The sequence below is a fragment of the Mustela nigripes genome, chromosome 4, assembly GCF_022355385.1.
Source record: "Mustela nigripes isolate SB6536 chromosome 4, MUSNIG.SB6536, whole genome shotgun sequence".
Taxonomy (NCBI): Eukaryota; Metazoa; Chordata; class Mammalia; order Carnivora; family Mustelidae; genus Mustela; species Mustela nigripes.
In genome coordinates this window covers 12,153,419-12,225,507 of record NC_081560.1, presented here as the reverse complement: position 1 = coordinate 12,225,507, position 72,089 = coordinate 12,153,419, and the positions used below count along the sequence as shown (strand labels likewise).

General features: G+C 38.8%; 4 protein-coding genes across 5 annotated transcripts; 2 read left to right on the top strand and 2 right to left on the bottom strand.

Moving 5' to 3' along the window:
• The first annotated feature begins 1,871 nt into the window (after positions 1-1,871).
• On the top strand, positions 1,872-2,816 carry LOC132014894 (olfactory receptor 9A4-like). Its single transcript, XM_059395590.1, has one exon. It carries the CDS (start codon positions 1,872-1,874, stop codon positions 2,814-2,816), a length of 945 nt encoding a protein of 314 aa, XP_059251573.1.
• Positions 2,817-28,397: 25,581 nt separating this feature from the next.
• On the top strand, positions 28,398-29,342 carry LOC132015510 (olfactory receptor 9A4). The gene has a single exon (XM_059395985.1). It carries the CDS (start codon positions 28,398-28,400, stop codon positions 29,340-29,342), a length of 945 nt encoding a protein of 314 aa, XP_059251968.1.
• Positions 29,343-43,002: 13,660 nt separating this feature from the next.
• CLEC5A (C-type lectin domain containing 5A) lies at positions 43,003-53,146 on the bottom strand. Of its 2 annotated transcripts, XM_059396249.1 has the most exons (7): positions 52,973-53,146; positions 52,395-52,493; positions 51,546-51,605; positions 49,047-49,106; positions 48,598-48,734; positions 45,882-45,985; positions 43,003-44,704 (listed from the first exon to the last, which is right to left on the bottom strand). In XM_059396249.1, the coding sequence occupies exons 2-7, from the start codon at positions 52,471-52,473 to the stop codon at positions 44,590-44,592; spliced, it is 555 nt and encodes a 184-aa protein (XP_059252232.1). In that variant the 5' UTR covers positions 52,474-52,493; positions 52,973-53,146; the 3' UTR covers positions 43,003-44,589. The 2 variants fall into 2 exon arrangements, with proteins under 2 accessions (XP_059252232.1, XP_059252233.1); XM_059396250.1 differs by lacking the exon at positions 51,546-51,605.
• A 14,662-nt stretch (positions 53,147-67,808) lies between these two features.
• Positions 67,809-68,813, bottom strand: TAS2R38 (taste 2 receptor member 38). Its single transcript, XM_059395589.1, has one exon. It carries the CDS (start codon positions 68,811-68,813, stop codon positions 67,809-67,811), a length of 1,005 nt encoding a protein of 334 aa, XP_059251572.1.
• Between the last annotated feature and the right edge of the window lie 3,276 nt (positions 68,814-72,089).

Genomic DNA, 72,089 nt, shown 5'->3' with positions numbered 1-72,089 from the left:
AAGAAGTTGCTTCAAGGTACTTCATTCTAATGTGGGATTTTGATGATAAAGTAAGAAGCAAGTGCATCCTATATTTGAGTAATTGATGCAAGTCAACAGAAAGAAAAATACAGCCTAAAGAGGTTTGAGAGTGAAACTGTGCATATGTTGTTTGGAGAGGATGGGGGGGAAGGGTCTGTGGATATCTTTAGGCGAAATTCTGCATGTGGAGAGGGAAGGAGCCCAGTTCTCCTGAGGAACTGAGTATCATCTATATCGGTGACTTCTATCATTCTTGCAGACCCTAGGGCTCTGGAGAAAATGGAAGGTCCTAGATAAGTGGATGTGTTCTTTGGAATTTTCCAAGTTGCTCAATGGGACTGACCCCATGGCAGTTTGGTTAGAGGGATGGGCTGCCCATTTGGAGGTGTTGGGTCCCTGCTGGGAGTAGAGATTTGAGACCTGGAGAATAAGGAGGATTTTGCCTCTATATCACAGGTGTTTTCTTGTCTTCTGGTTCTAGGTTGGATACTGGAGTACAGATAGGAGTTCCTTCAGGACCCTTCCCTCCCTGGTGTCAATTACTGACCAGGGGAATCAAGATATAAGAGTTAGAAGTCACTAATGGAGAGCTGGGGAGGCTTTTTCTGCTTGGAGGATATACATTCACTGAAATGAGAAATGGAGGAAGGTTTTTATCATGAGAATAAGGAGGAAGAAGTGGATAATCCCCGCCAGGGAGCCAGCTCTCCAGAAGTCAGGGAAAGACTCAATGTTTTGTCTCAAAATAGTTCTTTCTTATGACAATGTCCTAGAGAGTTCCCACTTGCTAACAATACCACAAAGTTGACAATATAATTGAGGGAGACACTTAACCTGAATATATGCAAATGGAGCCTATGTTTAGAGGATATGGAGGAGTTAACCTGTCTGGCTGTGATTCGCCAAGATTAGGATCAGCTACATTTATAATGTTGAAATGTAGCAGGATTTTTTCAGGATACGGATATAAGAGGCAGAGAAGACACTTTAGGGTATTCAAGATGGAAGAGTTGGTGGTATAAATGAACACGTTGTGGCCAGGGAAGTAGACCCGGTGATAGGTGAGAGCATAGTTGGAGGCAGGATGCCTGGTGAATTGAGAGACAAGGGTAGAGACAGAGGTGCATGAGTTTTCATGCCTAGGGTGTGGCGTTGGTAGGTATTGCTGATTTACTTTGGCATATATATTTACACTCATACATTATACATGTCCCTCATAAAACATTTAGCACTGATCTTTTTTATAAATTTAGATTCAATTAGCCAAGGTATACATTGGTTTTTAGATATAATGTACAATGATTCATCAGCTCAGTATGATACCTGTTGCTCATCAAATCAGATGACCTCCCTAATGCCCACCCAGTTACTCCACCCCCTCACCCACGTCTCTTTCCTCAATCCTCAGTTTGTTTCCCAGAGCCAATAGTCTCATATGGTTTTTCTGCCTCTCTGATTTCTTCCCATTCAGTTATCCCCTGACCCCTGTGGCCCTCTGCATTATTCCTTATGTTCCACATATGAATGAAACCATATGATAATTGTTTCTTTGATTGACTTATTTCACTTAGCATAATACCCTCCATTTCCATCCATGTTGATGTAAATGGTAGCTACTTGTCTTTCTGATGGCTGAGTAACATTCCATTATATATATGAACCACATCTTCTTTATCCATTCATCCGCTGAAGCACCGATCTTGTATTGAAAATAATACCATTGTGTTGTGGATTCTAGGAATATGATATACTTGCTCAAGTTGGAATTGTCCTTAATCTTTTTGCAATCAAAAGCCTGTTTTCTCCCCTTTGCTCTTTAGATTTCACAAGGAACAAGAGCTCAGAACTAAATGCTGATGAATCACTCTAGTGCCACTGAATTTTATCTCCTTGGCTTCCCTGGCTCCAGAGAACTACACCATCTTCTCTTTGCTACCTTCTTTTTCTTCTACTTAGTGACATTAATGGGAAACACAGTCATTATTGTGATGGTGTGTGTTGATAAACGTCTGCAGTCCCCCATGTATTTCTTCCTTGGTCATCTCTCTGCCTTGGAGATCTTGGTTACTAGTATCATCGTGCCTGTGATGCTTTGGGGATTGCTTCTCCCTGGAATGCAGACAATCTCTCTGGCTGCATGCGTCACCCAGCTCTTCCTGTACCTTTCTCTGGGGACCTCAGAGTTTACATTGCTGGGAGCGATGGCTGTGGACCATTATGTGGCTGTCTGTAACCCTTTGAGATACAACATCATTATGAACAACCGAACCTGCATCTGGGTGGTCGTTGTGTCATGGGTGTTTGGGTTCCTTTTTGAAATCTGGCCAGTGTATGCCACATTTCAGCTGACTTTCTGCAAATCACATGTGGTGAACAATTTCTTCTGTGACCGAGGGCAATTGCTGAAACTATCCTGCAATAATACCCTTTTCATAGAGTTTATCCTATTCTTAATGGCTATTTTTGTTCTTTTTGGTTCTTTGATCCCTACAATCATCTCCTACACCTACATCATCTCCACCATCCTCAAGATCCCTTCAGCCTCTGGTCGGAGGAAAGCCTTCTCTACCTGTGCATCCCACTTTACTTGTGTTGTGATCGGCTATGGCACCTGCTTATTCCTCTATGTGAAACCCAAGCAAACACAGGCAGCTGATTACAATAGGGTAGCATCACTGATGGTTTTAGTGGTGACCCCTTTTCTGAACCCATTCATCTTCACCCTCCGGAATGACAAATTCATGGAGGCCTTTCGAGATGTCATGAAATGCTGTTGTCAACTCCTCAAGGGGTAGCTGTGTCCTGAGGACAATCATGGACTCATCATCATGGACCTGAGTAATCTGAAAACACTAATTCATACTGAAATGATCCATTTCATCACCAAGTGGTTTGTAATATACAAGGGAATTCTACAAAATTCTACAAGGGAATTTTAAAACACTGACAGTGTTCCAATTTATAATCAGATGATTTCCTACATGGGAGATCTCATTATTTTTAACTGGATATATATGTCTATACACTCTTCTGTAGTTATAATTTTACATCTTACAATATAATCTTACATCTTACAGTATAAATTTAACAGATGTAGATATACAAAATATGTGTGATTTTTTTTTCCAGAAAACTCAGCTTTTTGAGTGGGAAATCAGGAAAATTGTAATTTATTCTGTGGTTGACCTACGTTTTGTTTCTAGGTGCTGAGTCATCTTCCCATATGCTGTCCTGTGCATTCATGATTTTTTCAATGGTTAAAGCACCATCTATTTCTTTCGTGAGTGACCCCACGTCCTGCTTCAGATTCCAACCTTTACTTGAGATTCCTGCCCCCAGGTCCTACAGGGATACTACCTCCCTGTAGATCTTCCTGACTGGCAGTTGTGAGAACAAACTCCACAACTTTGCCTCCTTCTCAGCCTCAGGGCCAGATGTGTGTTAATCCAGACATGTCTCTAATTGGTAGACTTTCTCAGGGTGAGGAGCAAGGGTCTTGGAAAGAGGCATTTTCTTATCTGGCATGACTCCCATTATCATGCCAGCCCCAGATGTAGGAAGGCAATGGCTGAGTTCTGGGACCTGCACTGACAAGGGCAAGCTGACCTTGCTGTGTCCCTGGGTTGAGGCAGGAGTGCAGGGAGGGTAGAAAAGTGGCAGCCCCTGGCACTTCTCCCCGCAGTCCTCATCTTCAATCCTGACACAGGGCATTTGATTTCAGTTCTCCTCAGCTACATTTCTGTTTTCCCTTCCCTTCCCTGCCCCACAGCGACCAAGTTTACCAAGCTGTATTACAGCTTTACATGGAGCTTCCTAATCCACATCTCAGTTCGTATATTGTCTCCTCTCAGCCCCTTTCCTGTCACACCATGATTGTCAAAATGTTTTCCACTCTCATGTGGCTAAGCAGGGGTCAAAAGACTGTGCACATGAGATTACCTTCCCAATGCATGTATGTCACGACCTCACCGAAGAGGTTGGGGAAAAAGAGATGTGATCTACATAACTGAGAAATAATGTTTTGACTGAAATGTGTAAGACTATGTTAATCAAGGGAACCATGCACAATCATAGTTGTATTGTTAATAATGTTTCCAACTGGGGGGTATGAGTTAACATTTCTGAAATTCTGTACATGTGTAGTACAGAGGAATGAATAAAGTATAACAAGTAGTAGGAACTGGGTCTGTCACTGTGAATTGGTGAGTTACAGAGAAGCAAGAGAAGGCAAGAATCAGGCATATGCTACTGGATTCATGTTGGAGCATCTGTATGTATGCATATTTAGATAAATATATATATATAGATAGATATAAATGTGGATCAATTAATGTGTGATATAAATAAATGATATAAGAAGTGACTCTTCTTTTTCAAAAATATTTTGGCTTGTCTATTACCATTTTCTTTCCATATAAATTTTAGAGTCAGTTTGTCCAAAACTCAAGAAAGCTTGCTGGGATATTGATTGAGACTGTATTGAATGTATACTTAAGTTATTAAAGCTCTACAATGTAAGACTCCCTACATTTATGTATGATTATAAATTTTCTGCCTCACCATGGGGTGGGTAGGGATTCTTTGAAGATAGGAGGTCAATACCTGCTCTTTCTTCTGTCTTTGATACTCTTTCTTTAGGTCTCGTTTCAAATGTAGGCATATTTGTCTTTCCTCTGTGGCACTAGGCTTGCTCCTGAGTCTTCCATCTATATGAACCAGTGGGTTTTCCTTCACATTTTATACCTTTATATTATCATGATACCATTGTATAGAACTGTCTGTTAGGCTTTACAACCCCTCAGATGCCATATACTTTTATCAGGCCATTCTAGTATTTTAGAGTCCTCATCCATTTTTCTTGCATTCCCCAGCCCTTCCAATATGATTGCCAATACTGTGTTTGGACACTGTGCCTGATGTCATGTGTCACTCTCAGGTACATCAGCAGTAGTTAGCAACTGTGTGCTGTATATTATTGGCTGTGAATCAGAGGAGTTGACCCAACCCTGGAGATTTCCCTATTCACATGCCATATCTGAACAGTTACTCTTATACCAAAATATTCATATAATTCACTGTTAATAACTCTTAAGAATTAAAAAAAGGGACAGAAACTTTATTGATAATCATAGCAGCATTATTCACAGTTGTAAAGAAAGAGAAATGACTCTGAGTCTATGAACAAATGAATGCATAAAAAAACATGGTGTAGACATACAAAGAAAGTTTATTCAGACAGAAAAAGCAATGAAAAGAATTTCATAGACACATGCTCTAACATACATGATCCTTGAAAACATTGCCAAGTGAAATAAGCCAGACAAAAGAGAACAAATAAAGTGTGGTTCCATTTGTGCAAGATACCCAGAATAGTGAAGTTGATAGAGACAGAAAGTAGAATAGTGAGTAGCAGGAGCTTGGGGAGGGGTAAAATAGGAGGAAGTAATTAATGGGTACTGAGTTTCAGCTTAGGATGGTTAAGTGTTCTGGAGACCAATAGTGGTAATAGTTGCACAACAATGTGAATGTACCTAATGCTACTGAATTGTATATTTAAAATGGTTAAAAGTGGTAAATATGTGTTGTGTATTTTTTACCACAACTAAAAAGAAAAACTATCAAATAGTTTTAAATGATTTGTATAGTGAATCATCAGACTGTTGCTCTTCCCCTTCTGATCCATGGTGCTCTTCATACTCTTCAGGGGTAACTCTGTTCAACTGTTTCTTCTGCTAATATACATTTAAAAATAAGGCTGGAGAGTCCAGGATGGCAGAGGAATAGGAGACCTTACTTTCCTCTGGTCCCAGGAATTCAGATAAGTAGCTATCAGACCATTCTGAATAGCTGGGAACTCAACTGGAGATCTAAGAAAAGAATGTTTGCAACTCTACAGATGGAGAAGTGACCACTTTCTGCAAGTTACAAGGTGTGGAGAAGTGAATCTGAGGCAACCTGTGGGAAGGTAAACCACAGGGGTGAGGGAGCCTCTGTAAGCTGGCTACTGGAAAGCTATATAGTAGCAGAGTGCAAAATCGGAATGTAGACGACTGCTCCAGTGAAGGAAGTCCCTGCCTGAAAGGTGCTGAGGGGGTAAAATGGGGGCAGAATCCTAGCTGGGACAGTGTGGTCTCAGGATCCTTGGGGTCACAGGAAGACCAGGGTACCTGAGTATGAAAGTTCCCAGGCATGGGAGTGGAGAAGCTAGCTGCAATCAGGAAGCCCAGGAGCAGATGCTTAGCTTGTGATTGGCATAAACCATGAATTGTGGCACAGTAGGGTGACTGTTTTCTGAGCTGGGGCCCAACAAATGGCAGAAATGGGGAGACCTCTCTTCCTCCCCTAGGAGGAGCAGCACTGGAGCACACCAGAGGGTTCTGCAGGGTTTGGAGATTTGAAACAGAGTCACATGCCTGAGATAGAAATGCTGTCACAGGCTGGGTTAGCACGGAGTAAGGAGGAGACAGGAGTGAATGACTGCTTTTCCCCGAGGGTGCCCTGAGGAGTGGGGCCCTGGGATCTCTGCTCTGGGGCTGCAGTTGGGGAGGCTGCCATTGCCATACTCTTCCTCTAAAGTTTCTACACATAAAGCCTTCAGTGAACAAAAGCTACAAAGAGCAATCTGGAGCCACTGAGTTAGCCTGGCCCTACGGCAAGGGCAGTGCAATTCTTTTTCTTTTCTTTTCTTTTTTCTTTCTTTCTTTTTTTTTTTTTTAAGATTTTTTAATTTGTATTGACAGACAGTGAGAGAGGGAACACAAGCAGGGAGAGAGCGAGAGGGAGAAGCAGGCTCCCTGCTGAGCAGGGAGCCCGATGCGGGACTCAATCCCCGGACTCTGGGATCATGACTGGAGCCAAAGGCAGATGCTTAATGACTGAGCCACCTAGGTGCCCAAGGGTGGTGCAATTCTGCTTGAGGCAAATACACTTGAGAATCAAAGTGACAGAACCTCTCCCCCAGAAGATCAGCAAGAATATCCACCCAAGATGAAGTTTATTGTTCACTGGGAACTATAAAACTCAAACGCTAGGGGCAAACAGTAAATAAAATTCACACCCCCCCCCATGATTCTTTAGTCTTTCAATTTTAATTTTTTTTCTCTTTCCATTTTCAACCAATTTCTTATTTTATCAACTCTTTTAAAAAATCTTTTCTAATTTTTATTTTTACAGTTATACTCTATCCTTTCATTGTATTTAATTTTATTTTTGTATATATATAAGTTTTTCTTTCTTTATAGTTGTGGGATGGAGTTTCTTCTAACTGACCAAAATACACCCAGAATCTATTGTATAGCTTTATTCTCTTCACCTGTCTGACCATATTCTCTCTATTTTTTTTTGTTAACATTATTTAAAGTTTTTATCTTTACAGTTACACTGTATCCTTTTTTAAAAGACTATTTTATTTATTTCTTTGACACAGAAAGAGAGATCACAAGTAGGCAGAGAGGCAGGCAAAGATAGAGGGGGAAACAGGCCCTCTGCTAAATGGAGAGCCCAATGCAGGGCTCAATCCCAAGACCCTGAGATCATGACCTGAGCTGAAGGCAGAGACTTAACCCACTGAGCCACCGAGGCACCCCATATTGTATTCCTTCAATGTATTTAATTTTGTTTTGGTATATATATATATTTTTCTTAACAAATTTGAGATGTTGTTTCTTCTAAGACACTAACCAAAATACAATCAGGATATAGTGTAATGCTCTATTCTGTTCACCTGTTTGTTTATATCTCCTTTTCTCTCTCTCTCTCTTTTTATCTTTTAATATTAAATTTGATTTTTGCAATTATATTCTACCCTTTCATTGTATTCAATTTTATTTTTGTACATATATAAGATTTTCTTTCTTTACAAATTTGGGATCTGGTTTTCTAACAAACAGACCTAAATACACTCATGATCCAGTGTATTGCTCTATTCTGTTCACTTGTCTGATTATATGTTCTTGCTCTTTTAAAAAAAAACAACAACTATTTTTAAATTTTTTTTCTGGGTTTGGGTCTCTCCTGATTTGTTTAGTGTACATTTCTGTGGGGTCATTGTTGCCATTTTGTTCTCTTGTTCATCTATTCTTCTCTGGATGGAATGACAAGATGGAAAATCTGACCTCAAAAAAGAAAACAAGAGGCAGTACTGACTGCTAGGGAACTAACCAATATGGACATAAGTAAAATATGGGAACTGGAGTTCAGAATAACGATTAAAAACATACTCGCTGGTCTTGAAAAAACATAGAAAACCCCTTTATGGGGAAATAAAAGAACTAAAATCTAATCAAGTCAAAATTAAAAAAGCCATTAATGAGATGCAATAAAAAATTGAGGCTCTACCTGCTAGGATAAAAGATGCAAAAGAGAGAGTTAGTGATATAGAAGACAAAATGAAGGAGAATAAAGAAGCTGAGAAAAAGATAATCAATTACTGGATCACGAGGGGAGAATATGAGAGATAATTGATACCATAAAGTGAAACAATATTAGAATGATTGGGATCCCAGAAGAGGAGGAAAGGGAGAGAGGGGAAGAAGGCATGTTGAAGCAAATTATAGTAGAGAGCTTCCCTAATCTGGGGGGAGAAAATAGGTATCCAAGTCCAGGAGGCACAGAGAAACCCCTTCAAAATCAATAAAAATAAGTCAACACCTAAATATAAATAATGAAACTTGCAAATTTCAGAGACAAAGAGAAAATCCTGAAAGCAGCTCAGGATGAGAGGTCCATAACCTACAAGGGTAGAAACATTAGACTGACAGTAGACCTATCAGGTCTACAGAGACCTGGCGTGATATCTTCAGGGTGCTAAAAGAAAAAATATGCTTCCAAGAATATTGTTTCCAGCTAGGATGTCATTCAAAAGAGAGGAGAGATAAAAATCTTACAGAACAAACAGAAACTAAAAGAATTTGTGATCACCAAATGAGCATTACAGGGGATTATATCTATCTATCTATCTATCTATCTATCTATCTTATATATATATATATATTATATACACATACACACATATATATCTCCTATAATATATATTTTATATATATGTATATATATACATACACACACACACACACACATATATATATATATATATATATATATATATATATATAATTTCATGTTCAGTTAGCCAACAAATAGTACATCATTAGGTTTGAGGTAGTGTTCAATGATTTTTAGTTATGTATAATACCCAGTGCTCATCAAAACATATACCATCCTTAATACCCATCAACTGGCGATTGTATCTCCCCACCTCCCCTCCCTTCTGTAATCCTCAGTTTGTTTCCTGGAGTCCTGAGTCTCTCATCGTTTGTCTCCCCTCTGATTTCTTCCCCTTCAGTTTTCCCTCCCTTCCCTGATGGTCCCCCATTCTGTTCCTTATGTTCCATATAAGAGTAAAACCATATGATAATTGGTTTTCTCTTTTTGACTTATTTCACTTAGCATGATTTCCCCCAGCTGCATCCATGTTAATACAAATGGGTATTCATCCTTTCTGATGGCTGAATAATATTCCATTGTATATATGTACCACTAGCTGTCAGGGAAATACAAATCAAAACCACAGTGAGATATCACCTTACACCAGTTGGAATAGCAAAAATTAACAATGCAGGAAACAATTGTTGGTGAGGATGTAGAGAAAGGGGAACTCTCTTACATTGTTGGTAGAAATGCAAGCTTGTCTAGCCACCCTGGGAAACAGCATGGAAGTTCCTCAGGATGTTAACAATAGAGTTACACTATGACTCAGCAATTGCACTACTAGGTATTTACGCCAAAGATACAAATGTAGTGATCCAAAGGGGCACCTGCACCCAATGTTTATAGCAGCAATGTCCACACTAGCCAAACTATGGAAAATGCCAAGATGTCCTTCAACAGATGAATGGATAAAGAATATGTGGTGTACATATATATTATTCAGGCATCAAAAAAATGAAATCTTACTATTTGCAATGATGTGGATGGAACTGGAGGGGATTATGCTACTCGAAATAAGTCAATCAGAGAAAGGCAATTAATTATATGATCTCACTCATAAATGTTATTTAAGAATCAAAACAGAAGATCATAGAGGAAGAGAGGAAAAAATAGGACAGATGAAATTAGGGAGACAAACCACAAGAGACTCTTAGTCATAGGAAACAAACTGAGGCTTGCTGGAGGGGACAGGGGATGGGTGATTGACATTAAGGAGAGGACATGATATAATGAACACTGAGTATTATACAAGACTCATGAATGACTGACTCTACCTCTTAAACCAATAATACATCATATGTTAATTAATTGAATTTAAATAAAAAAAAATAAAAAATGGAAAAAAAAAAAGTGTGTCCTGTCTGACTAATTACACTGTTGGCTTTCTGAGTCCAAAGACTAGATCTGACGCTTCTTTGCAGCCTTCTGGGTCTCAGGCCATTGCTGCATGTTCAGTTGCATCTGCCTCTCTATTCTTCAAACCGCTGGAACAGTTAGAATCTTTATGTTAAAATTCAGTAATTATCTTCTTCCAGTTGCATTGTAAACAACAACAACAAATGCAGCTATTTCTTGGCTTATCAAGTAGTTTTTCCTTTAGTTAATAATTGCCTTATTTTGAAATCTGCTTCAATGGTCTCTCCTTTTTTTCTGCTTGTATGTCTTTACTGATATCATAAACCTAACAATAATTATTCCTTGTTTTTTATGCTCTGTAGGCCCTTACTTGGTTTGCTTCCAAGTTTGGATGAGGCAAACTCTTCAGCATCCCTCTAACAGAGAACTCATCTGAGGTATGCTATTTTGGATGTTTTTATTCCAGCATTACACTTTATTGTCACTTTGGCCAGATAAAAACACCTCCACACCAGCCACTGGGGGTGCTTTTCCTGCAGATCTCCATAACTGTCCCACAGGGACCCCCCAGTACTCAGTATATCTTACCCTGGTCTCCAGAATCAATGCAGTTTGACTGAGCTGTGGCCAAAGGCTAGTGAATATGAATGGAGACTCAGCCCAAAGCTGCAGGCAAAAGAGAATCCACAAACTTGGGCATCAGTTTCTTCCTTTGGGAAAGCAAAAGGGAGGTTGTTAGCACCTTGTGTGGTGCAGTGCATGGTTTAGAAGACAAACAAGCTTAAGCATTTGGCCACAAGAGGGCTCAAGAAGAAAGTGTATCCATACAAGTTCTGAAAAGCCTCTGAATCACTAGAATCACTTGGAATCACTAGCTGGATGACTAGAAGGTCTTTTTTTCCTGATGTCAGTCAGTCATTTATCTAATCCATTAATCCAGGAGTGAGAAATGAAATATTATTCCACCATAAAAAAGGGAATCTCATCGTTTTTCAACAACATAAATAACAAGATAGTGACATGGATAAACCTTGAGGACATTACTCCAAGTGAAATGGGTCAGACAGAGAAAGACAAATACTGTACAATCTCACCTACAGGTGGAATTTAAAAAGCCAAATTCATGGAATATAGAATAGACTGGTAGTAGTCAGGGGCTGGGGAATGGGGGAAATTTGGAGATGTTGGTCAAAGGGTACAAATCCCTGGTTCCAAGATGCTTGAAGACTGGGATCCAATGTACAGCTTGGCGACTATGGTAAACTACAGGGCATTGTATACTTGAAAGTTGCTAATAGAATTGATCTTAAATATTCTCATTACAAAATGAAAAGTAATTACGTGAGGTTTTGGATGTGTTAAATACTTTATTATGGAAATCAATTCACAGGATACATGTGCATCAAATTATTCATGGTTGCATAATTGCACAGAGAAAAATCTGGAAGGCAATGTAGGTAACATTGCTAACAGGGTTGTTAGGAGTAGGAGTGGGAGAAGTATTTTTTATTGCATAGGGGTTTTTTCCCCCCCAAAGATTTGTTTATGTATGAAAAAGAGAGAGAGAGAAAGAGCGAGTGAGCCAGGGACGGAGCAGAGGGAGAGGGACAAGTGGACTCTGTACTGAGCATGGAGCCAGATGTGGAGCTCATCTCAGGACTACCTGAGCCAAAACCAGGAGTTGGTTAAGTGATTGAGCCACCCATGTCCCCCTATTGCATAGTGTTTTCTATTGTTTTGGTATGTGCTTCTTGAAAATGTATTGGGAATGAAATTATGTATTATCAATTTAAAAATAAAGGAAGTAAAAATACTCTATTTTCCCAGTGTCTTAGGGTTAACTAAACTCCTCCTTTTAAGTGCCTGGAAGGTTTGATTGCCTATGCAAATATCTCATTATTTTTAGCAGATGAGTATTTACTTAATTCCAAATACCCTATAAAATTTCTGTTTAGCTGAATGTAGAAAATGGGATAAAAATAGGGGAGGGGTTATGGAGTTTCACATTTTTCTACCTGTGCCTTTGGTCCCTTTCTGATGACATACAGGGATTCTTTAGATATTGAGAGGACTTATCCAATCTTATATGCATGTTGGAAATATCTTTTATCAGTCTAGTTTTGTCTTTTATTTTTTTAAAAGGCTTTTAAAAATTTTAATTCCAGTATAGTTAACACACAGTGTTATATTAGTTTCAGGTGTACAATATAGTGATTCAGTGCTTCTATACATTTCTCAGGGCTCATCACAAGTGTACTCACGATCCCCTCCACCTATTTCACTCATCCCCCTACCAGTTTTCTTTCTCTAGTTAAGAGTCCACTTGTTGGTTTGTATTTTTTCTTTGTTTTCTTTCTTAAATTCCAAATATAAGAGAAATCATATGGTATTATTCTTTCCCTGACTTATTTCATGTAGCATTTTACTCTCTAGGTCCATACATGCTCATGCACATGGCAAGATTTCATTCTTTTTATGACAGTATATTCCATTATATATATATATGCTTCTGCATATATATATCTATATAAGTATATATAGATTTATGTGCATATATGCTTCTTTGTATACAGATATCTTTATCTCCCTCCCTCTATAATGTATATATGCTTTTTTTAATCTCTTCATTTATGGATAGACATATAGGCTGCTTCCAAAATTTGGCTGTTGTAAATAATACTATAATAAACGTAGGGGTGCATATATCTTTTTGAATTAGTGTTTTAGTTTTCTTTAGGTTAATACATAGTAGTGAAATTACTGGGTCATATGGTAATTTTATCTTTAATTTTTTTGAGGAACCTCCATACTGTTTTCCACAGTGGCTGCACCAGTTTGCATTCCCACCAACATTGCCAGAAGGTTCCTTTTCCTCCACATCCTCACCAACACTTGTTTTATCTTGTTTCTTATTTTAGCCATTCTGACAAGTGTGAGGTGATATCTCCTTGTAGATTGATTTCTATTTCCCTGATATGAGTGATGCTGAACATCTTTTCATATGTCTGTTGACCATCTGCATATTTTCTTTGGAGAAATGTCTGTTCAAGTCTTCTGTCCATTTTTTTTTTTTAGATTTTATTTATTAATTTGACAGAGAGAAATCACAAGTAGACAGAGAGGCAGCCAGAGAGAGAGAGAGGGAAGCAGGCTCTCTGCCGAGCAGAGAGCCCGATGCGGGACTCGATCCCAGGACTCTGAGATCATGACCTGAGCCGAAGGCAGCGGCTTAACCCACTGAGCCACCCAGGCGCCCCTTCTGTCCATTTTTTATTTTTACTTTTTTATTATTCTGTTCAATTAGCCAACCTATAATACATCATTAGTCTTTGATGTAGTGCTCAATGATTCATTAATTGCCTATAACACCCAGTACTCATCTGGGTGTTATATCACAACTCCTACCCTCCTTAATACCCATCAACTGGCTACCCCATCCCACCACCCACCTCCCTTATGTAACCCTTGGTTTGTTTCCCAGAATCCAGAGTCTCTCATGGTTTGTGTTCCTCTCTGATTTCTTCCAAATTTTTCTCTCCCTTCCCCTATGGTCCTCCACACTATTCCTTATGTTTCACATATGAGTGAAACCATATGATATTGTCTTTCTTTCTTTGGCTTATTTCACTTAACATAATCCCCTCCAGTTCCATCCATGTCAATGCAATGGATAGGTATTCATCCTTTCTGATGGCTGGTAGTATTTCATTATACAGCTTCTTTATCCATTCATCTGTTGAGGCACTTCTTGGCTCATTGCACGGTTTGGCTATTGTGGACATTTCTGCTATGAACACTGGGATGCATGTGCCCCTTCTTTTCACTATATCTGTATCTTTGGGGGTAAATACCTGGTAGTGCAATTGCTGGGTAGTAGGGTAACTCTATTTTTAACTTTTTGAGGAACCTCCATACTGTTTTCCAGGGTTGCTGTACCAGCTTGCATTCCCACCAGCAGTGCAAGAGGTTTCCCCTTTCTCCATACCCTCGCCAACATTTGTTGTTTCCTGTCTTGTTAATTCTCCTGCCCATTTTTAATTGGATTATTTGTTCTTTGGGTGTTGAGTTTTAAAATTCTTTGTACATATTGGAAACCCACACTTTGTAGGATATGTAAATTGCTAATATATTCTCCCATTGAGTAGGTTAACTTTTAGTTTTGTTGCCTGTTTCCTTTGCTGTGCAGACAATTTTTATTTTGTTGTTGTCCCAGTAGTGTATTTTTGTTTTTGTTTCCCTTGCCTCAGGAGACATATCTAGAAAACTGTTGTTACAGTTGATGTCAGAGAAATGACTGTCTATGCTTTCTTCTAGGATTTTTATGGTTTTAGGTTTTACATTGATGTCTTTATGCCATTTTGAGTTTATTTTAATATATGGTATATGAAAGTGGTCCAGTTTCCTTCATTCTTTCACATGTTGCTGTCCAGTTTTCCCAACACCATTTGTTGAAGATACTGTCTCTCCCTTTGCATAGTAAGCTTGAGTTTATTTATTAGGTCCTTATTCTGTTCTTTTCATCTATGAGTCTAGTTTTGTACCAGTATTGTACTGTTTTGATTACTATAGCTTTATAGTATCCCTTGAAATCTGGGATTATGATTCTCCTACTTTTGTTCTTCTTTTTCAAGATTGCTATGCCTGTTCAGGGTCTTTTGTGGTTCCATACAAAATCTGGATTATTTGTTTTAGTTCTCTGAAACATACTGTTTTTTTTTTTTTTTTTTTTTTTTACTGGGATTGCAGTCAATCTGTAGATGTAGATGGCTTTGGGTAGTATGGACATTCTAATATTTGTTCTTACAACCCATGAGCATGGAATATCATTCCATTTGTTTATGTCCTCATCAATTACTTTCATCATTAGAGTTTTCAGAGTACAGGCCTTTGACCTCCTGGATTAAGTTTTTTCCTAGGTATTAATATTTTTGGTGCAAATGTAAATGGGATTGTTTTCTTAATTTGTCTCTGCTACTTGATTATGATGTCTAGAAATGCAATGAATTTCTGTATATCGATGTTGTATCTTGCAATCTTACTGAATTCATTTATCAGTTGCTAGTTTTGGGGGGTCTTTAGGGATTTGTATATTTAGTATCATGTCATCTGCAAATAGTAAAAGTTTGACTTCTTTCTGACCAGTTTGGATGCCTTTTATTTCTTTTCTTATCTGATTGCTCTTCCTAGAACTTCCAGTACTATGTTGAATAAAGGTGGTGAGAGTGGATGTTGTTGTCTTGTTCCTGACCTTAGGAGTAAATTCTCAGTTTTCCACCATTAAGTCTGATGTGAGTTGTGGTTCTTTCACATATGGCTTTTATTATATGAAGATACATTCTCTCTAAACCTACTTTGTTGAGGGTTTTTATCATGAATGGTTGTTGAACTTTGTCAAATGCTTTTTCTGTATCTTTTGAAATGACTGTATAGTTTTTGTCTTTTCTTATGTAGAAGTGCTGTGTTACGTTGATGGATTTGCAAAGATTCAACCACTTTGGATCCTAGGAGTAAATCCCACTTGATCATGGTGAGTTTTGTTTTTAAGATAATGTTAGATTTCATTTGCTAATATTTTGCTGAGGATTTTTGAGCTTATGTTCATCAGAGATATTGGCCTGTAGTTCTCTCTTTTTTTTTTTGTAGTGTTTTTTATAGTGTCTTTATCTGTTTTGGTGTCATGGAAATGCTGGCCTCATAGAATGCATTTTGAAGGTTTCCTTTGGCTTCAATTTTTTGGAATATTTTGAGAAGCATAGGTTCTTATCTTGCTTTAAATGTTTGTTAAAATTCACTTGTGAAACTCTCTGGTCCTGGATTTTTGTTTGTTGGGACTTTTTTGATTACTGATTCAATTTCATTGCTGGTAATCAGTCTGTTCAAATTTTCTATTTCTTCTTAATTCAGTTTTGGGTGGTTATGTTCTAGGTATTTATCATTTCTACTAGGGGGTCCAATTTGTTAACATATAATTTTCATAATATTCTCTTCTAATGCTTTGTATTTTTGTGTTGTTGGTTATTTCTCTTCTTTCATTTTTTATTTTATTTGAGTTCTCTCTCTCTCTTTCTCTCCACCTGTTCCTCCTTCCCACTCTTTCTCTTTTTCAATTGGTCTTGGTAAAGATTTATCAATTTTGTTGATCTAGTCAAAGGATCAGCTTGTGGTTTCATTGATCTGTTCTATGATCGTTTAGTTTCTATTTCATTTATTTCTGTTCTAATCTTTCTTTTCCTTCCTTCTTCCCTCTTCCTCCCTTCCTCCCTCCCTTCCTTCCTTCCTTTCTTCCTTCCTTCCTTCCTTTCTTCCTCCTGTTTTTTACTTTATTTGGTCTTCATTTTCTAGCTCTTTTAGGTGTAAAGTTAGGCTGTTTGAAATTTTTCTTGCTTTTTGAGGTAAACCTGTATTGCTACTAACTGGGTTCTTAGAATAGTCTTTGCTGCTTCCCAGAGATTTTTGGACTGTTGTGTTTTTATTTTCATTTGTGTCCATGTATTTTTTAATTTTTTCTTTGATTCTTTTCTTGACCCATTCATCATCTAGGAGCCTCTCATTTAACCCCATGTATTTGTGTCCCTTCTGATTTTTTCTTGTGGTTGATTACTAGTTTCATAGTATTGTGGTCAGAAAAGATGCATGGTATGACTTCATTCTTTTGAGACTTGTGTGGCCTCATGTGATCCATTCTGGAGAATGTTCCATATGCATTTCAAGGTTTTTAAAAATGTATTTTATGGATAGATGAGAGAGAGAGAGAACAAGGGAGAGGCAGATGGAGATGGAGAGGAACAGAGAGAATCTCAAGCAGGCCCCCTGTTGAGCATGGAGACTAAAGCAGGGCTCAATTTCATGACCCTAAGATTATGATCTGAGATGAAATCAAGAGTCAGATGCTTAACTAACTGAGCAATCCAGGTACCCCTCTATATGAGCTTTAAAAGAATGTGTACTTTGCTGTTTTTGGATGGAATGTTCTGAATATATCTGTTTAGATTTATCTAGTCTAATGTGTCATTCAAAGTCACTATTTCCTTGTTGATTTTCTGTTTGGATGTTCTATCCATTGATGTAAGTGAGACGTTAAAGTTCCCTACTATTATTGTATTATTATCAAATGCTTCCTGTATTTTTGTTAATAGCTGCTGATTATATTGGGTGCTCCTATGTTGGATGCATAAATGTTTACAACTGTTATATCTTCTTGTTGGATTGTTCCCTTAATGATTATATATTGTCTTCCTTTGTCTCTTGTTACAGTCTTTGTTTTAAAGTCCATTTTGATTTGATGAGGACTGGGTGTTATGAACTATGAACTATGATTCATTGAACATTATATCAAAAACTAATGATGTACTATAACTTGGCTAATTGAATTTAAATAAAAAGGGAGGTTTTCTAAAAATATAAAGTCTATTGTGTCTGATACAATTATTACTACTCTGGTTTCTTTTCACTTCATTTTGCATTTTCTATCTTTCATTTTCTACCTGCATGTGTCTTTGGGTCTGAAATAAGTTTCTTGAAGCAGCATACAGATGAGTCTTGCTTTTTTTATCCATTCCATCACCCTATGTCTTTGGATTAGAGCATTTAGTCCATTTACATTCTAAATGGACTAATTATTGATGGGTTTGTACTTACTGCCATTTTGTTACTTGTTTTGTGTTTGCAGTTTTCTCTGTTTCTTTCTTCTCTTGCTGTCTTCACATATGGTTTACTGGCTTTCCATAATGATATGCTTGGATTCCTTTCTGTTTATTTTTTGAATATCTATTACTGATTATTGAATTGTCATTACCATTAGGTTTATATATAACCTGTTACACATATAGCAACCTGTGGTAAGTTGTGGTTGCTTAAATTTGAACCCATGCTTTATTCTTATCCCCTTTCCCCTCCATTTTAGGTATATGGTGTCATTTTTTACATCTTTTTATTTTGTGAATCCCTTGACTACACTTTGTAGATATACTTAATTTTACTGCTTTTGTGCTTCCTACCTTTTAACTCCTGTTTATGGTCTTTCCTTCCTAATCAAAGAGTTCCCTTTCACATTTCTTGTAGGTCTGGTTTAGTGGTCATGAATTCCTTTAACTTTTGTTTATCTGGGAAACACTTTATCCCTTCTATTATTCTGAATGATAGCCTTGCTGGATCGAGTATTCTTGGTTGCAGGCTATTTTCTTTCAGCATATTGAATATATCATGACATTTCTTTCAGGTCTTCAATGTTTCTGTTGAAAAATCAGCAGATAGCCTTGTGGGGTTTTCCTTTTTATGTAATTGTTTTCTTTTCACTTGCTGCTTTTAAAATTCTCTCTTTATCAGTACTTTTTGCCATTTTAAAAACCACATGTATGGGTGTGGACCTCTTTGGGCTGATTATGTTGGGGTCTCGTGTGCCTACTCAGTCTAGGTTTCTGTTTCCTTCCCAGATTCAGGAAGTTTTCAGCTATTATTTCTTCAAAGAAATTTTTTACTCTTTTTCTCTCTCTTCTTCTTTTGTGATCCCTATAATGAGAATCTTATTATACTTCATCATGTTGCTGAGTTCCCTCAGTCTGTATTTATTTATTATATTATTTTCTTCAGTTCAGCTTGATTGTTTTCCATTACTTTGTCCTCCAGGTCACTGGTCTGTCTTTCTGCTTCCCCTGGTCTGATTTTTATTGCATCCATATATTCTTTCAACTATTGAGTTCTTCATCACTGATCAGTTATTTTTATATTTTTCATCTCTTTATTAAGAGTCTCATGGAGGTCCTCTACTCTTTACTCAAGTTCAGTGAGGATCTTTATGACTTTCACTTCAAATTCTCTCTCATACATATTACTTACCTGTGTTTCATTTAGCTCTCTTGCTGTGATTTTCTCCTGTCCTTTCATTTGGGACACATTCCTGTTTCCTTTGTCTAATTCTTCTGCCTTTCCTTGTTTTAGGAGGGTCCACTAAGTCTCCTGTTCTATTTTGTTTGTTTTAAGGTTTATTTATTTATTCTATATCTCCTGTTCTTGAAGTTATGGCCTTATGAAGAAGAGGTCCTGTACTGCCCTGTATGGCAATGTGTCTTCTTCATCAGAACCTGGCACTTCAGGGGTGTCTTCTATGGGTGTTAGGTACACCTTACTGTTGTGGCTGAGCTGCTTTTGCCTTCAGTCTGTTCATCTACTCTCTTTGGAGAGCCATTTGCAGGAGGGTTTGATCCCTTTTTTGTTACTGGGCCAATCTGGGGCTCTCCTGAGCTTAAGTTGAGTGAGATCACTCATTTGCCCAAATAGTGATAACACCAAACTGCAAGGGACTTTCCCTCTTTTTTTCTTTGAGAAACTTTTGTTAGTATGTGTGGCCTGCAGTCAGACTAGGTGTTTGCCCCCTTCTCACCTTCTCACTGCTGCGGTGTAGTCAGATTAGTGTGTGTGGTTATCCAAATCAAATTTATTGCTAAATTTGAATTAGATTTATCATTATGAATCTCTCCTCTTTACTCCCTCCCATCCCACTCCGTGTGTGTGTGTGTGTGTGTGAGTGTGTGTGTGTGTGTGTGTGTATTTTCTATGTGTTTTTCAGTGTGCTAGTTCAGTAACCAACCCCAAAACAATGAGCATGCCCTTTGGGCCCAGATCATGATTCTAAGTTATTAAACCATAAGAAACAAATGTTTTTGAAGAAATGTCTGATTCCAGGTCTGAGGAAGGAAATTAATTGGGTAAACTTGAAAAGTTTTGTCATACCCGATAACAAAGATTACTAAGGACTTTATTTATTTATTAACATATAATATATTATTTGCTTTAGGAGTACAAGTTTGTGAATCATCAGTCTTACACACACACCACCTTAGCAATTCACAGCACTCATCATAGCGATACCCTCCCCAATGTCCATAATCAGCCCACCCCATCCCCCTCCATCCCCCAGCAACCCTCAGATAGTTTCCTGAGATGAAGAGGAAATGTTTTGTCTTATGGTTTTTCTCCCTCCCTCCCCATCTTGTTTCATTTTTTCCCTCCCTAACCCCCATAATCCCCTGCCCTGTCTCTCAAATTCCTCATATCAGAGAGATCATATGATAATTGTCTTTCTCTGGTTGACTTATTTCACCTAGCATAATAACCTCCAGTTCCATTCATGTTATTGCAAATGGCAAGATTTCGGGGGTTTTTTTGATGGCTGCATAATATTCCACTGCGCGCACACACACACACACACACACACACACACACACACATATATATATATATATATCACATCTTCTTTATCTGGACATCTAGGTTCTTTCCATAGTTTGGCTATTGTGGACATTGCTGCTATAAACATTTTGGTGCACGTGCCCCTTTGGATCACTACAGTTGTTCTTTAGGGTAAATACCCAGTAGTGTGATTGCTGGGTTGTAGGGTAGCTCTATTTTCAACTTTTTGAGGAACCCTCATACTGTTTTCTAGAGTGGCTGCACCAGCCTGCATTCCCACCAACAGTGTAGGAGGGTTCCTCTAGGGATATTTAAAAAGGATTCAGCATCCATTCTTCCTCATATCAGGGAGATCATATGATAGTTATCTTTCTCCGCTTGACTTATTTCACTAAGTATGATACGCTCTAGTTCCATCCACATTGTCGCAAATGGAATGAAACAAGATGGGATTGGGAGGGAGACAAACCATAAGTGACTCTTAATCTCACAAAACAAACTAACGGTTGGGGGGAGGGGGATTGGGGGAAGGGGGTGGGGTTATGGACATTGGGGAGGGTATGTGCTTTGGTGAGTGCTGTGATGTGTGTAAACCTGGCGATTCACAGACCTGTACCCCTGGGGATAAAAATATATTATATGTTTATAAAAAAAAAAAAGAATTCAGCATCCAAACTAAAGGGGCTTTCTCTAGCCAGTATAAGATAAGATGTAGTTTAAAAATACATTAATTACAATCATTTTAAACCCATTGAAGTAAGATTTATGGGTTCATAATGATACTTACAAGTTGTTAACTTTCAAAAGTGATTAAGGAAGCTTATGCATTATTTTGAGATCTGATAAATGGAAATATCCAAGTAATTATTTTGGGTAAATGTATAGTAAATGAAAATATCAAAGCATTCTAGATACTTATAAAAAAAAATGTTAGAATTAGAATATCACCATTCAACTACCCTCAATGAAATACTAGGTTTAGAAGTCATGTATCAACAGTTTCTAATATCATGGATAAGAGAAAACTAGATCTTATGTGTCTTTTGGTGAAAAACTGTAACAATCCTTCAATTTTTTTCTTTCTTCTTCTTCTTTTTTTTTTCCCCCCAAGAGAGGGTGGGGAAAGGTGGAGGGAGAGGGAGAAACAAAATCTTAAGCAGGCTCCACACTCAATGCAGAGGCCTTGAAGGAGCTCAATCTCATAACCCTGAGATCATGTGCTGAGCCAAAATCAAGAATTGGACAGTTAACTCCCTGAGCCCCTCAGGTATCCTTAAAATTTCTTCATTTTATGAAAACTGGTGGAGCTTAGTCTGATCAAGCCTCTGAATTCAACTGCCAATTTACAGGAAAATATGTGAAGAACAGAAAGATACATTTAACTATAATGTGAAGATAAAATTGCCAAAATCCAGATTATGGGAAGCTACTGTCAAAACACCTTATGAATTCAACAGATAGATTGTAAGAAAAGAAAGGGATGCTGAAGGCATCCGCAGATTAAAAGGACTAAAATAATACATGAAATTTTAAGAAATGGGCAAGACTAAGGCATAGCACTGTATATAAATTTAAGTGATAAAACCATTAAGAAATGCAGTGAAGTGATTATTGCAAAGACAGTGACTTTTGGGGAAGTGAGAATAGTAACTGCAGTGGGGCAGGTAGATCTAGGGGATAGGAAACACCCAGGTCCAGCTTCTTTGCCTCTTTTTTCTGACCAAAGTTACAGAGATGTCTCTCCAAAGGTACAAGCCAGGGGTACAGGCTCACTAAAAGACTGAGACTGAATCATAAGACTGTAGAATGCTAAATGATTCACTCCATCTACTCCTTACCACCACTTTGGTGGGGCTCCCTTATAATAACAGAGGTTTATAACAGAAAGAACTGTGAGTCTAAGACTTTATTTAACAAGGAGATTCTAACAAAATTAACAATCATATTGGACAAAAAGAAGGATAAACCAAGAAACGGGCTCTTAATTATAGAGAAAAAACTGTTGGCTATCAGATGGGATGTGGATGGGGGGAATGGGTTAAATAGGTGATGGGTTTTAAGGATGCAGTTGTTGTGATGGACATGGGGTGTTGTATGTAAGTATTGAATCACTGAGTTGTAGAACTGAAACTAATATTATACTATATGTTACCTAGGTGGAATTTAATAAAAACAAAAACAAAAACAGGATGGAGGTTCTAGGGAAAGTCAAAGACAACAGGTGAGACAAAAATAAGAACAAGAGATTTAATTCATCTGTGACACCCATAGCTACAGTAAACAGTAAACACAGTCCAATTCATTTGCAGATAAACATAAAACCTCACATAGACCTGTTTTCCTCAGTTCTTTTTGTCCATTCTGTAATGTCCAGCTTCCACTGAAACATTACAAGGCATAGTAAAACAAACAAACAAACGGAAGAAAACAGAGCACGAAGAGACAGGGCACATGTGAGAACCAGACTCATATATGGTAGAAATGTTGAAATGATCAGACTGGGTTTCTAAAATAAGTCTATGTTTGAATAGTACATAAAAGCTAATGATGTACTATATGTTGGCTAATGCACTTAATAAAAATAAATAAATAATAAAAAATAAATAAAATAACTGTATGTTTAAGAAACTAAGGACTCTAGTAGAAGAGCAGACCAAATGTAGGAGTCAATGGGTAATATCTGCAGAGCAATGGAATCTATGAGAAAGAATAAAAATGAAGTGCTAAAAAATGTAAAGAAAAATTAAAAATGGCTTTAATGAACTCAGCAAACAGGTACATAGTTGAGGAAAAAATTAGTGAGCTTTACAATATGTCATTAGAAACATCCAGAATTAAAATGTAAAGGGAAGAATGAATGAAAAAGAAAAAGATAAAACAGAGTATCTAAGAGTTTTGGAATAATTACAAAAGTCATATCTTATGTGTCATGGGGATATGAGGATGAACAAACAAACAATTAGAATAATGACTGAAAACTTTCTATAGATAATGAGGGTGGAAAAGAGAGAGAGAGAGAGAGAGAGAGAGGCAAACCAAGAAACAGGTGCTTAACTATGAGAACAGACCGTCAAAACACTTGAACTCAACAGCTAGATTGGTCTGTGTGGGGGATGGGTGAAGTTGGTTATGGGGATTAAGGAGTTGTGATGTTGTGACGATCACTGGGTGATGTATGGAAGTGATGAGTCACTATATTGCACACCTGAAACCAGTATTACACTCTATGTTAAGTAAGTGGTAATTAAATAAAAACTCAAAAACAAGAGATTATAAATTAATGCAACATTTTGAGAGTGATTTGATAATAGCTAAGAATTTAAGAGAAATTGGAGGGGGAGATGAACCATGAGAGCCTATGGATTCTGAAAAACAATCTGAGGGTTTTGGAGGGGCGGGGGTGGTGGTTGGGTGAGGTTTGGTGGTTGGGTGAGGTTTGGTGGTTGGGTGAGGTTGGGTGAGCCTGGTGGTGGGTATTACGGAGGGCATGTATTGCATAGAACACTGGGTGTGGTACATAAACAATGAATTCTGGAACACTGAAAAGGAATTTAAAAAAATTAAAAAATTAAAAAAAGTTGGACAACTTTTCAGATATGAAAATATTTATTGCAAAAGCAATGTAGACCTGAAAAATTGGAGAAAATGAAACATTCATCAGCATGTTCATTAAATATTGATCAGTATTTTCATAAGTGAATATTAAGCCATCACTTAAAATGTGATTGACAGATCATTTTTTTAAAAAAGATTTTTAATTATTTGAGAGAGAGAGTGTGAGAGAGCATGAGAGGGCAGAAGGTCAGAGGGAGAAGCAGACTCTCCATGGAGCTGGAAGTCTGATGCAGGACTCCATCCTGGGAGTCCAGGATCATGACCTGAGCTGAAGGCAGTCGCTCAACCAAATGAGCCACCCAGGCGCCCAACAGATCATTGCTAATGTGGAAGAGTTTAATAGCTGCACAAGCATTCACACACACACACACACACACACACACACACATGCACGCATGCACATAAGAAGAAGAAGGTAGCAGGACAGTATATTTATTAAAATATTTACTTTAAAAGAATATATACAGATACTCTTGTAAACACAGAGTAAAGTACTGTATGAATGCATTAGAAATTTATAATAATAATTTATGATCATATTTAGTTCTAGGAGATGGGCCAGAAGAGTCAAACAAATGGGGAGAGAGATATTTACACTTTACCTTATATCCTTCCATTTGATTTTTAAATTATGCCCTGTGCTACTTTTATGAAAAATGCCATATTTCTTAAATTGTAAAAGTGAATATTTTAAATATGCTTTTGCTGATTTATTCAGCATCCCAGCCATCCTCGCTTTTATGTAGTATTTTGTTGTTGTTGTTGCTGTTGATTCTGAATATTGTTTCTTCACTTTCACCCCTCAATTCAAGCAACACATGGAAGTGATCTGAGAGCATCTAACAATTAAGAAGGGAAATGTATGGCTGAACAACCACAACTGGATAAATGTTGGAGGGCCTGGAATGGGCTGTGGACTTAACAGAATGTGAATTTGGTGTAGGTGACAACTCTTTCTCTTACCAGGCTCTCGTAACTGTGGGCAGAGGGTATGTGGTAGAGAGCGTGCAGAGATCCTCTGGGAAAGAGGTGCTTCATGAAACCTTGGTGATGAAGATTTAGTGACCCCTAGGTTTTGATGTGTGTCTTTTGTAGAGATTAGGGGACTCATCAGCTTGGAGGTAGCTTAGGCTCTGCAGGGATAAATGGAGTCAGGGAGAAGCACAGAGCAGACGAGGGGGCTGACCAGTCAGAGCTTGGTTGTTGTGATGAGTAAGGGTCTGGGAGGAAGGCAGCCTGGACACTGAGAAATTTCTGACAGGCAGTTTTTAAGTTTGCTCAATGCACATAATTTTTTCAGGAGGTAAAACTTGATTATCTGGGCACCAGATCAGTCAGTTAACTGGCTGCCTTTGGCTCAGGTCATGATCCCGGGGTTCTGGGATCGAGTCCCACATCAGGCTCCCTGCTCAGTGGGGAGCCTGCTTCTTCCTTTCCTTCCACTCCTCCTCCCTGCTCGTGTTCTCTCTCTCAAATAAATAAGTAAATAAAATCTTTAAAAAAAAAAAAAAGTAAAACTTGATTATCCTCAGAGGGAAGAGTGAAAGTTTCTTCAGCTTTTCCTTGACTATATCCCTAGTGTGTCTCTGAGCCTGTGCAAATGATTCCTTAGTGTATAACTATCCTTGGGGACAGAAAAGGTAGAGAAAGAAAGAGGCAGAGAGAATGAGGGAGGGGAAGATAGGTGGGTTCCTCTGAGCACTATGTCTGGACTTTTCCTAAGCTCCTCTGTGTGGACGGTGTTCTTTGCCACGAGTGGAGACAGCAGGAGCTGTGTCTGCCTCCTAAGCACGGCTCTTTACTAGCCATGGGTAGTCTGGGTTGATGCCTGAAGAGCAGTAGAACTTTCCAGTCTAGTCCCCATCTCTGGAGGTGAGTGTCTTCCAGGTATTCCCTTCAGTGAAGGACAGAGTAGAAGAGCATTATCATGAGAGGGTCTAGGTTTTGTTGCCATATAGAACAAGGACACCTAGAGTCTGAAGAGTGGAGTAAGAGAGCTGCAGAGTAGATGACTCTCCATCAGATCATCGCTCTGTAGCAAAGGGCAGGTGTCGCTCTCGGCCCGCAAGAACGACCCGCAGACGAGGTGAGTGGCAAACTTCTTTTATTACTAATGCTAATGTACTAATGCTAATGGCGGCCGCGCCGCACCAAGCACTTACAGCAGTATTTATCCACGAAGTTCACCCGTACTCGCCCTCCTATTTGGCCAATCATAACGCCGTGCACGCAGTGTCCTTGTGGACCCTTATGTAACCATACAGGACTCTATTGTTCTCTAGCGGTGATAATGCGTTTATCTCTTGGCTCCTGGAGCTGTGTGCGTCCTCCTAGACTAATCATTCTCAGTTCCTCAATCTTCAGGCACTCCCGTCTACGTGACTCCTTGCATCTGCTGGATGGCTCTCCACAGGCAGGGTGATGGTACCTAGTACTGGCAATGGGCATACTTTGTGGCATCACCCAAGTCTGTGTTCTTTCATTTTTCATTCTGTCTTCTTTATATCTGCTTGCCCTCTTGTTGGGGATCTCCTGGAAGACAGAATGCAGACTGACTGGGTGGTGCTTTGGAGAAGAGTGAATGGAGGGAAAGATAAATTGGATACTTTTTGTTTCTTCTTCGATCTATTAATTGATATATTTATTCAAAAATATTTATAGAATATATACTTTGTCAGAGTCTGTTCTTGTCATAGGTGGTAATACAAGAAATGCAAAGAAGTTGCTTCAAGGTACTTCATTCTAATGTGGGGTTTTGATGATAAAGTAAGAAACAACTGCATACTATGATTTGAGGTATTGATGCAAGCCAACAGAAAGAAAAATACAGCCTAAAAAGTTTAGAGAGTAAAACTATGCATGTGTTGTTTTGGAGAGTATGGGGGGGGAAGGGTCTGTGGAGAGGATATTTATTTTTTTTTATTTTTTTTTTATTTTTTTTTATTTTTTTATTTTTTTTTATTTTTTTATTTTTTTTTAGGAGAGGATATTTTTGAGCAAAAATCTGCATGTGGAGAGGGAAGGAGCCCAGTTCTCCTGAGGAAATGTGTATAATCTATGTCAGTGTCTTCTATCATTTTTGCATACCCTAGGACTCTGGAGAATATGGGAGGTCATATAAGTAGATGTGGTCTTCGGAATTTTCCAAGTTGCTCAAAGGGACTGACCCCATGGCAGTTTGGTTAGAGGAATGGGCTGCCCATTTGGAGGTGTTGGGTCCCTGCTGGGAGTAGAGATTTGAGACCTGGAGCATAAGGAGGATTTTGCCTCTATATCACAGGTGTTTTCTTGTCTTCTGGTTCTAGGTTGGATACTGGAGTACAGATAGGAGTTCCTTCAGGACCCTTCCCTCCCTGGTGTCAATTACTGACCAGGGGAATCAAGATATAAGAGTTAGAGGTCACTAATGGAGAGCTGGGGAGGCTTTTTCTGCTTGGAGGATATACATTCACTGAAATGAGAAATGGAGGAAGGCTTTTATCATGAGAATAAGGAGGAAGAAGTGGATAATCCCCGCCAGGGAGCCAGCTCTCCAGAAGTCAGGGAAAGACTCAATGTTTTGTCTCAAAATAGTTCTTTCTTATGACAATGTCCTAGAGAGTTCCCACTTGCTAACAATACCACAAAGTTGACGATATAATTGAGGCAGAACTTAACATGAATGTAATGCAGCATCCTCTATGTTAGAAGATACAAAATAACCACATCTGCATGTGATTGGCTAATATTGGGATTTGCTATTCTAATAACTGTTGAAATTAGCAGGATTTTGCAGAAATAGATAAAGGAGGCAGGAAAAACACTTTAGGGCATTTGAGATGGAAGTGTTGGTGGTATAATTGTGATCAGGAAAGGACAGGGTGGCACATCAGAACAGAGTGCAAGGGAGGATGGCCGGTGAACTGAGAGACAAGGGTAGAGGGTGGGTGTGGTTAGGGTAGACAAGGTGTACAAGGGTAGACAGGGGTGGTTGTGTTTTCATGCCTAGGATGTGGTGTTGGTGGCTATTGCTCCTCTTCTTGGGCTTTTAATTTACTTTCAAATTTATTCATGTCCTACATAAAACATTTAACACCAAGTTTGTATAGAAAATAGTAGTAGTACGTTGTAGAGTCTAGGTGTGGCTGGTATTTCCTCAATTGGAGTCGTCCTTTATCTTTTTGCAATCAAAAGCCTGTTTTCTCCCCTTTGCTCTTTAGATTTCACAAGGAACAAGAGCTCAGAACTACATGTTGGTGAATCACTCTAGTGCCACTGAATTTTATCTCCTTGGCTTCCCTGGCTCCAGAGAACTACACCATCTTCTCTTTGCTACCTTCTTCTTCTTCTACTTAGTGACATTAATGGGAAACACAGTCATTATTGTGATGGTGTGTGTTGATAAACGTCTGCAGTCCCCCATGTATTTCTTCCTTGGTCATCTTTCTGCCTTGGAGATCTTGGTTACTACTATTATCGTGCCTGTGATGCTTTGGGGATTGCTTCTCCCTGGAATGCAGACAATCTCTTTGGCTGCATGTGTCACCCAGCTCTTCCTGTATCTTGCTGTGGGAACCACAGAGTTTGCATTGCTGGGAGCGATGGCTGTGGACCGTTATGTGGCTGTCTGTAATCCTTTGAGATACAACATCATTATGAACAACCGAACCCGCATCTGGGTGGTCGTTGTGTCATGGGTGTTTGGGTTCCTTTTTCAAATCTGGCCAGTGTATGCCACATTTCAGCTGACCTTCTGCAAATCACATGTGGTGAACAATTTCTTCTGTGACCGAGGGCAATTGCTGAAACTATCCTGCAATAATACCCTCTTCATAGAGTTTATCCTATTCTTAATGGCTATTTTTGTTCTTTTTGGTTCTTTGAGCCCTACAATCATCTCCTACACCTACATCATCTCCACCATCCTCAAGATCCCTTCAGCCTCTGGGCAGAGGAAGGCCTTCTCTACGTGTGCATCTCACTTCACTTGTGTCATTATTGGCTATGGCAGTTGCTTGTTCCTCTATGTGAAACCCAAGCAAACACAGGCTGCGGATTACAATAGGGTAGTTTCGTTGATGGTTTCAGTGGTTACTCCTTTCCTCAACCCTTTCATCTTCACCCTCCGAAATGACAAAGTAATAGAAGCCCTTCGGGATGGAGTGAAAAGATGCTGTCAACAATTTAGTATCTAATCTTGTCTTAAGTATTGCTATGAATTCTAGAATGCTCTGATAAGTACTTACTTATCTTTTAGCTGCATCTTAGTCACCATCAAATAACGTGTGTGCAACAAAAGCCTTTTAAATTATGGCCATGGTTTTTAACATGTTTGGTTGTTACTAAAAATTTACCTTATGATAAAGTTACATATATGGATACAGATACAGATACACATGCCCTTCTGAAATTATGATATATTTCACAATAAAACTTTTAAAAAATTAAATGGAAAAATAATATGTGTGATATTTAAGTTTCTGAATAAGAAAGGGTGGGTATTATAGAGGGCACGGATTGCATGGAGCACTGGGTATGGTGAAAAAATAATGATACTGTTATGCTGAAAATAAATAAATTAAAAAAAAAAAAAGAAAGGGTAGAAAAATTTTTTCCCACTGCAGAATGGGATGACTACTGGATTCTAGGTCATCTAAATCCTCTAAAAGGTCCTGTGCTTTTGGTCCTCTGAGTAAACTTCCTGTTACTTCCCTGGCTCAAACATATTCTCTCTCTCTCTCAATCTCTTCTCTCTCTTTTTAGCAGACACAACAATACTTTATTCCTTCAAGTTGATGAATATGACATTTCTAATTTCAGTCATGGAAATGCAGACCTAAGGTGGTGCCTCTCAAACTTTAACATGTATTTCTGTCACATGGGATCTTGTTGAAATGTATGTTCTAATTCAGTTGTCTGGACCAAGGCTTGATAGTCTACATTTCTAAACAGCTGCAGTTGATGTTAATGCTGTTGTGAGGAGAAGGATATCCTCTACCCTTGATTTCCTGTCCCAAAGTTCTCTTGCCTTAGTACTTTGCTGCATCTTTTCTTGGCTGGCAGAATTTAGAGAATGATGTCATTCCACAATTTTGGACACCTTGACAATCCTAGGAGTGGTTATCTTTAAATACAGACACATCTTTAATAGGTGGACCTCCTCAGGGTGTGGGAGAAAGAGTTAGGTAAGTTGACATTCTCTCACCTGAAAGTACTCAGATCACGTTGCCTGCAGCCAGAAAGGATGTGGGACAATGGGGCTTCTGTGCCAGAAGCTGGTGTGACAAGGGTCCCTGGGATCAGGCGGAGTGCAGAGAGCGCAGAAGAGGAGGAAGCCTCTCATCCCCGTCACATCCTTCAGTCTTTCCAAGGTCCATGTTACCTGGCCCCTGCTTCCTGTCCCTTTCAGTTTTTCATCCTCTCCTGCCCACTTTGATTCCTGATTTCTCTTTGTAGCTCTCTTCCTGTGGCTTCAGTTCCCCCATTCACTTCTGGGTTCCCTATTACCTTTCTCCCTCGTGCACCCAAACTTATTGTGGTGTCATCCGTCTTCCCACCAGGAAGCCGTTGTGCCTCTTTCCTAGTGCCACCAACTTCACTCACGCTTTCTCTAGTCAGCCTGACTTTGGTCTTCATCAGTGATTCCATTTCTTATGTCATAAACACAGTTTCATCCACGATGACATTTTTGTAATAATGAAATATTGTTAACCAAATGGGATAACTGGAGGAGACCGGTTAAGTAAATTGTTTCATTTGTAAAATGAAATATTATGCAGGTATAAAAGGAATAATAAAACTCTTTCTGTAATGATAAGAAATGATCCCCAAGCCGTACTTTTAAGTGAGAAAAGCAAAATACATTGAACTTAGTATTTACTTTTGTATAAGAAAGCAGTAGAAATAGGGTATATTTATATTTGCTTGTGGACAGCATCATAAGAAATTAAGACGTGGTTACCTGTGAAATTGTGGTGGTGGGAATGGGCAGACGGAATGGAGAAAGAAGATTTTTCACTCTTTGCCTTCTAATAGTCTGTTATTTTTGTAACCATGTATAGGTATTACCTATTAAAAATAATCACATTTTGTTTATGTTTTCATCTTTTTATTTATTCATGTATTTTTTTTCCTTATTCAGGAATACCTGGTTATTTATATGAATACATTTCTCTAACTGGAAGATGTTTGGTAAGTGGAGACTTCTGTTAAATTAAAATATTTTGGGAAATATTATCGGACCATAACATAGAAGCTAGGAATTCAAGAAGACTATCAGGAGAAAGAGGCCTGTGTAGAAGTGACTGTACACTTGCTTGAGCCTAAGGCCTCAGTTAGTATGTCTGATAAGGAAGAAACATCCCTTTCAGAAAAGAGAAGAGGTTGTCCCATTCTAAAGAATCTTGCTCTGAGACAAAATACTTACTTACCTGTGTACTAGGTAGTAAGTATCAGAAAGAACTATCCATTTAGAGTTCCATACCCCAAAGCAGTGTAGCCCTGAGGTTAAACACGGAGAAGCCCAGTGCCTATACTCCCTTATCCCCCCAACTTTGCAGACAAAAGCTTTCTGCTATGCTAGATACTTCTCTCTACCTCCAAACACGGACTATAGAAATGCTTGGTTTATTTGTATAATGTAAACAATAATCATGGTGGTAACAACCAGTATTTCACATTATGGATGTCAGGAGCACCTTTCACATCTAGCCTTAGGGGCTCCCTGTTGATTTCACCAGACGGACCTACGTGGCATCCAAGTCCGTACATGGACAACCCAGAGGTTCTGAGGAGTTGGTCCCGATTGAGTGCAATTGACCGATGCAAGTAGAAATGGGTCCATCAGACGGAAAAAAAGGAAAAAATTATCTACCAGTTTCTACTTTCATGAGACATAGTTTATACACCTTCTAAGATGACTTGTTCCAAAGATCAAGCAATTCATTGCACTTAATGGTAGCAAACTTGATAAAACATCATTTTATTGGTTTTACAGCCTTCCATTTTTTTTTTTAAGATTTTATTTATTTATTGGACAGACAGAGATCACAAGCAGGCATAGAGAGAGGAGGAAGCAGGCTCCCCGTGGAGCAGAGAGCCTAAAACGGGGCTCGATCCCAGAACCCTGGGATCATGACCTGGGCCAAAGGCGGAGGCTTTAACCCACTGAGTCACCCAGGCGCCCCACAGACTTCCATTTTTTATATCTTTTGTCAGTCATACCTGCCCTGAAGGACTGTATTCCCCAGTGAAAACTCATAAATCCTTGGCCTCCTGAGGAAATACTGCTTAACTCTGGCACTTAATTCTTATAACTAAACAAAGAAGAACTCATTTAAATCATAAAAGAACTCCCTATGGTAACTACTATTATGACCCAAGGAACTCTGGCACAGAGATAGTAATTGACTCATCCAAGGCCACATTGTGAAGGCCCAGGATCTAAACCTGGGTGGTCTGGCTTCTGCTGGATAGACTACACTGCTGAATTATGAAATGCTACGTATATCTTTATCTGACCTACTTGTTAATTATTCTTGTATCAATCAGGATAGTCTAAGTTACATCATGGTAAGAAGTAATCTCAAAATCATTGTATCCCATAACAACAAATGTTTATTTTTGTTCTAATTTTTTGTCTGCTATGGGTCAGTTGCTCCTCTGCTCCTTATCATCTTTATTATAGTTTAGATTAATGGGATAGTCTCTAACTGGGATTTGGCTGGTCCTGAGATAGTGGGGAAAGATTATGGTAAGTCATGGTCAGATTTCACTCACCTAAGTAAGTTAGAAGGCCCAGCCTGCTGTCAGTAGGAATGACTAATTTCTTTCTTTTTCTTTTTCTTTTTTTTTAGATTTTTAAAATTTTTATTTATTTGACACAGAGAAAGGGATCACAAGTAGGCAGAGAGGCAGGCAGAGAGAGGGGGAAGCAGGCTCCCTACTGAGCAGAGAGCCTGATGTGAGGCTCGATCCCAGAACCCTGAGATCATGACCTGAGCCGAAGGCAGAGTTTTAACCCACTGAGCCACCCGGGTGCTCCAGGAATGCCTAATTTCAATCCAGAACTATAAAATTATATATATCTGAAAAAAGTAGCATTATATGTTGTAATTTTCTTTATTATAGTCTTTTCCCTCCAAAACCTAGATATATACTTATTAGTAGTTTAAAGAAGGGAAAAAAATATCACAGAACATTATTTTGGATCCTAAATGTTTAAGAACGCACCACTCAGGGGGAACTGGACATCTACATGCAAAAGAATGATTTTGATCTCTTACCTCACAGCACATACAAAAATTAACTCAAAATAGAACAAAGACCTACATGTAACAGCTAAAATTATAAAACTCTTAGAGGAAAAAACACAGGGAAAATATTCCTGACATTGGATTTGGCACTGACTTTATGGATATGACACCAAAAGCACAGGCAACAATAGGAAAATTTGAGAAATTGGACCTCATGAAAATTAAAATCTTTTGTGCATCAAAGGATACTATCAAGAGAGTGAAAAGGCAGCCTACAGAATGGGAGAAAATGTTTGCAAATCATATATCTGATAGAGGACTTGAGTCCAGGATACATAAAGAACACTTACAACTCAACAATAAGAGACAAGCAATTCAATTTAAAAGTGGGGAAATAATCTGAATAGACATTTCCTCAGGGAAGATATACAATGATGAATAACCATATGAAAAGGTGCTTCACATCATTTATGATTACAGAAATACAAATCAAAACCTCCATGAGATACCATTGCACACCCAGTAGGATTGCTGGCAACAAAAGTTTGGAAAATAACCAGTGTTAGTGAGAATCCCATATACACCACTTTTGGGAAGGTGTTGTAGTACAGCCACTTTGGAAAAACTTAAGGTTCCTCAAACGATTAAACATAGAGTTATCTTATGATCCAACAGTTTCACTCCTAGGTGTATACCCAAGAGAAGTAAAAACGTGCATCCACACAAAAAGTTGTTCATGAATGTTTATAGTAGCATTATTCATAATAGCCAAAAAATGGCAACAACCTACATGCCTAGTAGCTGATGAATGAATAAATAAATAATGGAATTTTTTTCAGCCATACGAAAGAATAACTGATACAATGCTACAACAGGGATGAACCTTACAAGCATGTTAAGTAAAAGAAGCCAGTCACAAAAGACCAATATTATAGGATTCTATTCATATGAAAGTCCAGAATAGAAAACTATAGAGACAGACAATAGACTAGTGGTTGCTTGGGCTGGGGGGAATGCAGGGATAGGTCAGTGATAGCTAAAGGGTGCAGGCTTTCTTTTTCAGGTGTTGGGTGCAAATATATGTGAATATACCCCAAACTGTTGAATTGTGCACTTTAAATGGGTGAATTTTGTGGTATGTGAATTATGTCTCAATAAAGTTGTTAAAAAATAGTATGTGAGATGGTGAAAAAAGTTCTTTGAAGAAAAGTGAACTAGGAGTGTACAAGACCATCTGTTGAGGGAGTCCTGAAATTTCAAGTATGTTTGTCAGGGAAAGCTTGAGAGATTGTAGTGAGGCATTTGGCTACCTTTTGTAGAACATTCCAGGCATAGCGAACAACAAATGGAGAGGTCCCAGGGAAGGCACAAGTAAAGATGCTGGAATGGTGTGAGTGAAGGGGAGTGTAAGAGAAAATGAAATCAGAGAGGTAATCAGGATTTAGATCCTGTAAAGCCTTTTAAGCTTTTTATAGACTTTGCCTTTTCCAAGAGTGAGTTGGAAACTATTACAGGATGTTGAAAAGAGTGACAGAATCTGTCTAATGTATTAACAAGATTATTCTGAGTGCTACACAAGACAGTTGATTAGAGAACAGTAAGAGAGAAGGAAGGAGACCACTTAGAAGGTTATATCAGTTAGCTTCTGCCATAGAAGAGCCAAGCATAAACTCCAGTGCCATACAACAATCAACTTTTATTTTTAATGCATTAATATTTCTTTTTATCTAGGCTAGGCTCAGCTGGAGGCTCTGCTAATCTAAGATGGGCTTGTGTACAAGTCTAGGATTGGATGGCAGTTGGTTGACCTAGGTTGGGCTCACACTGATGTCTCAAGTGGGATATCTCTCCCCTTCCTGGCACCAGCAGGTTTGCCTGAGCCCTTCTTGCTATGACAGTGGCAGAACACAAGAAAACACAGATGGAAACACCAAAGGCCTCCTAAGGCCTGGGCTCAGAACTAGCACACTGAAGTTTTAGTCTCATTGAATATTTGTCAAAGTCAGTTACATGGAAGAATCCAGAATCAATGTATGGAGAAGCACCGTACTTGAGGAAATGGGGGAAAGAAAGGATTGACCAAGACAGACTTAATGTTTCCCTTTGCTGTCTGAATTTTCAGCAGGCTTCTTCTTAAGTCTAGACCCTTGATATCCCTTTTCATAGATTATTTACTTTAGAACACTTATAATGGCAAATTCTTTTCCTGCATCTTTTTCAGGCTCAGGAGTAGCTCAATGTGCTCACCATGTTGATCAACCTAAGGTACACCTAATAATTGACCCATGGATTTAGCTCTTTGTAGGTTATTGATGACTTGGATTGACAATGCAATGACCTCACAAGAGAAATTCTTGTGAAACACTTTTTCTGTCAGTCTGGAACTCAGGGAACATTGTCCAAATCTTTTATATCCTCAACTTCTGAATGTTTTGCTGATCCTCATGCTTTATTTGAAACATACATCCCCTAAGGGCCTCCACAGCACCTCTGATGTCATGCCTTTTTTTTTCACTGAATGTGGGTTAGATGTCTTTCTTATTTGTTATTACTTGCTCATAACCATTATGCATTCCCCCACTTCCTTGCTTTAAGTTTGGTCTAGCTTTGAAACTGTTGCTCTACCCACTTATTTATTTATTTATTTATTTATAAATATTATTTATTTTTGGCTCGTTGCAGTTATCTGTAAACCTTTGGACCATTTTAACTAAGTTTTTTGAAGATTTTGTATCTAGATCACCATCATTTTCTATACTTCTACTGTTAGCTAATGCTGATTGTTTTCACCTACCACTCTCTTTCTCCTTCATTCTGTTACAAACATACCAGCCTCCTGATATTTCTTGAACACACTAAGTACAGTCTTGTTCCAGGACCTTGTATGCTCTTTCCACCAGATGGAATTATACAAGATATTTGCGTGAAGCAGGCCCTCACTTCCCAAAAATTATTTCTTCAAAGTCTCCTTAAGAAACCTTCCTCTAAACACTAAATGAAAAATAACAAACTTCCATCTTCACTCTGATAGTCCCTATCTACCTATCATTCTTCATTTTTCTTAATGGTACTTATTATCACATAATATATGTCAATTAATTAATTATTGTTACATCCCACTAGAATGTATGCTTCATAAGGGCAGATACTTTGTTTTATTTTCTGCTGTACCCTCAGTACCTAAAAACAGTGCTTGGCACTAAGTTTTTGAGAGATTAGGTAATTTTTCCAAGGCTTCTAAAACAAAGATTCTACCAACAGGTGTCTAAATAAAAATGTATGTTTTTGACTAGTACACTCTATGTCCTTTTGGCAGTATCATGGTAATGCAAGATAGTTCTAGGCAAATGATGCAGTATTAATCAGAGACCAGCATGCAAGAGTAAGAAGAAGGATATTGAACATCATATCATCTGTTTGTAGCTTCAGGGCTTTGGAACAAAGAAGCAGAGCTTCAGGCAAAACAGTAGCTAACAGGATAAGGGTCAGAGTGAATTATTCTACAGTAAGTGAATTATACATTAGGAGAAACAACTAGTGGCATGCTTGGTTTACTGAAAACCACAAGATAAATCATGTCACATTATCCTAAAGTATCAATTTTATTGATTATATGTAATTAAACCTGGTGCATATGAAAGCAAATATAGATACACTTACTAAACTTTGTAATAGACATTAAATAAGATCTAAGTAAATTAAGATATATCAAGTTCAAGGATAGAAGGACTTAATATCATAAGGATATAGATTCCACCACAAAATTGCTAGAACACATACAGGAATTCAGCAACATGGCAGGATACAAAATCAAGGCACAGAAATCAGTTGCATTTCTATACACTAACGATGAGACAGAAGAAAGAGAAATTAAGGAATCAATCCCATTTACAACTGTACCCAAACCTATAAAATGCCTAGAAATAAACCAAACCAAAGAGGTAATGAATCATTATTCTAAAAACCACAGAACACTTTTGAAAGAAATTGAGGCAGGCACAAAGAAACAGAAAAACATTCCATGCTCATGGATTGGAAGAATAAACATTGTTAAAATGTCTGTGCTATCCAGAGCAATCTACACATTCAAAGCAATCCCTATCAAAATACCATTGACATTTTTTACAGAGCTGGAACAAACAATCCTAAAATTTGTATGGAATCAGAAAGACCCCAAAACCAAAGCTGGGGGCTTCACAATGCCTGACTTCAAGCTATATTACAGAGCTGTGATCATCAAGACAACATGGTACTGGCACAGAAACAGACATGTTCATCATGGACCAGAATAGAGAACTCAACTCTATGGTCAACTAATCTTTGACAAAGCAGGAAAAAACATCTAATGGAAAAAAGACAGTCTCTTCAATATATGGTGCTGGGAAAATTGGACAGCCACTTGTGGAAGAATGAACCTGGACCATTTTCTTACACCATACACAAAGATAAACCAAAATGGATGAAAGACCTCAATATGAGACAGAAACCATCAAAATCCTAGAGGAGAACACAGGCAGCAACCTCTTTGACCACAGCTGCAACAACTTCTTCCTACACAAATCTCTGAAGGCAAGGAAAACAAAGCAAAAATGAACTATTGGGACTTCATCAAGATAAAAATCTTTTGAACGGCAAAACTAGTAGTCAACAAAACTAAAAGGCAACCTACAGAGTGGGAGAAGTTATTTGCAAATGACATAACAGATAAAGGGTTGGTATCCAAGATCTATTAAGAACTTCTCAGACTTAACACCCAAAAACCAAATAATCCAGCCAAGAAATGGGCAGAAGACATGAACAGACACTTCTCCAAAGAAGACATACTAATGGCCAACAGACACATGAAAAGATGATCAATATTATTTATCATCAGGGAAATAGAAATCAGAACCACAGTGGGATACCACCTTACACCAGTCAGAATGGCTAAAATGATCAAAATGGGAAACAACAAATGTTGGCAAGGATGTGGGGAAAAGGGCACCCTCTTATACTGTTTTTGGGAATGCAAGCTGGTACAGCCACTCTGGAAAATGGTTTGGAGGTTCCTCAAAAAATGAAAAATATAGCTACCACATGGTCCAGCAAATTGCACTACTAGGTATTTATGCCAAAGATACAAATGTAGTGATCCAAAGGGACACCTGTACCCCAGTGTTCATAGCAGCAATGTCCACAATAGCCAAGTTGTGGAAGAAGCCCAGACATGCATTGATAGATCATTGGATAAAGAGAATTATATATATATATATACATATATATATATATATGTATATATATATATATATGTATATATATATATATATGAATATTACTCAGCCATTGGAAAAGATGAATACTAACCATTTACATTGACTTGGATGGAACTGCAGCGTATTATGTTGAGCCAAAGAAGTGAATCAGAGAAAGACAATTATCATACAGTTTCACTCATATCTGGAATATAAGAAACAGCATAGAGGATCATAGGGTAAGGTAGGGAAAATTGAATGGGAAGTCATCACAGAGGGAGAAAAACCTTGAGAGACTCAACTCTGGGAGACAAACTGAGAGTTGCTGGAGAGGAAGTGGGTAGTGGGATGGTGTCATTGGGTGATGGGCATTAAGGAGGGCACATGATGTGATCAGCTGTGGCTGTTATACACAATTGATAAATTATTTAACACTACATATGAAATTAAGTATGTACTATATGTTGTATTATATATTGAATTTAAATTTAAAAAAACCCTAGAAACCTATATTCTTCAAAAGACAGCTCAGATGTGGTGAAATGGGAAGTTATAGTCTGGGAGAAAAGATTTTCAAATAACGTAACAAATGAAGTATAATATAAAAAACTTCTAAAAATCATTTTTAAAAGTACAAACAAATCAGTGGAAAAATAGGCAAATTTATTACAGATACACATTTTACAGAAGAGGAAATATATAGCCAATAAACCTGTAAAGAAACATCCAACCATAGTAGTTGGAGCAGAGACTGCTAGGTGATCACCAAACATTTCTTCTTTTTGTACACATAGGTAAAATAAAATTTCCACTCTCCCCTGAAGATAGGAGTGGCTATATGAGTGGGTTCTAGCCAATGGTAGGTGAGTAGAAGTGATGTACACAACTTCCACATCTGGTACCAAAGACTTCTTCATGCATAATCTCCTCTCTCTCTTTCACTTATGTCCTTGAGGCCATATGTTGAAGATAGAAAACATTCATCAACATAGGTCCTTGAAAGATTCTGTGGAGCAGAGTCTGTGCTACCAGCAGGCATAATACGTGACTGTATATTAATGAGAAATAAACTTTTATTATGATCAACTACTGAACATTTGTAGTTTTCTATAGCACCTAACACTACTCTAAATAATACATTAATAATTAGGGAAAATAGATGAAGGCCATATGTCAATAAATAATAATCTCATATATTTCTATTATATATTTTTGATGGGAATGAAAATTGATGTAATCTCTTTGGAAACTATTTTGCATTATCTTAGAAAATTCAAAATTTGCATACCCTATTACCCAACATTTCTCTATTCAGGATATACTCAAGAGAAACTCTTATATATGAACACCAGAAGAGTGTTCTTGGGAGCACGGTTCGTGTTAGCAAAAACCTGTCAACAATCCAACTGTACACCAACTAGAACAGCCATGGTTTATATAGTCACACACAGCAGAATATTATACAGCATTAATGAACGTCAACAATATAAATGAATCATTTAACATGAAATGAAAAAAACAAGTTCTAAAAGATTCCTTACATCATAATGCCTTTTTATAAGGTTATAAAGAGTACATAAAAATTAGACAGAAATGAATTTTTAAAAAACTGAATGATGAACACAGGAATCAGAATGGTGGTTGCCTGTGTTGTGGGGAGACAGAAGGGTGGAATAGGAGAAGACATACAGGTAGATATAAACTGTTATAAAGATTCTAGCTTTCAGGGATGCCTGGATGGCTCAGAAGGTTAAGCGTCTGACTCCTGGTTTTGGTTCAGGTCATGATCTCAGGGTTGTGAGATTGAGCTCTGTGTAGGGCTCCCCCCAGGTGTGGAGTCTACTTAAGATTCTTTCTCTCCCTCCTCCCCTTCCTCAACCCTGCTCAAATGTATTCTTTCAAAAAAAAAAAAAAAGAAAAAAGAAGATTCTAGTTTTCATGTTGCACAGTTTCATGGGTATTATTACCTGTATGTAATATATATATATATATATATATATATATATATATATATATGTGTGTGTGTGTGTGTGTGTGTGTGTGTGTGTGTGTGTATGACCAAACAAATGCATAAAAAAGACCCATTGGCATGTGTCAATTATGGGAATGTCCTACAAATGAAGGGTTTTGATTAGTCTAGTCTTTGTATATGAAGTTGAGCAAGATTGTGGCTTGAGAGATACTCAAATACCTCTGCTACAAGACTCACTGGCCCCTAGTGAGGATACCTAAGGGAATCATGAGGACCCCCTGCAGGAGTTATAGTCTCTATGAGAGTCTACAGTAGGTAAGAGTGGAGGGTAAGACTTTTACTGCATTATTGCTCAACCTGTGCTAAGGGAGGACTATTCAGAAGGCAGGTTACCAAAGGATATGGCTTCTGAGGGTGGGAGTTGGTAATAGCAGGGAAAATAGGCAAAGGTTACCTCTACCTGATGTTTTTAGTCATGAATCGGTCCTGATCTGTCAACATCTGAGGATGGGGGTCAATGACTTTGGTCATGGGAATAGCAGCTCACACAGACAGGATGGGTAATGTGAATGTAAGCCAGAGCCATGGAAAGTATGGTCTTGACAGTCACAGAATTTTTGATGCACCTTTTCCTGACTTGGACACAGTTTTATTCAGATATTATAAATGCGTGAAGAGAAATTTTAAGAAATTAAGTGGCTCTCCTACATTCAGCTTTTAGGACATTGAAGAGTACTTCTTGGATAAAAATCTCAGCTTCAAATCTTCCACAAATTGCTTCCCCTATGTTTATTGCCATTGAAGTACATAGTGGGCATTTTATTTAATATACACATGAATTTTATGAGAGGAGTATTACTGCCTCATTTTATAAAGAAAAAAAGGGAAAGAAAGTAAGAAATCTATACAGATTCACATCGCATATTGGAAGCAAAGTCAAAAACTCTAATCAAGGGGCGCCTGGGTGGCTCAGTGGATTAAAGCCTCTGCCTTCGTTCGGCTCAGCTCATGATCCCAGGGTCCTGGGATCGAGCCCCACATCCGGCTCTCTGCTCAGCGGCGAGCCTGCTTCTCCCCTCTCACTCTGCCTGCCTCTCTGCCTACTTGGGATCTCTCTCTGTCAAATAAATAAATAAAATCTTTAAAAAAAAACAAACAACCTCTAATCAAGGGGTTTACTAAATTTCTATTGCTTTAAAAAAGCCCTCATACATACCACTGCTGTCCAATAAGGTCATATTTATCTATTCTCTTAAGGATCCAGCAACCCTTGTAGCCCCCAATAATGAATTTAAAACCAAAGGGCCCATATTCCCTATACGCTCTCTACTCCCACCCCAGCCTGTTGGGCCTCTTTTAAAACTTTCACAGAAGTGTGCCTTCATCTTGGAGGAAATTTGGGCTACTAGGGGAATTACTAGATATCTACATTTCCTGATTATGGAAGTCTGAATTGTATTCTGTCATAAAACAGGAAGTGTGGCAACACACTTCTCCTTTCTCAAAACAGAAGGTTTGTAGTTTTCTTTCTGTTGTCTGGATTCTGGGGCTTCCTTTGTTGTAGAATTCTGTTTTCTTTACTACCATAGACTCAGCCTCTCCCCCTAATACTCACCTCAACTGCTACATTTATTCTCTGCTAACACCACATCCACTCTACCCCAAACACAAATTATTTCTGGTAACCTCCTTCAAGCAACTTCTTCTTCTTTTTTTTTTTTTTAATTTTATTTATTTATTTTTATTTCTTTTCAGCGTAACGGTATTCATTGTTTTTGCACCACACCGAGTGCTCCATGCAATACGTGCCCTCCTTAATACCTGCCACCTGGCTCCCCCAACCTCCCACCCCCTGCCCCTTCAGAACCCTCAGGTTGTTTTTCAGAGTCCATAGTCTCTCATGGTTCACCTCCCCTTCCAATTTCCCTCAACTCCCTTCTCCTCTCATCTCCCTATGTTCTCCATGTTATTTGTTATGCTCCACAAATAAGTGAAACCATATGATAATTGACTCTCTCTGCTTGACTTATTTCACTCAGCATAATCTCTTCCAGTCCCGTCCATGTTGATACAAAAGTTGGGTATTCATCCTTTCTGATGGAGGCATAATACTCCATAGTATATATGGGCCACATCTTCCTTATCCATTCATCTGTTGAAGGGCATCTTGATTCTTTCCACAGTTTGGTGACCATGGCCATTGCTGCTATAAACACTGGGGTACAGATGGCCCTTCTTTTCACTCCATTTGTATCTTTGGGGTAAATACCCAGTAGTGCAATTGCAGGGTCATAGGGAAGCTCTATTTTTAATTACTTCAAGGAACTTCTAACACTTAAATGTATTTTCTCATTTTTAAAAAAAATTATAATTGGACAAAAATTATGAGGCCCAGGAATATGAGAACAGAACTTAGTTTTGTAATAAACAATAAAACAATAATTTTCTTTGACACACATCTGATGATATACACAGTAATTGTGGTATGTTGTTATGAGAAACAAATGATGAACAATTTACTTAGGTGACTATAATTTCCATTAGTTTAATACAGTTTTCCCTTATGGCTTAATTCTTATTACTCCAAACACACAGGTGTCTGTTTTTTCCTTTCCATTTACTGAGAAGAGTATGTGGCTGATGTTTTGTTGCAAGTGCAGAGAATCGTCAGGATGCCTGAAGACTTTCTTGTCTTTATCTTGCCTTTATTCCAGTATGGCTAAATTAACTGCATTTCCTCCTGCATATGATTTCCATTTGTCCCTGGTGTTCCCTCTCTACTATATGCCTACTTCTTGCCTATACACTATGTTTCCTTGAATAGTCCCCCTGTTTTTTACTCCTTGCTCAACTAGTTCTAGGTTGGTGTGATGCCAATTAGTTTAAGGGTGTGACATCTTTGGGTCATGAGGCTGTACCAGGTAGCAGGGTTTCTCTAAACGGCAGACACCGGAGACGCTATGACCACCGGAGACCAGGAGACTATTATAATTCTTAGAATACACTCAAAAAGCATGGTCAGGTAATAAAGATATACTAAAATGGAGATTCAGGTCAAGACCAGGAGAATTTAAGCCCGAGTGTCTCTTCAGGGCTTTGTTGATAAACATTGGTTAGTTTGGTTGGTCATCTTGGCTGTCTGGTTATTTTCAAAAGGATTCCCTGGGAAATTCCTGCCCCGGCCAGACCACTGTCCATTCCTGTGAACAATGCTTTCTTTGCTCCAAGGTTGGTTCCAGGAACCCTTCCCTAGGCCTGGCCTCAATTCAGACTGAGGAGGGCCTCTGCTATCCCACCTGGGGTTCAGGGGGAACACGGGACTCTTGACCCATGAGAATGAGGGTCTCTTGGGAACAGAGGTCAGGAATCCGAGTTTCTTTCTCTTCCACCCTTGCTACCCTCTAAATAATGTCTTCACCTGCTCAGTCTGCAGTTTCTCCTTGGTCATAGGGACATGTGTTCTGAGGATAAAACAGAGACTGGCAACAGTCAGAACAGCCTGTCGATCAGTCAGAAATGCTCAGTTCTGTGGAAATAGACTTTGTCACTATATCAGCGAAGTTGTTTCCATAAAATGACCCCGTCTTCTCGAGATGGCTTTCATCCAGTCCCCCAAACCAGAAGATCATTTCCCTACATAGGCAGAGACCTCTCATAGTAGATAGATGGAGAAAGGGATCACTGACTAGATGCCTGGTGCAGATCTAAAAAGAGTCAACAGTGTGACACCACAGGAAGTGGAGTCTTGGGGATGTTGCAGGCCCAGAATGGGGAGTTTAGCTCTGTTGTGCCTTTGTAAGTATATTTATGGAGGGGCTGTGGAGCCCAAGCCCTGAGGATTTGTTAGGACCTCTGTCAGTGATCTGTGGAAAACTGATACACTAATTTGATATTCTACATTTCCTGAATCAATCCCAATTATATTCTTTTTGCTTTTTCCAAAAGTGTAGTTGTCATTACTATCAGAGGCCACAGAGAACTGCAATCATTTGGCTGCCTTCTCACAGATCCAGCGGAAGTTGATGTCACACGGTGCAGCATCGTATGTCTTTGTTAGGCCTATAGTCACACAGTTGAAATTCTCATGCTGATTGCTAATGCTGAATGGGAGAGAAAGTGTGGTAAAGGTACATCGTTTCAGCCATGCCTTTTACTGATTCCAGTCCCCCCCCAACCCCATCCCAGCTCCACACCTGCCCTTTCCTGTGAGCTCTCCTGTGAGCTCTCCTGTGAGCATTTGTGGACTCACGGTCTTGGATTAACTCACTCTTGTGGTTGGTTAGAAACATCTCATCTGTCTTCTCCTCTCAGAAATAGTGTTGTACATAAACAATGAATCTTGGAACACTACATCGAAACTAATGATGTATTGTATGGTGACTAACATAACATAATAAAAAAAGAAATAATGTTTTAATACTGCATAGGCTAAGTTCACAGCAGGAGGACTGAGAGGCAGAGAAAAGAAGTTGCTCCTCCTTTCGTAGGCCCCGATTGGCTTTAGGAGAAAGTGTGTTGGCCTCCCACCTCTTTTTCTGTCATTGAATCTTATTGGAAAGAGTTTGAGTTCATGAAAAGGTCATGAGTTTTGGAGTCAAGTGGATGTGTGATTAGATTGTGCATCTACTGTTTCCCAGCTTGGTGATATTCAGTCCATTTTTAAGCCCTCCAACCTCAATTCGACTACTAAATGAGGATGAGTAAAATCTTTTGTACAACATCTTTGTGAGCACTGTACGAAATGACGTGAGTAAGTGCTTAGCAAGTGCCTGGCATTTAGTAGACTTTGAATGAATCTTAATTTCCTTCTTCCTGTGAGAAGCCCAGTTTTAGGCTGGGGAACTGACTTGCTTTCTGTCTGACTCAACACCTTCATGTGTACACCAGGAATGTCATGTTCACCACCAGTGTTTTACATAAAGAAGCCTTTTCTGGGGAATTTATAAAAACTTAGTGATAAAGTATGGTCTGTGGGTTAAAAAACACTTCGGAGATATATCAAACAAATAGCATGTATATGGATTTGTTTAGATCTTGATTTGATCAAAATAACTCATATGAATACTCTTTTCTCTACTTAAAAATGTTTGACGTCTTTCTTTATAAGTTTACCAAAAAAACGTGTCTCTGGAAATAGATGAGTTGGAAGAAAGGAGAGGAATAAAACAAAAACCAAGTCTCAACCTTTGTGTTATTCCAGGACAAACCCACTGAATCTCAGGTCAGGTTTCTTAAGGTGAACTAAGATCCTTAGAAAAATGTGAAATATTCACATACTTGCCATTAAATATGGAGTTGTCAATCCAATGCCATCTGTTCTTTGCTTGCTGGTTTAAGCCAATAAAATACTTTTCAGCACCAGTTTTGTCCTGGAGAAATTTCTAGAAGTTTAAAAAAGTAGTTCAACAAAAAGTTTTTTTTTTTTTTTTTTCTTTTGCGCTGCTGTCTCCCTTTGATAGCAGGCCCTGATTATATCTGATTCTGGGAACATGGAAGACTGGTAAAGGACGCTGTGGCTGGCTATAGCTGGCACTCACCGTAACCCCGAGAGTAGTTTTCGGTAGGCACAGAGCATCAGGATCACTGGGGGGGTCTTGTTAAAACAGTTTACTGGGCTTCTGGTTCAGTAAGTAGGTCTGGCGTAGGGGACTAAGAATTTACATTCCCAACAAATCTCCAGGTGAGGCTGATGATGCTTTTCAGGGATCACACTTTGAAAATGAAGAGGAAGGGTACTATATGCTATATGATCTAAAAGAGCGTGTTTTTGAATACTTCTTCTTCTTTTTTTTTTTAAATTTGGAATGCCTCTCTGCATAGGCTTATTTCATTGCCAGAAATTTTACATTCCAAATGACGTTGGATCAAGCGAATCTCTTGAGTACATAGCAAGGGAATATAGTTAGGGAGATTTAAAAGTGTGTTGAGAAAAAAATGTTGGTTTTTTTTTTTTTTTTTTTTTTTTTAGTATTTGCTAAATTGATATCAATCCATGATATAATAGTTTCTTTATTAAGCTAATGAATCACAAATCACCCCAGTTAGAAGTTGGGGAGTCCCTGGGCTCTTTCCTGTACTCTTCACATATCTCCTGTAATCAGTGGATATCCAAGTTCACTTGGATATTCCCTCCATCCTCAGGGCTATTAACTTTATTCCTCCTTTTCCTATATTCTCCTTCCCGGAAATATCTCATTTCATTATTCTTTAAAATTAGTTACCATGCTTCCTCATTTATTTTTATTTTTTATTTATTTATTTATTTATTTATTTATTTATTTTTTTTTTTAAAGATTTTATTTATTTATTTGAAATAGAGAGAGAGAGAGATCACAAGTAGGCAGAGAGGCAGGCAGAGAGAGTAAGAAGCGGACTCCCTGCTGAGCAGAGAGCCCGATGCGGGCCTCGATCCCAGGACCCTGAGATCATGACCTGAGCCGAAGGCAGAGGCTTAACCCATTGAGCCACCCAGGCGCCCCATGCTTCCTCATTTAACAAAGATTTCTTGAGTGTCCAGTGAGCCATTGTACAAGGCTGAGGAATATGGAAACAAATTGGTTTCTCCTTAAAGAAATTGTGATCTAAAACAAGGGTTGGCAAAGTACAACCAGCAGTTTAGCCGGCTTTTGTAAGTAAGGGGAGAAGAGATGAAGTCTCAGAAAACCATCCGCACTCAGTGTGGGATGACATGACTGCTTGCCAATACTTGAAACACGAAAAGAGAAACCAGGTGAGGCAAAATATAATTTGACTCAGTTTTGGACATGGTGCATTTGTGGTGTTTTTAAAACATCAGCATGGATTTTGATATACTGTTTGGTCCAGAGACAACTGGCTGGGGATACAGACTTGAGATCACTAGCAAATCTTTGGTGTGATGAGCTTTTTCTGGGGAATGCCAAGGATGATAATTGAGTTGCACCGGAATTTGAGGGTTGAGTAGAGGAAGAGGGTGTAAACTTCCTCTACTCAACCTCTATTCTTCTCTTTTTTTCTCCTGCCCCCACCCCCACCCTATACTACTCCTGGCTTTCTTCCATAAGACATTTTCCCTTTCCACCTGTACACTTAGCCTCAGAGCTAGCATCCTGACCCCTGCTCTTTGTTGGGCACCTGTTACCAAAATTCAGAGGGGAGCCCTCTTATGAATTCTCCTCAACCACAGGAGGACTTTATAGAGGAAGGTTGAAAGGTGAAGGGCAGAGAAGCAGGCATATAATATCTCTCACATGCCTAGCACCCAGCAGGTTCTTAGGATTTGAAGAAGAGGCAACTATAAACTAAAATAACTTGTGATCTAAAATTGATATAGAGTGTGGGTTTTAGAGTTAGTGAGATCTCAATCCAATCCTGTCCTACCACTTAGGAGGTGTATGACCTAGGTCAAATTATTTTTCTGTGCCCTAGCCTCCTTATATTTGAGATATGGATAATGATAATACCTCCTTGGAATTGTTAGGAGGATAAAGAGAGATAGTAAAATAAAGGTTTTTGCATTGTGTTAGCCATCTTTATTGTCATAATTATACACTGCAACCCAATTCTATGACCTGATCCTTTCTTTTTCATATGGCCAATTTTGTTGAGTTGCATCTTCCTTATTTTTGAACCCAACTTGGGTGATACATTAAGAGCTCGCATATATGAAGTATTCTATAGTTTTTAAACAGCGTTTAAACACATTTGGTCATTCCCTGCATTTTAAATATCCTGGACCATCCCCAGGATACCAGTGCACTGCTAAGCCTCATGGGAGAGATCACAGAGTGTGGATTTCTGTAGCTCAAATGATCCGAGGAGAACACCCCATTGCTACTGAGAAGAGTCTCTCACCTCCAGATTCAGAGCAAGGGGCTTGGGGTCTCAGCCAGCCACCTCTCCCTTCCTCTCCTCCACCCAGCCCATGTTGCACCAGCCACATTGCCCCACCATCTCCACTTCCCGAGGCAGCTGTAGGGTGAGCCACTTTACTGTACCATCCCAATATTCTCACCAATTTCTCTGGTGTGTCAACAATGGCCAAAGTGGATCCTTCTGTCTTGCAAAAGTCCCTGCTTTTGTTCCAGGAAAGTTCAAAAGGGGACAACGAAAAGCATCTTCTTTGATAAAAATACCACCTTCTGGGGCAGACTAAAGAAATCCAAGAAAAGAGTATAGGATTAGTGGTTTGGAGTGTGAACCCTGGAACTGAGTCAGAACATAGTGGGGCATAAGTTTCTTTATAGCAGTTATAGCATTGCAAATCATCCTCAAACCCTGAAGAAATCTCATGCAGTCTAGTCTGAATTTCCCTGTGGACAACATGAAGAAGGTGAATTAGAAGCTCTTTATGGCTCCTTTGAGCAAGAAATTTCCACAAGCAAGGCGGCAATGGGAAAAGTGTCTAAGAAATCCTCACGTAAGAAGCTGGGATAGAGGAGAGATTATTGTGACGCACTGTACCTGTTCCGGGGCTCTCTGTGGGAGCTAAGGTGACATTACTGTTCCCCATAGTCTGTGGAACTGAAATAGAAAGAAAACCTGTGTTATGAGTGCAACACAAACCTCAGAGCAGCTGTTTGGTCCCGGCAACTCTTCGTGTCTGGACAGTGGCGATGACAAGGCACTCTTGGCCACCCTTGGCTAGAAGTTTTCATTTTCTTTCTTTGAACTTTCCATCTAACTACCACCTTCCTTAGTCATGCCCCACACCCCATGTTGTACTTCATATCATTTCTGAAGCGGGGAGTCGGAGTGAAATGTTGAGAAATAGAAGAGGAGAAAGGAAGAGGAACGGGTGGATTTAGTACCAGAAAGGAAACCTCTCATTCCTTTCCATATATGCTTCTGATGGTGTTGCCCCTCCCCGCCCTCCCAGGGCTGTTTGGAGCGCTTCCCTTCCTGGCTGCGCACAGCATCTGTGCTGTTCTCCCCATCTCTGGTGCCCCCAGTCCCACTCTTCTCCCATGGGCGGCTCTTGGCTCCCCTCTCATCAGCACCTGCAGGATCTAAGAATTGAGGCTAATGGGAAATAGTTTCAGAACCAGGGATACTGGCAGACGTGGAGTCAGGTGAACATTCCAGAGATTTCCTATAGGTAGAGAAGAGTCCATTTATTTCTTTAAGTATAAATAGGGGAATTGATAGGCCTCTAAGAAGCCTCATTTCTTCCTGGGAACCCTGGCTTGCCAAGCAGAGAGTGTAGTGGCTTTGGAGGCCGGTCAAACCTCTCTGCATCTGCCCAGTTACTTGTCCCGTGTGGCTCAAGACCCTTGTAGTTTACCCAGACAACACATCGGTTACTTCCAATGATATGAATGAATGATATCAGTTAGTATTCAGTTTTTATTTCAGTTCCCAGTTCAAAGGCTCTTTGTATTATAAAATAACCTGGTTTTCAGGAGAAACTGTTTGGGGATTATAACTTCACAGAACTCCATAAATAGTTGTTGCATGTTGCTTCCATACAGCTCACTGTACTAAGAACAGCAGTTGATACAAATATGAACGAACAATTAACTTTCTCCTCAAGATGTGTGTAGTAATTGATGTTTTAAGAGGAAGTGAGAAGGGAGGTCCTTGAAAAAACTTTAAGCGTGGAAGGGTTTGATCAGGACAGCCATGTCTCATTCATCTCTTTATGCCCCTTAGCTTCTGGCATGGGGCCTTTTGCTTTATCGAGAAGAGCTGGCCAATAGCTCCTATTCTTTTTCTTCTTTTAAAAATTTTTTTATTATTTTATTATTTATTATTTTTTAAATTATTTATTTGAAAGAGAGATCACAAGCAGGCAGAGAGGGGGAAACAGGCTCCCCACCGAGCAGAGAGTCCGAAGCGGGGCTCCATCCCAGGACCCTGAGATCATGACCCAAGTCGAAGGCAGAGGCTCAACCCACTGAGCCACCCAGGCGCCCCTCTTCTTCTTCTGTTGTTGGTCTAGCAGAGTGATTGGCAAACAAAAAGTACTGATGTAGGTTTTGACTTTTTTTTTGTATCACAATTCCTTCAGGTGTACAACATGTCAGAGTTTATAAAGTCCTTTCCCACAACATTACAGTGATTATATACAAATTATCCTCATACTCAGGAGGAAAACTGAGGATCGCAAATTTTGATCAGCTTTTAGTCTGGGTTTCCCATCTATAAAAACAGGGGAATGAATTAGAATATCTTTTTTTGGGGCATCGGGGTGGCTCAGTTGGTTAAGTGTCTGCCTCTGGCTCAGGTTAAGATCCCAAGGTCCTAGGACTAAACCCTGTGGTGGGTTCCCTGCTCAGCAGGGAGTCTGCTTCTTCCTCTCTCTCTCTCTCCCTTGACCCCTCCTCTTTGCTCATACCCCCTTTTTCACTCTCTCTCTCTCAAAATAAATTTTAAAAAAGATCTTTTTTTTTCTGGGTGTGTTGCATTTATTTTTCCCACTTTATTGAGATACAATTGACATTAATCATTGTGTAAATTTAAGGCATACAAGTATGATTCATGTATATGTTGCAGAATTATTTACCACAGTAAGGTTAGTTAACACCTCTAACACCTCACATAATTACCTTTTTTTTTTTTTTTTTGAGAGAGAACATTTAAGATCTACTCTCTTAGCAACTTTCAAGTAGTGTATAATACAGTAGTTTTTTTTTTTTTTAAAGATTTTATGTATTTGTGAGAGAGAGAGTGAGAGCACAGCCAGTCGGGAGAAGGAGAAGCAGACTCCCTGCTGAGCAGGAAGCTGATGTGGGCTTCCCAAGCCGACTGAGCCATCTAGGCACCCCTAACATGGTATTGTTAACTATAGTCACCACGCTGTGCATTAAATCCCCAGAACTTATTCCTCCTATACAATTAGCATATCTTTGTGGACCCTCCCTGGAAAGAATTTCTTAGGAGAGGAGGCCTTGAGAAAGGACTATAAGAAGTCAACACACAAAAACCTGGAGGCTGGGAGGAAATCCCTGTCGTGGACATTACCTGTTCCGTAGCTCTCTGTGGGAAGGAAGTTGACTTGATTTCCGCCCAAAATCTGTGGGACTACAAAGAAAATCAGCTGTTGGTGCAGCCCCACAGGGAGCTGCAGCATGAATATAACAAACCAACATCATCTGGGGCTGCTGGGGACCTTGATTATTACTGTGAGATCCGAGTTCTCGGACTCAGGTCAATGAGGATGTGTATATGTGTTTTTGTGAATGTGTTTACTTATTCGTATTCTCTTCCTGCTCTCTTACGTGATAGGAACTGCACCTTCAGTTTGGCTCAAAGGGAAGACAACTCTTACCCAATTGCTGTCTTTTACTCACATCTCTACCTCATTTACATTCCCTACTGGTTTCTGGGGCTGGAGTAGATTCTCACAGCGGCAGTGAAACCCTTTGATAGAACCCTTCTTCTAAGTATCTGGATGAAAGCTTCTGTGAACATAGAGGGAAATTTCACCCCCAGTAACATCCCATTATCTCATTATGCAGCTCTTATCTCTGCCTCATCACTGGGTTGAACTGGCGCCGATTTTCAAGTCTGAGGAACAATAACAAGCGCTAATAAGTATTCCACCTCAGACTGTCCAACTAACATTGTAGTGGGAAAAGATTTGTGTGGTCTTCTGTCAGACACTAGTCAGTTCTGTATCTACAAGGCAGACCTGGCTCATTGTGTGTGCTGGGGAGCGAGACGAGCATTGTCAGTTGCCCCTACACTGGTCATTGCCCTTAGGTGAAAAGACTTAGGTGTGCAGCCTTTGTATTCAACTTTGTGTTCTGACAGGAAAGTCAAAGAAAAAGACAGTATGAGGTTGGAGTAGGAGGTTGCTCAGATACTCACAATAAAGCAGAAATAAGGTCATTCCAACAATTTTAAGCACCACTATGAAAAGCACAGAGATGATCATGTGCCAGTTCATGTTGAAGGCAACGAGGAGACCTGTGGGAATTAGAGCACAGGATCACTTTAAACATCTGGGAGCATGGCTTCTTTCCAGCAGGACACATGCTTCTTTCTCAGAGCAACCTTGGGGGGCTTGAAAGGTAGGTGTGCCAATGACAGCTAGGTACAAGAATAAGATACAGCCCATGTCCAGAAAATGCATAGAATCTTGTAGTGATTGGGAGCCTTGGAAGTTGGCATGGCGCCTCTCCTTCACCCACACCTTAGCTCTAGACTTTAGCCCTGTTTATCAGTTGCCTCCTAAACTCCATCTAATGAAATAAATCTCCGAGACTTTGAGAACTCTTAGCTCTGGAACCTTCTTTATGGTCTTGGCCATACTGATTTCAACTGTCAGAAGTCTCACTCTCAAAAGACTATGCCAGGACTCTGACAGACAAGACAGTGTCCCCAAAGCTCTTGGCATTGGGGAAGGACCAACAATCTGTGCAGAGAGGGCAGACAGACAGACTCACCTGCTCTCTCTTGGGAAGGCTGGCCTGGTTTGCAGGTGGGGATCTTCCTTGTGGCCTTATGCTTGGTGTGGTGGGCAGAGGCACCTTCAGAAAATATGTTTCTTCTGCTCAAGCACCCTCCTTTCTTCTTTACATGGTCTTTGTATCTTCACAGCATCCCTGAGCAAACACTTCGTGTTCTTGGCAATGGGAGTGGGTGGGGCAAGGAAGGGAAGGGAGTTTATAGATTTTGCAAGAGGAAGCTTCCTGCCAGAGCGTTTCTAATACAGTGGGACTTTTTTTTTTTTTTTTTTAAGATTTATTTATTTATTTTAGAGAGTGAGAGAGAGGGAGAGAAAGCCAGAGAGAGAGAGAGAGAGAGAGAGAGAGAGAAAGTGTGTGTGTGTGTGTGTGTGTAAGCAGAGGAAGAGAGAAAATCTTCAAGGAGACTCTCTGCTAAGCATGGAGCCCACTGTGGGGCTCCATTCCAGGACCCTGAGATCATGACCTGAACCAAAAGCAAGGATTCAATGCTTACCCACTAACCTACCCAGGTACCCCTGCAGGGGAACCTTTTTAGGAGAATTTGGAAAACCACCTTGCTACAGACTGACCCTTTCTATGTGTCTAAGTCTCCATGAAATACAGTGGGAAGGAAAGGTAGTAAAATGTTAACAAATAGAGAATTTGGGTGAAGGATATCTGGAAATTATTTGTACTTCCCTTGCAACATTTCTGCATATCTGAAATTATGTCAAAATAGAAATTTTAACAAAAGAAATTCACCTGAAGTCACTAGTGTTAGTGAGCAGGTCCTCCTGTGCCCCATCTGCTCCATTCACTGTCATACAGCTCTGCACAGTACCCTTTGTCATGGACTACTCCTCCCTGACTCCAACAGCTTACCTTCCAGATCATGTGCCATGTGAGACTTGGGACCATTCAGTATTTCTTGAGCATGGCCTCCGCTCAATACAGGAAGTGTGGTGAGGGTGAATAATGCTAAAGTCTTATTATCAAGGAATTTGTACTACATATTTAACTTGAAGTTTCCCTTTTATTATATTTCCCCTAATATAAAAGCTACGTGTGCTCATTACAAAAAATGGCTAGAAAATATTTGCAGGGAAAATTGGAAAAACAAAAAAAGTCCATATAAGTTCACATATTTAGTTATAGTCACTGTTAACATCTCTGGGTGTATATCCTTTTTAGATGACCAGGTAGTAAAAGGTTAGATGATAGATAGATAGGTGATAGCTAGCTAGATGCTAGATACTGGTTCATTTAGAAAAATGGGATCATATTGTATATATTGTTTTGTAGTATATACACTATAGATTAAGCTAGCGCTATATAAATATCCTTCCATGTTAGAATATAGATTTTGCATTTACAAATGGTCAAGATGGAAAATTTTATATATATTCTACCACAATAAAAAAATCGAAAAAAAAAGAGAAAAAACCTGAGATTTAACTTTGGTAATCTTCACATGATATTAAGATGAAAATACAGTCTTTAGCAAGTGTATTTTGCAATATAACAATTATCTTACTAAGACAATGGAATCTGCTCTAAATTGTAATTAACAAAGGGTTTAGGGAGATAGAAAACCATGCTCATACCTGTTCTTGGAAGAAATTTGAAGGGGACACAATATATAGCTAAACAAATCTCCTGGGTGTACTATGGATTTGTTTTGGGAGAAAACAGCATGTGTGTGTGTGTGTGTGTGTGTGTGTGTGTGTGTGTGTGAGAGAGAGAGAGAGAGAGAGAGAGACTGACAGAATTGAAATGGATGGTCATTAAGAACTCTTCCAAGGAAGAGCAATAATAGGGGCCATGGAGTTTCCCTTCTCTCAGCTTCCAGGATCAACTATTAAAGCTGGCAAACTATGCACCAAAGAGATGGGCTGCCTGTTTGCAGAATCTATACCCTATGGTGACAATGGCAGCAAAAAATACCAGTGACAGTAGGAACTGTGTGACTGCTGTCTTTGGATTGATAAGCAACCATGGGTATCATTGGGGGCGGGGTATCTGGGAAGGAGATCTAGAAGAAAGGGCTCCTATGATTCATTGCTTGGTGTTTTGCAGTCAAATGCTCTCCCCCTGAGCTATACCCCATTGCTTGGTGTTTTGGAGTGGTATCAGTCTACCAAAATGACTATACTTTATACTTCACACAGAGAAAAATACTATCTCTTGAGCATTATTATTAGGCACATGTACATTTAAATGTATATATATGTGTGTATATATATCTATATATATATATAGTGTATATAGGAAGTACTATATAGTATATAGGAAGTACTTCCTCCACTATATATTGCAGGAATTCTTTCAAGTAGCCTAATGAGAAAACTTGGCAATTGAAAGAAATCTGATGTTTCCTCTTATCTTTACAGTCACAATTCTTGAAAGGATTGTCAATTTTGCAGCCTCCTCTCCCTCCTCTCCCACTTCCTCCTCAGCGCTCTCTGATGGGAATCCCACCATGACTACACCATGAGATAATGACTCCAACTCAGTAATTAAATGCGTACAGTTTAGTCTTCATAGTTACCGATCTTGAACAAGGGCCCACATCAGTTTATGTTGTATACTTTTTCTTGGCCTCCATAAGTCTACGTTCTGCTGGTTTCTCATCTTTCTTTCTGGCCTCTCTTTTTGCTTTCTTCTCTGTCTATTCCTCAGATTGTATACTTACCCCTCTTCTCTTCTGAGTCTCGTGGTTTCAAGACCATGCTCAAGAAGATGATTCTTAAATCTTTACTCTGAGTTTCAGATCTGTATATTTTCTGACCGTTGCACTTTTCACTGAGATGCTCTACAAACAACCTGGAGTCAACATGTTCCTAAATGTATTAATTACTACCCTCTGCTAAAACATGTTCATCCTCTTATGCTCTCTCTTTCAGAATGTGAAGACCACCTCTTCAGTTGCCCAAATCATAAAATGTGGGTCTTTTCCTTCCCTTCCCTTCCCCTTTTCCTTCTCCATTCCCTTTGCTCCCCTCCCCTCTTTCCTCCCCTCCCCTCCCCTCCTCTCCCCTAGTCTCCTCTCTATTCCTCTCCTCTCCTCTCCTCTCCTTTCCTCTTGTCTTCTCTTCCAGTCAGACGCCATGCCATGATGATTCTGTCTCCTCAAGTCTGTCCAATCTGGGTTCTTTTCCCCCTTCTCACATTTACCTCTTGCTCTCTCACTGACTCTCTCCTCCATCTTCTCAACAGTTTCCAAAGAAACTCTTCTTGCTATAATCTTGCTTCACTCTCTAGTCAGAATGATCTTTCTAAAATGCAGACTTGATTGCATCATTCCTGTGATGAAATATTTGAGTAACTTTCCATTGCTATTACAATAAGGTTTGGGTTCCTCAGTGTGGTCTATGAGTCTTTACACGTTCATTCCTTCAGCATACGTTGCTGAGTGCTTGCCATGTGCCGGATACTCTTCAAGGCACTTGGGATATATGTTCTGGTTTTTCTGTACATCTCAGGATACCACATCTACCTGTGTTCTGCCAGGAACATTAAACTTTTAGCTCTTTACACAGTCTTTTTGATCCAAGTCCTGACATATGCTTATTGAGCACACGATATGTACAAAGCAGTAATCTACCTCCTTTTTTCTCCCAGGCATGTATCTATATATCCCTATATACTCTCTTTAACTATATAATTTTGACTCATTCTTTGAGTCTCAGGTTAAATGTCACTTCTTTCAGGAAAACGTTCCTGATTCTCGTTCTTTACTCCAATTGGGATTAGGCACCCTTTATCTGTGGATTCATGATATCATGTGCTTTTTCTCTGAGGGCTAAGGGAAATGTGTGATAATGTACTTGTTTTCTTCCCTTGCTAGATGCTATGTCATCATGAAGGCCCATCTACCGTGTTTGCAGCACTGCACAATGGCATTAGGCTTCTAGGCTTGTTGGATTTTTATAATTTACTCATGAGAGTGTGGTAAGGCCTTCAAAATACTTCCAGTTAATTAAAAATTTGTGTATTATACTTTGTGTGAATTAAGTAATTTTCAATAAGGATAATTTAAGAGCTAGACCATCTCTAAAGGTGTTGGTTCCTGATTAGGAATATCTTCATATCTTTCTTAAATAACCACCCAGAAGTATGGACTGTGACTACAGTACTTCAGATGATACCTAACCACCTCCTATTTTATATAGAGTTAATTTATGTTCATATATATGATACTAATACTGTGTCATGTTAAAGTAAACTGCCACTCAGGCAAGGTGACAACCCAGAATTCATAGGATGTGCAGAATAAACCTGCTTTGGGAGCAACTAGGAGAACCCTCCATTAGAACTGTATGATGAATATCCTAACCTGAAAAGTCAGGAGATGAGGTGAGGCATGGCTGTGGAGCCTGGAGAGGGGAAGATTTAGAGTGTCAGTTTCTGGATTTAGGGTGTCAGGTTCTGGAGCCTACGAGAAGCAGCATGTAAACACACAGTTGGCTTCTACTTCATGCAGTGACTCACTGAATAAATGAGAAGTCATGCTGCGGGGGATAGTCATCCACTTGAGTAATGAGGACATCACTGTATTTGTAGCAGCTGCTGTAGCATCAGGGCAAAAAAAACCCCACTATGGTCAGTAGTCAGACTTCCTGCTCAGGTTGTCTCCGGTTGGGCAAAACAGAACCAGAGGATGGAAAAACTCTCCCCATGTTCTTTCACCATATCCTAGAAGATTTGACACTTTTAAAATCTAAATGGTCCCTTGTGACCGTGAACGTGGGGGAAACTCCCTAATCTTCCACTTCCAGGTTTAACACAGAGGAAAAGAGATCAGTGGATATGTGAGAATGCAGTCACTCAAAATAAAGTGAACATTGTGAAGAAAGCAGGCCATGTTTGTGACATAAAGTCACTATCAGACACAGGAGGTGCTAGAAAAAAATCTCTTTTATTTTCACTGAGATTTTATTTTTTTTTTATTTTTATTTTTTTAAAGATTTTATTTATTTACTTGAGAGAGAGAGACAGTGAGAGAGAGCATGAATGAGGAGAGGGTCAGAGAGAGAAGCAGACTCCCCATGGAGCTGGGAGTCCGATGTGGGACTCGATCCCGGGACTCCAGGATCATGATCTGAGCCGAAGGCAGACGTCCAACCAACTGAGCCACCCAGGCGTCCCTTCACTGAGATTTTAGAGAACACTGACTGACCCTATAAGAAGAATGTGTCCTCATATCATGAAATGGACAAACAAATGCTTTGAGATGTAGCTGCTGATGTTTGAGACAGTTAGTGACATGAAGGGTTCTGAATAGCAGATAAGATACCGCAGAAAAAGAACGAGAATATTTGAAGATATCACTAAAATGCCAATTCATAATTCACAGAAAAAGGACAAAAGAAAGAGGTAGAAGGGAATATGATGCTAGAACCAGCAGAACTTTTACATACACTGCACTTTGCAGAGGAGAGAACACAAAAGCGAATAAATATAAGAGTTGCAATAGTCAAATGAATTATAAGTAAAAGTGTATGTGAAAAAAAGCTGAAGTTTAGGCAAAATCAACGAAAAAGGTCCAAACCTACATAAACTGGTGATTTGTTTAAAAAAGAATAAAAAGTATCGCATGGAGCACTGAGTGTGGTGCATACACAATGAACTCTGGAACACTGAAAAGAAACTTAAAAAAAAATTTAAAAAAGAATAAAAAGAAAACATATTCTAGAGGGCTCTGGGTAGAAAAATCTATGATGGAAGTAAATACTAGGTTTGTTTCAGATTTTTGTTTAGAAATTCTAAGTCCCAGAAGACAAGTCGATGTCTAGAGTGTTGATGGAGATGCTGAGAACTAATAAGTAAAATACACAACAGAGTTTAATTTGAACTTGCATCCAGCATGCAGCTATATTTTGTTTGATCTGTTCAGTGTTTTAAGAAATTTGAGTCAACATTTTGAAATTTTGGAGCTTTCAACAGATTTCAAGGTATCTAGAAGTTCTAATACTGCTGAAAACACAGTCCCACAAGGAACAGTGTGGGCTGGAAGCTAGAGCAGGTGGCAGGAGTCACCAGGTCTATCTCCAGGGACTCCTCGGTGGAAGGAACCCAGTTGGTGGCTAGCATCATGCTTGCGAGGCTGTTTTTTTTTTTCCCCCTTAGAATAGAGCAAGAGTTTAAAGTCAGGCCTCTACTGAAAGAGGAAAAACAGAATGAGGCCATATGCTTCCAGAAAAATGTGAGAGAGTGCATTTCTATGTGAAAAGTAAACAATATTTTATGTATTTAAAATTCAAAGTATGTCTTTGCCAAGAAATAAAGTTTAAGTGGCGCCTGGGTGGCTCTGTGGGTTAAGCCTCTGCCTTCGGCTCAGGTTGTGATCTCAGGGTCCTGGGATCAAGCCCCACATCAGGCTCTCTGCTCAGCAGGGAGCCTGCTTCCCCCTCTCTCTGCCTGCCTCTCTGCCTACTTGTGATCTCTCTCTGTGTGAAATAAATAAATAGAATCTTTAAAAAAAAATTTAAGATGCCAGTATAAAACAAATTAGAACAATTGCTATATGGAAAAGATATCTGATGAAAATTTAGTTAACTGAAAGAAAGAACCAGAATTTCCATCGGATTAATTTCTGAATGCAAATAGAATAGGTAATGCTTTTGATAAAAGGGGGCCATAACGTCTGTTATAGTGCATTTCTGAAAGACTGTCTGTGGAGTGAAGGAGAATTTATATGACTTCAACAGAATCAAACCTCATGAATGCATGATAGCTAAAAAGAGCATGGTGTACAGAATACTGAAGATGGCAGAGAATTTTCTAGAGAAGAATGAAAGAATCTATGATATTTTATTTTATTATTTTTAAGCTACTATAAGCAATTTACTTTCGAAGTCATTCAACTGCCATCAGACATCATTCTAACTGTACATGTTCAAAAGGCTAAATGTGGTTTAGAGTATTAGATTTTTTTAAAGTTTAAATTCAAGTTAGTTAATATGTAGTGCAGTATTGGTTTTGGGAGTAGAATTTAGTGATTCCTCACTTCCATGTAACACCAGTGCTCATCCCAACAAGCATCCTCCTTAATGTCCGTCACCCATCTAGCCCAACTTTCCATCCATCAACCTACGTGTGATATTTCATAATTGTAGCTGATAAAAGCAAACATATCCATAATAATTCCAAGCAATAGTTATATTTATCTGTGGCACTGAAAAAAAGCTTTTGTAATAAACCAAACATAAAACGCAGATGTAGGATATCAGAGACAAATTGAAAATACAAATTGAGAATTAGAAATGTTTAATTTTTAGATTATATTCTCATAATTTTATAATGTTTTTGATTTGGAACTAGACCTAATACTTTTCCTTTTGCACATTACAGTTTTAGATTAATATTGTGCATTGAGATGTAATATTATGCATTGAGATATAATATTATGCATTGAGACTTTGACTAGAAGCAATATTTAATTGCATTCTGCTTCATAATGAAAAGGAGTTGTTCTCAAGTACAGATTTTGACAAATATGAGTAGAATGTTTGCCAAACAATTTTGAAATCAGAGGATATATGTTGGAAAATAATCTTTTTTAAATTTAGAAATTTATCCCATGTCATGTGTTTCACTTCTGAAAAATTTTGGCATAGAAAATAGAAAAAAAAAAAAAGAAAATAGGCTATATTATTTAGTATTAAATATGCTTCCCGAAATCAGGCTTTGTGTAAGCAAGAGTGAATCTGATTTCTACAATTGTGTATCTACACATGAATGTCCCAGCAAAGAAGTATCCAAGCCATTAGTCCATTAGGTGGAGGAAGGAAAGAAGGTGCTAGGAAGGCAATACATAAAAATATGGTCCATTCAAATCATCCTCACTACCTTTTATCAGCTTGTTCCTCCCATAATTTTGTGTCCTCCAAACTTGCCAGTATTTTTTTCCTCTACCTATATGACCCAAGTGAAGACGCATTTTTCAGGATAGCTTCTCTTTTGATGGCCGCAAGTCTACGGTTCTGTCTTCTAATCTGAATTTCACTTCCTCATTTCCAAAAATATGCTGGTGTTTTCCAAATAGATAACCTGATACCAACCCAGTTGCAGGAAATTCCAAACCACACATACCATTTTCCTTAAACTCAACCCCACTTCTCTTCTCAACTTCTTTATTTTTGTTAGTTATTACATCATGCTACAACATACTCACATGCTGGAAACCTCCTCAATTCTTCCTGTCAAGCACCTATCAAGATGCCAGTTGATGATTTTCAAATCTTTCTCATATTTATTCCATCTTCTCCATTCCTACTACCCAATTCTAGTCCAAATTTTTCACTGCAGTTGAAGTTTAAATGGTTTAAACCCCTTTCCTCCTCCTCTTCAAACCAATATTAGACAAATCTTTATAAAATTACTGCTCTATTCATATCACTTCCTTATTTAAGTTTATTTCATAACCATTAACATGCACAAGTCTCAACTTTTGAGTCTGTGAAAAGATATTTATAAATTAAATGTGTGATAAGGGTTAATATCCAAAATATAACAAAGAAGCTCATACAACTCAAAAGCAAAGTGATTAAAAATGGGCAGGAGGACTTGAATAGACATTTTTCCAAAGCAGACATACAATTAGTTAACAAGTACATGAAAAGTTTCTCAGTATCACTAATCATCAGGAAATGCAAATCAAAACCATAGTCAAATACCATTTCACACCTGGCAGGATAGCTACTATCAAAAAGGCAAGAGCTAACAAATACTGGTGAAGATGTGGAAAATTTGTGCACTGTTGGTGGCAATGTAAATTGGTACAGCCACTGTGGAAAAATAGTATGGGGGCTCCTCCAAAAGTCAAAAGTAGAACTATCATATTATCCAGCAATCCCATTTCTGGGTATATGTTTAAAGAAAGTAAAAACAGAATATCAAAGAGATATCTACCTTCCCATGTTTATTGTAGTTTTATTCACAATAACCAAGGCATGGAAACAGCCTAAGTATCTATCGATGGATGAATGGACAAAGAAAATGTGATGTGTTTATTCAGCCATAAAAAAAGAAAATCTTGCAATTTGTCACAAAATGGATGGATCTTCAGGGCCTTATACTAAATAAAATGAGTCCGATGAAGACAAATGTTGTATGATCTCACTTCTTTTTAAGATCTAAAATAACTGGACTCATAGAAACAGAGGGCTGGGTTGGGGGGAGAGAAATGGGGAAAGTGTTGGCCAAAGGCTAGAGACTTTCAGTTATAAGATAAATAAATTCTGGATATCTAAAGTACAACATGGTGACTATAGTTAACAGTGCTATATAATATACTTGAAAGTTTCAAGGCAGTAATCATTGAATATTTTCACCATAACCAGGAACAGCAACAAAATGGTAATTATGTGAGATGGGGGATGTGTTAACAAACTTTATTTCAGTAAACATTTTGCAATATGTATGCATATCAAATCATCACATTGTACACCTTATTATTATAAATGTTATGTCATTTATATCAATAAAGCTGGGAGGGAATGTAATATACTGAAATTTGTGAGATATGACAAAAACATGTTAAGTGGAAAGCTTAAAACTTTTAATATTTGTGTTAAAGCAGAAAAAAAAAAGATTTAAAATCAATGATCTAATTCTCTGCCTTAAGAAACTAAATCAGTTTCTTTGTGAGATTAAACCTAAAAAAGTAGAAGAAAGGAAATAATAAATAATAGAAAATAATCAATAAAAAATACAAGAAGTAGAGAAAAATCAAATGAAACAAGAAGTTTATTTCTTGGATATATCAATAAATTGATAAATCTCTACCTAGATGAATTAAAAAGAGAACAGAATTTAACAAACTTGGGAATGAAAGATAGCAAGACAAGTGCTATAGACATTAAAATGATAATAAAGGAATATTATGATCAAATTTATGGCAATACTTTAAAAACTTAGATAAAATAGAAAAATTCTTTGAAAAATACAACTTACCAAAATAGATACAAGAAGAAAGTATACTGGACTAATGAATCATTGGGCACTATATAAAAAACTAATAATGTACTACTTTACCTTGGCTAATTGAAATTTAAAAATAAATAAATAAATACATAAATAAATAAAGGATTGGGATAGCTAGTCATTAAAATAACTTAATAATACTTTATCTATTAAGTAAATTGTAACTATAAAAATTTGGAAAACCTCCCTGAATAGGAAATTTAAGTCCCATAAGATTTCTGATTAATGTTATCAAATATTTAGGGAAAGATAATACCAATTTTATACAAAGTCTTAAATAAAATTAAGATGGAAGAAACATTTTCCAACTTGTGTTATGTCAGAATAACCCCTGATACCAAATTTGAAAAAGGTATTAAATATATACAGAGAGGTTACTATTCTTCATGAACATAGATGCAAAAATTCTTAGCAGTGTATTAGGACATCAAATAGAGCAATATATAAAATAATGATACATCACGAGCAAGTGAGTGCTTACCCCAGGGATATAAGATTGATTTAACATTTAAAAATTTTCAATGTACATTTTTATGTTAACAAAATAGAGGAAAGAAATTACATAATCATCTCAATAAATACAGAGAAATCTTCTGATAAAATTCAGCCCCCATTGATAATAAAAATTTCTACTGCACTAGGAATAAAAACAAATTTTCTTAATCTAATAAAACAGATCTATAAGAGATCTATAACTAACATTGTACTTAATGACAAAATTACTGAATGTTTCCTCCCTAAGATCAGTAGTAAGTCAGTTCATATATTCACATTAGTACCAATCAATATTGACTAAAGATCTCAGCCAATGAAATAAGGTAATACATAATATAATAAAGGTAATAAATAATATAAAGGACATAAAGATTGGGAAGGAAGAAGTAAATCTGTCTCTGTTTGCTCATGACATGATTTTTTTGTTTAGATTTTTATTTATTTATTTGACAGAGAGAGAGAGGGGGGGGCAGTGAGAGAGAAAACACAAGCAGGGGGAGTGGGAGAAGGAGAAGCAGGCTCTGCTGAGCGGAGAGCCTGATGTGGGGCTGGATCCTTGGACCCTGAGATGTTGACCTGAGCCAAAGACAGATGCTTAATGACAGAGCCACCCAGGTGCCTCTCATGACGTGATTGTTTAAGTATAAAATTTCAAATAGTCTACAACTACTAGAACTAATAATTAAGGAGAGTCTCAAGATACCTGGTTAGTACACAAGAATCAATTACATTTTTATATACTAGCAGCAAATAATTATAAAATGAAACTTTAAAATAAATTCTGTATATTATAAGGTTAAGTACTTAGGGATAATTGTATCAACAGATATGCAAGACCTCTGTACTAAATGCTATAAAACATTGCTGAGATAAATTAAAGAGTTAAATAAATGAAGATATATATATCATATTCATAGATTATCAGACAGTATTTTTAAGAGTCGTTTCTCCCCAAACTGATGTCTAGATTTAACATAATTAGAATTCAAAGAGGCTTTTCTTTTTCATTTTTAGAAATAAATGAATAAGCCCCAAATGTGTCATTTTAGATTAGCTTAAACAAATCTGCAAAAGAAAAATGAACTCTAAAGAATCACAATATTTGGTTTCAGAATTTACTATTAATCTATAGTAATAAAGAAGTGAGGTTTTGGTGAAAGGATAGACAGACAGATCAATGGAATACAATAAAACCAGAAAACCAGAAAGAGATCCATGAATATATAGCCCTATGTTTTCTGACAAAGGCGTTAATCCAATGAAGGGAGGGAAGACTTCAACAAATGGTAATGGAGTACCTGAATAGACATATGGGAAAAATAAAGTTCATCCCTGCTTAACATGAGATACAAAAGTTAATTCAGGATGAATTATAGCTCTAAATATAGAAGTGAAATAATAGAGGAAAGCATAGTAGACCAATTTTGCATTTTAGAGGCAGGCACATATTTCTTATAGAGGACACAAAAAGCACTAAGTGTTAAAGGAAAAAATATGATAAATTTGATTTTTTCAAAATTCAAAATTTCTGATCATCAAAAGATAGCATTAAGAAAATGAAAGGGAAACCATAGTCTGGGTTAAAATAGTCACAATACATGTATCAGACAAAGGACCTGTATACAAAAAATCAAAAGCTATATATATAAAGCCATATATATATATATATAATTTATACACACACACACACACACACACACACACTCACACTCAAATGCTACCAAGCTCCTATAAATTAATAAAACACAACTCAATATAAGAGGGGTATCAAATATACTTAAATGATACATTTTTTTAGAAGATCAAACAAATCAAAGTTACTTTACAATAGAAGATATACAAATGGCCAAGAAGCACATGTGCTCCATATCACTAGTTATGAGGGAAATGCAAGTTAAAATCATAATGAGACACCGTTCACTCCATTAAAACAGCCAAAATTTCTAAAGACTGGGAATATCAAATGCTGGTAAGAATATGGAACAACTCTCTTACATTGTTGTTGGGAGCATAAAATGCTAGAATAGCTTTGGAAAACCTCTTTGTAATATTCTTATGAAGTTAAATATACATCAACTTAATGACAAGTAATTCTACTCCTAGGTGTTTATCTAAAAGAAATGAAAAGATGGATTTAAGAACATTAATTAAAAACTTCATTCGTGGGGCACCTGAGTGGCTCAGTTGGCTAAGTCATCTCTCTGACTCTTGGTTTCAGCCTGGGTCAAGATCTCAATGTCATGGGATCAAGTGACCGATTCCATGATCGAGTGACCGATCCCACGGGTGACTGGCTCCACCCCTGCCCAGGAAGCCTCTGGAGTTTCTCTCTCTCTTTCAGTCTCCCTCTGCCCCCTCCCCAACTCATGCTCTCTTTCTCTCTCTAAAATAAATAAATAAATCTTTAAAAAAATTCATTATAGCCCCAAACTATGACCAATGCACATGTTCATCAATGGTGAGTGGAAAAACAAGCTGTGGCTCATACACCGTTAAGGATGGATCTCAAAGACATCATGTTGAGCAGAAGTAACAGAAACAAAAGAGTATTTACAGGATTTATACAAGAACAGTTAAAAAAAAAATCTATGGGAAGAAATTAGTATAGCGTTGCCCGTAGGGGATGGGGATTGACTGGAAGAGAGTACTGGGTCTTTCTGTGCTGATGAAATATTGTACGTCTTATTTGGGGTGTTGGTTACACACAAGTGTACGTTTATCAAACTTCACATTGTACATTGTTGTACATTTAGCATCTGTGCATTTTGCTGTATGTAAATTTTACCTAAACACAAGTAATACTATGAACAAATAGTGAATTTTAGTTAGTCCTTTTTTTGCCTTTTGCAGTGCTGTAGGATGGCAATTTCAAAACCACATTCTCTGTATTCTAGGTGTCAGCAAATGAACAAATATATTAAGCGTAAGTGGAATATATTTCTCATGGTTAGAGAAGGGAGTTACAAATGTGTAAAAAGGAAAACTAAAGTGAACCGTTTATTTTTGGATTGGAACTGGAGGTATCTGTGTGGGGGAGTGGAGAGAGAAATGGGGCAAAACATAAATAATGAGTGAGTGTCAGTAAAGGTAAATGGGAATTCTGGCAACTATAAATTTGAAATTTTATCAAAATATAATTTGATAAATTTGTTAAAAACAAATTTGTTAAAAACAAAGCCATGTAGAGGAGCAAGAGGTAATGAAGACTAGTTCATAGAGAATTTATGCAAAAAGAAAGAAAGCAAAATGCTTTTCTTTCTTTCTTTTTTTTACATTTTTTTTCATTTATTTATTTTCAGCATAACAGTTTCATTATTTTTTCACCACACCCAGTGCTCCATGCAATCCGTGCCCTCTATAATACCCACCACCTGGTACCCCCCCCCCCCCCCCCCCCCCCCCCCCCCCGCCACTTCAAACCGCTCAGATTGTTTTTCAGAGTCCATAGTCTCTCATGATTCACCTCCCCTTCCAATTTACCCCTACCCCCTTCTCTCTAACTCCCGTGTCCTCCATGCTATTTGTTATGCTCAACAAATAAGTGAAACCATATGATAATTGACTCTCTCTGCTTGACTTATTTCACTCAGCATAATCTCTTCCAGTCCCATCCATGTTGCTACAAAAGTTAGGTATTTGTCCTTTCTGATGGAGGCATAATACTCCATAGTGTATATGGACCACATCTTCCTTATCCATTCATCCGTTGAAGGGCATCTTGGTTCTTTCCACAGTTTGGCGACCGTGGCCATTGCTGCTATAAACTTTGGGGTGCAGATGGCCCTTCTTTTCACTCCATCTGTATCTTTGGGGTAAATACCCAGGAGTGCAATGGCAGGGTCATAGGGAAGCTCTATTTTTAATTACTTCAAGGAACTTCTCTAACACTTAAATGTATTTTCTCATTTTTAAAAAATTATAAGTGGCCATGATAATTGGACAAGCATTATGAGACCCAGGAATATAAGAACAGATTTAAGAAACAGGTTTAGAAAACACGTGGAAAGCCAATCATGTTATCCTGGGGTTTATATAGTATTTGGTAAGAGGTGATTTGCCATGGTTTGGTTCATAGCAAAGCACAAATAATCTGTAGTATACAAAGCATTTACACTGAGTACATCACCTCTCTATTTCATTCTTTTTCAAAACAAACTTGAAGAACCCATGCACGTCATTCTTGCCTCGGCCATAGATAGAGCTTTAATTATTTTATTCTACTATGGATGGGTTCATTGACATAAACTGGAGAGACTCTCACTTATGCCTACAGAAGAAACTGGAATAGGTTTCTGAAGGTTTTATGAACAATCAAAGGCATATTCATGAAGAGCCCATTTTGTGCCTGCTCTCAGCATAGATCTGGAGTCCTGGGATCTGCCCTGTGGTCTGCCCTTACCTTTAGGCTGCTCTGAATCCAGAGTAGAATGGTTTCCACAGCTCTCCTTAGCTTTGCATTGCCTGAGATTATGATTGCTGCGTGTATCGAGGGACAGGCTGCTAAGATCCCTACACATATCATTACCCCGATCTTGTTGCGCCACAGCATCAGTAAAGGCACTGAAATGAGGGCCGCACAGAAGGACACCACGTAGAGGCAGAGAAAGGAGATGAGAGATCTGAGTGCTTTGATATGGGCCTCCAGGCTGGGGTCATGGGAGTCCTTAGATTTGGCCTTCATTGTCCTCATGTGCCTCCCCAGAGAGACAATCAGCACCCCAGAAGAAACCAGAAAAAGCAAGAAAGGCGGGATGGACCCCAAGGTGCAGAAGATGAAGGAATAATAGAAATTGAGTTTTGTAATTTGCAAATTGAGTTCTGTATTATTCATGAAGAGCGTAGTTGTGAACCCAAAGCCTGATCTACTAAAAAAATCCCCCAAACAGATGAGAGTGCAGATGGAAGAGAAAACCATGGCACCCAGGAGCATCTGGGGGACCTTCCTGGAGACCCAGCTTGCCAAGCAGAGCAGGATGGTGTGAGAGAAACGGACAATCTTGGAGCAGTAGAGAAGGCTGAGACAGGTGGTGAGCCACAGACCAGCTTGGTTTGTGACCATCCAGAGCATGACGATGATCTGGTAGCTGAGGCTCAGTGGGTCCTTCATGCGCTGGAAGTATATAAGCTGAAGGGCATCCAGGAACAGCAGCCCATGCAGGAAAAGCCGGGTGAGGCTGAGACTCAGAAGGATAAGATCACAGTTGCTCAGTGGCTGCCTCCTCACCACGTCCCAAATATTCACCAAGAAAATGAAGGTATTGGTCAGAATCCCCACTGCAAACTCCAGGGCTGAAAGCAATAGAAATGCACACTTGACTTCATAGGACACAGTTATGACAGGAGTCAGAGTCAACATGATGTCTCTTCTTACTTGGTTAATCTAAGGCTCAACATACCACCCAGCAGAGAAGTGTCAGTGTACATTATAAGCCAGGACCTCTCCTTCACAAGGCATCAGGCTCTTTCCCTGGATCTTTCCCAAAGTGAGGACATAAGAATTTCTGACAGCAAACTTAGAAGAGGGATATATCGCTGTTTTGGAATATCTCTTGGACACACACAAGGGCTCATTGTAAGAGCAGAGGACTGACGGTTCTTTCTTTTGGGTGATGCAGAAGCTTTTAATAAACCTAGGTGTGTCCATACAACATCCTTCTCAGAGGGCTCTGGCACAGCATCAGGGATGCAAACAAGACAGGGTCTCAGTTTTCCAAGTCTGGTTTTGCATGCCCATCTGGACCTGCATGGGAGAAGGGAGCGGGATTTGCTTATGGGTTTGAAGGGAACTGGCAACAGGCAAAACATATCTTCTTAATGAACTAAGGTTTGAAATGGTGCCTCTTTCCATTGACCTGCCTTCTTCTATCACCTCTGAGGCATGACTCTTATCATAGACTTTGTTTTTCATGTGGATGAATGCATAGTTCCTCTCCTGGCATCAGCACACATTAGTTAAGACTGCCGTTGCGAAAGATTTCATTCAAGCATCATCATTATGCCAAGCACTGTGCTGGAATGAGAAGCATTACTGTGAATGAGGCCAGCACCTACCACGAAGGGAGTGGGCAGGGGGTGGTCTGGCCCAGATTATTGCAGAGGCCTTTTAACTGCTCACTCTGCTTTCCACGCCCCACTTCCTTACCCCATTTTCCTACAAAGCAATGGTAGTGATCCTGCTAAAATACAACTAAGATCATGTCATTGCTCTGTTTAGGGCTTTCAGGGCCTCTTATTTCTCTCACCATAAAAGCAAAGTCCTTATGGTGGCCTGTGTATGGGTCCTGCATGCCTAATCATGTCGTCTGCCCCTTCTCAGATGTCGTCCGTGATACCTGCTTCCTCCTTGGTTCCATACCAGCCATATGGGCCTCTTTCATGTTCTGTGAACTTCCCACGCATGGTCCCACCTCAGAGCTGCTCTGCTTGCCTTTCCCATTGCCCAAATTGCTTTACCCACACATACCCAGGTGTCTCACTTTCTTCTCCAAAGTCACCTTATCAGAGGGACCTTCCTGATCATGCTAAGAATGGCACCCCATATCCACATCTCAGATGCTAGTGAGCACGGTTACCCCATTCTGTGTTCCTGCCTGACCAGAGCATGACGATGATCTAGTATAAGGGATTATATCCTAAACATGACATACTCTAATATACTAGGCTGTAATTTTGAAGTCTAGCTCTCTCTTAAACAGTTCCGAATATCTGATGTGCTTGGGCTTTCTGGCATCTCTAATTCTCCTTCATCTCTAAAGGAGTTTGAGCTGATTTTACAATCCCTTCTCTAAGCTTTGTAAAAATTCAGGCTAGCTACTCAATGGAGATTTGGAAAGCCTATCATTTAGAGACCAGATGTTGTTTTATAACATTTCTGCCTGATCTGGTGCTTTTTCCCCCCACTCTTAAAAATGTTTAAACTTTTCCAGTTTTGGGGCGCCTGGGTGGCTCAGTTGGTTGGGCAACTGCCTTCAGCTCAGGGCATGATTCTGTAGTCCCGGGATCGAGTCCCACATCGGGCTCCTAGCTCTGCCAGGAGTCTGCTTCTCCCTCTGAACTTCTCCCTCTCATGCCCACTCTCTCTCTCTCTCTCTCTCAAATAAATAAAATCTTAAAAAAAACCAAAAAAACAACTTTTCCAGTTTTTTTATTGTTGTCCTTCATGCTTCATCCAGCCACTCACTCATTCTGTGGGGTGAACGATGGGGAAAAGGAAAAGAGAAGTTGAGTGGTTGGTTTGCAATCTGTCATATGGTAACATTTCCTCTAAGACGTGGAGCTTTCCACCTCTGCACCTCTGCTTGCTCAGCCTCCTGCCTCATTGGCCATTTTCGCTAATGTTTCACAGTCTTGCTTTGGGCAGTATGCCCAGGGAGCGAGTTCTCAGTTCCCTAAAGCACCTAGAGGAAGGGTGCTCTGCGTTGAGAGTCTCTGGAATCAGGAGCCTTTGGAACCAGGGTCTCTTGGGTTGAGGCCTGGCTCTGCCACTTCTCTGTGTGACCTTGGCAAATGATTGAATCTTCTATATTTATCCCATATGAAATGGAGATGACCATCAAAATAACTCTTACCTCGGAGGATTGGGAAGCTTACCCGAACTGACACATACAGCATGATCGGTGTTGTGCTTGGTGCATGACATCTGAATGTGAATTATAGGACCACTGCATTATCTTAGCACTCTCTCTTCTAGATATGTAGCCAATGGAAATGAAGCCAGTACCTCGAGGAGGTATCTGCGCTCCCATGATCATGGCAGCATTATTCCCAATAGCTGAGATACGGAGACAACCCAAGCCTTTGTCACGGATGAATGGATAAAGAAATTGTGACATATAGATACAATGGAGTATCATTCAGCCTTAAAAAATGAGATCCTGTCATTTGCAACAATATGGATGAAACTGGAGGACATTATGTGAAGTGAAAGAAACCAGTCACAGCAAGAAAAACACTTCATGATCCCACTTATATACGGAATCTGGAAAGAGTTTGAATTCATGAAAGCTGAGAGTCGAATGGTGGTTATTAGGTGTGTGGTGGAGGGGGTGATGGGGAGATGCTGGTCAGGGGGTAACTTACTCTCAGGAAGTGTGGAGGCTGAGGATAAGTCCCCATGTCTCCAGTGTCCCCGGATAATTGGACAAAGAAATGGGCCCCAACAAACTGGGAAAGTCCTATAATCATTGGTATTTTCCCAAATGTTCAAACCAGTTTAGGACCCAGAATCCTCCTATCATTACTCAATAGCCCCCACCAGAGGGCGCCAGACCACTGTGAGACCTGGAATTCCTGGCCCATTTACCCAGCAGGTTCAGCCCAGTCATTGACTTAATCTCAGGAAAATGTGGCCCCATATTCTACAGAATTGAAACTGTAGATTCCACTCACTACTTTAGAGTAGGATGAGTATCCCTTAAGCTCACAGTTACCCTCTAAAGACCAGAATGCTACTTCCATTTCATTGACAGAGTGGAGTTTCAAGACGGTGAGATAGTTCAGTATCTGCCAGAGGAACTGAAGGGCTAAGTGAGAAGTTGCATTTCTAATTCAAATTCTAATTCTAATATTCTGACTTCATGTTTGATGTTCTTTCCTCTAAGTCTAGCTACGGATCTGTAGACTGGGGTGTAAT

Bases quoted from the DNA above. Each gene is read 5' to 3' on its own strand.
- LOC132014894 (XM_059395590.1), top strand. From the start codon at position 1,872: ATGCTGATGAATCACTCTAGTGCCACTGAATTTTATCTCCTTGGCTTC.
- LOC132015510 (XM_059395985.1), top strand. From the start codon at position 28,398: ATGTTGGTGAATCACTCTAGTGCCACTGAATTTTATCTCCTTGGCTTC.
- CLEC5A (XM_059396249.1), bottom strand. From the start codon at position 52,473: ATGAACTGGCACATGATCATCTCTGTGCTTTTCATAGTGGTGCTTAAA. The intron at 49,107-51,545 runs GTAATGTCCACG...TTTCTATTTCAG, and splicing joins CACAGAGAGCTACGGAACAG to TTCCACAGACTATGGGGAAC. The intron at 48,735-49,046 runs GTACAGTGCGTC...GGATTTCTTTAG, and splicing joins CACAGAGAGCCCCGGAACAG to TCTGCCCCAGAAGGTGGTAT.
- TAS2R38 (XM_059395589.1), bottom strand. From the start codon at position 68,813: ATGTTGACTCTGACTCCTGTCATAACTGTGTCCTATGAAGTCAAGTGT.